The sequence below is a fragment of the Culex quinquefasciatus genome, chromosome 3 (genome assembly GCF_015732765.1).
Source record: "Culex quinquefasciatus strain JHB chromosome 3, VPISU_Cqui_1.0_pri_paternal, whole genome shotgun sequence".
NCBI classification, from domain to species: domain Eukaryota; kingdom Metazoa; phylum Arthropoda; class Insecta; order Diptera; family Culicidae; genus Culex; species Culex quinquefasciatus.
In genome coordinates, this window is record NC_051863.1 from 83,616,615 (window position 1) to 83,688,476 (window position 71,862).

At 39.6% G+C, this 71,862-nt stretch overlaps 5 protein-coding genes across 5 annotated transcripts; 3 read left to right on the top strand and 2 right to left on the bottom strand.

Moving 5' to 3' along the window:
• The first annotated feature begins 33,468 nt into the window (after window positions 1–33,468).
• LOC6034295 (probable helicase with zinc finger domain) lies at window positions 33,469–35,909 on the top strand. Its single transcript, XM_038264320.1, has 5 exons — window positions 33,469–33,719; window positions 34,329–34,625; window positions 34,682–34,950; window positions 35,009–35,702; window positions 35,760–35,909. The coding sequence occupies exons 1-4, from the start codon at window positions 33,717–33,719 to the stop codon at window positions 35,115–35,117; spliced, it is 678 nt and encodes a 225-aa protein (XP_038120248.1). The 5' UTR covers window positions 33,469–33,716; the 3' UTR covers window positions 35,118–35,702; window positions 35,760–35,909.
• Window positions 35,910–38,154: 2,245 nt separating this feature from the next.
• Window positions 38,155–39,775, bottom strand: LOC6034028. Its single transcript, XM_001844361.2, is given in 4 exon segments — window positions 38,155–38,410; window positions 38,413–38,691; window positions 38,694–38,969; window positions 39,033–39,775. Coding segments are annotated over 4 exon segments (1,329 nt in total). The 5' UTR covers window positions 39,673–39,775; the 3' UTR covers window positions 38,155–38,276.
• Window positions 39,776–43,392: 3,617 nt separating this feature from the next.
• Window positions 43,393–55,413, top strand: LOC6034029 (zinc finger protein 2 homolog). Its single transcript, XM_038264299.1, has 6 exons — window positions 43,393–43,659; window positions 43,721–44,001; window positions 44,061–44,781; window positions 44,847–45,227; window positions 54,511–55,017; window positions 55,087–55,413. The coding sequence occupies exons 1-6, from the start codon at window positions 43,519–43,521 to the stop codon at window positions 55,267–55,269; spliced, it is 2,214 nt and encodes a 737-aa protein (XP_038120227.1). The 5' UTR covers window positions 43,393–43,518; the 3' UTR covers window positions 55,270–55,413.
• LOC6034032 (probable small nuclear ribonucleoprotein G) lies at window positions 55,311–56,825 on the bottom strand. Its single transcript, XM_001844364.2, has 3 exons — window positions 56,649–56,825; window positions 56,379–56,526; window positions 55,311–55,484 (listed from the first exon to the last, which is right to left on the bottom strand). The coding sequence occupies exons 1-3, from the start codon at window positions 56,678–56,680 to the stop codon at window positions 55,434–55,436; spliced, it is 231 nt and encodes a 76-aa protein (XP_001844416.1). The 5' UTR covers window positions 56,681–56,825; the 3' UTR covers window positions 55,311–55,433.
• A 5,942-nt stretch (window positions 56,826–62,767) lies between these two features.
• Window positions 62,768–65,029, top strand: LOC119770092. Its single transcript, XM_038264318.1, has 5 exons — window positions 62,768–63,246; window positions 63,306–63,679; window positions 63,739–63,912; window positions 63,979–64,251; window positions 64,315–65,029. Exons 2-5 carry the CDS (start codon window positions 63,624–63,626, stop codon window positions 64,793–64,795), a joined length of 984 nt encoding a protein of 327 aa, XP_038120246.1. The 5' UTR covers window positions 62,768–63,246; window positions 63,306–63,623; the 3' UTR covers window positions 64,796–65,029.
• The last annotated feature ends 6,833 nt before the right edge of the window (window positions 65,030–71,862 follow it).

The following is a 71,862-nucleotide window of genomic DNA, read 5'->3' on the forward strand; positions in this document are numbered from 1 at the left end:
CTATAATATCGTACCCGAGCAAATGTTTACTTTTACAAGATCAGAGTTTCAATTACATGGAATGCAACAACCGATGGTGAGTGTATTGATGAATTGTGGCCCCTGAAAACGCAAACGACACATGCTTCTGTGGATGTAACTCGACCCAAAACGACACCAAATGTGTGAAAATGATTCAACACCGCATTTCAATTTGCCCAACTGAGTCGGAGCTCAATTGGGTTTGGTAAAACAATTACGTGGTAAATTTGGGACTACCACACGAGAGAATGGTTTCGAGTATAACATCACGTAAAAATTAAATAATGTAATTAAACGCAAAACAGCAGCTTGATGGAAACACATCATTTGATTTGAAACCTCACTTCGCTGATAACAGTGAAAACCACACAAGCAAAATTTAACGCATTACGCTTAGTGTATCATGTACTTTACCGCAAAACCTGGATGTATCAGTTCGCCAGGGTGAACAAAACTGAATTTCCTTCCCCATATACACAGCACCACAGTGTCGTTGAGGTTTCTATAATCCAGCCTTCGGTAGACACGAACGAGTTTTGCTTGCCTCGTTCAACGCTACCTGCATGCTGTGGCTAGATGCTACTACTCCCTACCGTCTGCACTGGACTCTGCTACTGAATCACCAACTCTGCCCCAGAGGCAACCGCAGAAGAGAGCAGCTAACGTCGTACGCCATGTGAAATTGCACCACTTCTCTTGCAGAGCCCGTCCATAAATTTAACGCCATCATAATGATGAAAATCGTATTTTCCTGGACAAGAAATACCTTGCAAAATAAAGAACAATTCATGCGATGACACAGATTGAATGAAAATTAAAATTTCAAACTTTGCTTCATCCTCATGACACAAGGGAGCATTTACAACTATTCACAACTAACACTTTAGGGGAAAAGCGAAGTGGTGATCAGCGAGTTTCCATGGTCCATACAACAAAGTAAGAGAAAACATGCGGGGAACAAGGATAAAAAAAGGGTTCGATCCTAGACAGTCCCGGTGGCATTTTTCGAGACGAGATTTGTCTGATCACGCCTTCCGTCGGACGGGGAAGTAAGTGTTGAGCCCAGTCTAGAGGTTAGGTCGTTAGCTCAGTCCAGGTCTCGGTAGAGTCGCTGGTAAACAGTTGAACTTACAATCCAAAGGTCGACAGTTCGAATCCAAGGGTGGATGGAAGCTTAAGTGTAAAAAGAGGCTTTCAATTGCCTCAACAATCGAGCCTTCGGACACCTAGTTTCGAGTAGGAATCTCGCAATCAAGAACGCCATGGCATTGCTGTAGAGCGAACAATTTGATTTTTTTGACGATACCTCAGGACAGCCTAATTTTAAAAGGGAAAAGGTTTTCAAAAACATAAAGGAAGACTCAGTAGAGGGGGATGGAAATCCAAAAAGAAAAAATGAAGATAGATAACACGAACCAGAGAAATAAAGTTCTTTCTTTATTAATAAGCTAACAGCCGGAGGCTGGCACAGCAGAAATTATGATCCAAATATAACAAAAAATATTTGAATTTCCAAACAAAAACGTCAGAAAAGTACCACTAAAAGCATCAAGATTTCAAGATGTTTAAAAATAAATAAGAATCCATAGAAAATTGTAGGCTTTACTCTCCCACTATCCCCCTTCACAAGACGAATGTACGAAAGTGTAAAATTCCTAAAATAAAATATAAACAAATCAATTTGTTTTCTTTTGAAATAATCAATGAGATCTTATGATTTCCTAGCACTGAGTTACAAGTAGAATTTATCTTTTGATGTGACATCAAATTTAATTGAAAATATTTCTCAGATCTTTCTGCCTTTTGTTTTTCGGCCTAATGATGGTTTTCCATTAAATTGTAAACAGTGAGACTTTTTTTTAATTTTCTCTATCAAAATTGTAATTCTGAATCCACAGAACACAGGATTAATTCTATTCTATAATTTTATGATAAAAGAAGTATTTTGGTCCGAATAACTCGAAAGTGACAAAATTTCGCTAGCGACAACTATGCACTAACGCGTCATTCATAAAGTACGTCACGCTCTAGGCGGTGAGGGCGGATTTCACAGGTGTGATAAAGGGTAGTCGACCGGGAGGGATTTCACTGGCTATTATTGAATACTTTTTTGTTTTTTTTTTTCAGATTGTGACATCTAGATTAAGACCTGTTATGAATAATGCTGTTTTTGTACCAAACCCAGTAAAAACACAATGAACTTATATGCAGTCTGTCGAGAATTGCACTACAGAAAATTCAGCTGTTCTTTACAAATCGGTTGTGGTGAAATTAGTGAAGCTAGATTTCACCGATTTTTGCGTGACATACTGTATGGATGACGCCTTATAATGAGCAGTAGAGGGTTTCATTCAAAATCACATTTTTTGTGTTTGCCGAACTTTACCCAAAATCGTTTTGCTTACCCCACTGATCACAGCATTATAAAGCATCATCAGTTTTGAATTACAAGCTCTGAAGAATTCTGACTAAAACAGAACAACTTATTTGCAGAGATTAGCATTTTTTTCTGCCGAGCGGCATGGTGTTCTGATTTCAGTAACATTATAGTGAAGTTCGGCAGAAAAATATGATTAACCTTTAGTACAAGTATAAAATCAGAACCAAAAGTAAGCAAATTGGTTTGTTTGTTGAGGTGTAAAAGAATTTTCTCTCGTATTCAACAAAAGATAAATTTGTTCAATCAATTCAATTTGCTTTCAATTAATTGAAATTTATGTATTTCAACTTCATACAATTTAACGTTTGTCCTAAATAATTCCTCCTCATCATTAAATCGTTATGATTTCTTTACCAATCTAGTTCAAAACAAAACAAATACAATCCATCAGATGCCAAGAGAAAACTTTGGCTCGGCCGTTGAAAAAAAAAACCCGTAGGCGGTTCGGTAGACCTCATCTATTGATTAGAATGGAAAGGTAAAAACAATCATTAAATATTTATATTTACTATGTCTACCAATCTTGCCCTAAATTTATCGTTGGCAGTTTCGGCTGGTACACCTTCATATGGCTGTATATTTTAAAAAAAAACTTGGTTGGACCTTAGCCGCTTATTTTTCTTCATTTTAATGGATTTTTCCAACATACAAAAAATTTAAATCAAATCTAAATAAACACTGAGCTCCCCTAGACATAAGTGTTGAATTTTCCTGCGGCATAATTTATAATCAATTTACATGTTTTTCTCTCCAGCGAAACTTTCTCTCACAAAACAAGTCCATGAATAAGAAAGATTGAATAAACAAACAAATTTCGAAATGACAATGCCCACTCCCTTTTGAACAGCAGAAGAATACGCCGGCGCTCGCCGTGTTGGCGATCTTTTTCCTGCATTGGTTTTCTCAACCAAGTACCGAGCATGTCCCTCCAGCATCCGTATCCTGCCACCGACGAATGGGTACTGACTTGGCAGCAACGTTTACACCATTCTTTTCCACCCATTTTCACCTGTAGGTAGCAATTCGTTTCGTTGAGTTGGCGCAATGAATCACACGCAGCGTGCTTTCGATAAGCTCTCCGAAATTATGAATTCCTCAAGTTGCAGTGCAAATATGCATTCCGGTCATCCGCGGTGAGAGTGAGTGAGCCGGATTCACAATCAACCCAAAATTGGATCGACTAAATTTTATCCGATGTTTACAGGTTGCATGATTTTTTTTTTTGTCATGGAAAATATTATAATCTTTAAGTTGTTCTTACATTGAAATCCAATTAAATTAATGTCATGGAAAATATTATAATCATTAAGTTGTTCTAACTTTGAAATCCAATTAAATTAATATTTAAAGAAGTTATGCAAGTTTCTATAATGTTAGCTATTCGCCGTTTTCGTTAATTTCATTTATTTGACTGGGTTCAATTATTTTTCACGAATGCAAAGTAAAGTTTCGCATCGCGTCAATTACAAAATATCTAAATTGCACTGCAATTTCTAGGTTTGCTAAAGACCGGTTGAAATAAATTCAAGAATGTTGCAATCAATCAAGCTCATTTTCGGAATACAGTACGCCTATTGGATTATGCCCTGTTATGCCCGCCAAATCGACTAATTATGTTGGATGCTCACTCAAAGTTGTGTTACATCATGTTATGACTATTTGAAAAATACAACACAAAACCATGCAAACAACCTAAAGTACCGTCCGTCTCCATGAAGAGTAGACCAAAGTAGTGAAGGTGCGTAGTTCTTAACCCTCTAACGCCCAGAGCTGTTTGCTTATCGTAAAAATAGTAAATGGCTTAATTTTGGTACAATAATGCAGGAAATACTTTACTTTGACCCACAAACATCGAATTGGGGCAAAAAAGTAGAATTTGAAGTGGTGCACCAGAGCACCATTAGGAAGATGAGCAACTTTTTTTTAAACCACAAAATCTCGATTTCTTCAAATCTATTTGTTCATTTGTTTGAAAACGCTTCGAAATGTGTTAAAAACAACTTATTCTTTGCTGTAAGACCATATTTCTGAAGTATTAACTACAAATTCTAAAATCTCTGCATTTTCAGGTTTCTTTGATTGGCTAATTCAAAACCCACAAACAACCATTTTCATGAAAAATGAGGAAAATAATAAAACTATTGGTCTAATAACAATGTTTTGTCTTGTTTATGAAAAGTCAAAACGTTTATAAACTTTTGTTTTGATAAAAATAAGCTTTTTCTATAATTTAGAAAAAAGTGCTCCTGAATATTTAGTTGCTCATATGCCTAGGTGCACCAAATGAAAAAGGGTGAAAAACACTTAAAACCGAAACAAACGCACAATGTTATTCACAGGGGTTCTTGTCCAAGGTTCAAATGATAGCAAAACATTTTTTGTTTCATAAAATTTTGTGTTTGGTAATTTTTACTGGCTTTCGAAAACAGGTCTTATTTATGTCCCTAAAATTGGCCCATTTTTGTTTACATTTCACACTGTAACTTTGCTTGTGTTTAACCAAATTTGATGAAATTTGGGAAGATGTTAGTATACATTCTACATGAACACCTGCAACTTAAAGCACCATGAAAAGTTGTGTCAGTCAGTTCAAAGTTTTGGTGTTCTTGAGTAACCAATGGGCGGGAGAGGGTTAAAAATCTTTTGATGTGAAAAGCTAAGGGGTTATCCACGGACAATTGTCCACAGGAGGCGAAATCGCAATTTTCAAAAAAAAAAATCATGCGTTATGTAGAAAACCCCAACATAATAATTGTAATTTAAGAAAGATACCCCTTTTATTGTACATTTCATAAAATGTAAACAGTTTTGCTTTTAAAATGCTCTAGGGTCAGGCGATGGCGAGAACAAGACATTTCATCATTTTACTCAAGGAACATGTGCGACATAGAAGAAAGTTGCGTAAATCGTTATTTTTTATGACACAGAAATAAAATTCAAGTTGAAGAAAAATAATAATAGAATAAAACCGCTCCCCAAAGCGTAATGGCCACGCCATGGCTCAACGCAGCAGCATCCTCTGGGATTTTGAGGTCAACCATTTTTGGCGGTGTTGCTGGTGCGATAACGATAAATACGCAAAGTGTACTCAGTGCTGCTATGCTATGCCACCCACAACATAGAGCGTGGTCAGCTGCCAGCGTTTTATGACTGACTCTCTCTCACTCTCCCTCCATAAAGCTACTCTGCTGCCGGTGCCGGTGCCGGGGTGGCGTCCGGGACACTATCTCTCTGGTTCCTGTTCCTATGTCACGTTCCAACCCGTCCACAAAAGCACAACATTCAGCATAGACAGAAGAAAGCGTGCAGTGTTACCACATAAAATTGGATGTTTCTCTCGATGAATCATGTGTACCGGTTCGTGATACATGTGCATCTGCATGCTCGTAGTCAGTGCGTGAAAAAGGATGTGCTGGCTGGGTGCTGATACGAATCACTCATATTTTGTGGTTTTATTTCGGTTTTCATCCCGTTTAACACGCGAGACCTTTGGCGATATATTTTCACTGCCTTCAACGTGAAACAAATATTTAAACGCATCATTACCAATATTTTTCTTTATTGCTTGTACAGGAAAAAACACATTGATGAATGTTTTTACGCAGAGATTTCATGGAATTTAATATATTGATTTGTTTGGGAGTCGATTGGTTTTGATGGCTCCCCCTATAGCAAAAAAAGCACAGCTGAAAAAAAGTGTACGCACTTTTTTTTTGTTTTGAGAGGTTTTCGGTAACAACGAGAGCAAAATAAATGATCTACGAAACCAACGAAATAACGCGTTCATTTAATTCCAACTCTAGAGTTTTTTTTTATAAGGTCCTACACCCAAAACTGGCAGCGCTAGTCCGAGAGAATGATGGTCTAGAGTCGAGAGAATAGTGGTACCATTCACGGACGCAGAGAACACAGCTCGAGATGGGCGATAGAACTATTCTCTCGAGGTTCATTTGCAAAAAAAGTTCATCCGTCAAACAAAAAACCAAAAGTGTCGACAACGGGAATCGAACCAGAGACCTTTGACAAACCAATCCAATGACTTAGCTGCCTCGGCAACCACAGCTTGGTGACCATGGAGAAGTCAGAAGTCGATGTATGACACTTGTTGGAGATTTATTGATTCAACTAACGAATGAACTCATTTGTTATGATGGTGTGAGTTGGTACCATTATTCTATCGATTTTGGCACTGAGCCCTCAATAAATTTTGAGAGAACGATTATCTCGATTCTGAATTTTGGGTGTAGTATACATGAAGGTGGGTCTAGGAGGTGTAATTGAGAAGTTCATTGTTCAAGTGATTTTATAGCCTTTCCTCATAAAGGTAAGGAAGGCAAAACTCTGGAACTGATTTATTAGTTAGTTCATCTCCAAAGCGTCAATTTTATTGACGTTGAAATGTAAGAAATCAAATGAACTAGCTATTTTCTAGTTCTTGATATGTTTGCTACCAACCACTGCCGTTTTTATCCAAGTGTCTTGAATTTTGGAAAACTTCACCCAGCTGTACTCAATTGCTTTTTTGACTCAATTTGCCCCAGTTAACAGTTAATCAATTTTTATTATGATCTTGCTAAACAACAGATAAACAGACGAAATCCGTTTTCCATAAAAGGTATTTTTTGAAACTAATAAAACACGTGCTGAAAAGTACAAAACTGCAGTACAAAATTGCATTTTGTTTCATTTCATGTATTGGATTGTTTTGGCAAAAACATCAGTGCAGTAACACTGGAACGCCCAACGCATGTCCAACTTACACGGACGCCCAAGCCTCCCAAAAAAGGTGGAACGGTCACTTCAACTCGCTGGTTCTCGGGCATAACTCAACCAATCGGGACGATTCTTGTTTTCAGTAATTTATAAGAATGTCTAGATGATCCTAAAATTTTTCAGAACTTGATATGAACAAATCTGTAATTTCTGCGACCGAAAACATCGTTCCAACTTTTTTTAAACGACTGCCTCCGCGGAATTTTCGGCGAATTTTTTTTTACGCGTGAAAAAAAAAGTTGGAACGATGTTTTTGATCGCAAAAATTACAGATTTGATCAAATTAAGTTCTGCAAAGTTTTAGGATCATCTAGACATTCTAACAAATCACTGGAAAGAAGAATAAGTTTGATTGGTTGAGTTATGCATGAGAACCAGCGAGTTGAAGTTTCCGTTCCAACTTTTTTGGAGCCTCGGGCGTTGGAATGGTAATTAACCTACCTATACAGCTGACAAATTCAAACGGGTTTAGAGTTTACTGGTACAAGGGAAAACAAATTGAGCAGGGGAAGGCAAAAGATACAAAACAACCTTCGAAATAGCTAATTCAGCAGAATGCATTACAGTGAATACAGTGAGACGAGTTGTTCCTTTTAATTCCGCTATATTTATTTTTAAATCTAGACAGATACGTATTTCGTCTACTTTTTGCAGACTTCTCGACTCGAGAACAGAACACTGATGAAGTCTGCAAGTAGTAGACGAAATACGTATCTGTCTAGATTCAAAAATAGGGAAAAGTGGAGCAAGACGACCATATGGGGCAAGAGGAACAATCGCTCGTACGGCCGTAATTTTTACAATTCTGACTATTTCCAGTATGAGGAATTGTTGCTAGCAATGCAATTAGTTAATTCACTACCACATAAACGCCAAAACGACGTAAACGCCACGGGACATAAGATTTAATGAAGATTTTTTTCAAATCCTTTGTTTTCCTATAATATTTGGAAAATACAAAATAAGGCATAGGGTTCGTTTTGAGGCTCATTTTATCAAAATGCTATTTTTCCTAGATAAGTAGTGTTCCTACCAATGACTTGCACCTATTATAAAGTATGATTAAACTTTTGGTTATTTTTGTTGAGAGCTTTTGAAAAATCTTGTTCAGATGGGGCAAGTGTACCATATGGATTTTTAGTATGGAAAAAATACGAATTGCTGCAACAATATATTTTATTGGGAAATAAATTCATAAACGTTCTTAAAAACTGATAAACAATTGTTTAAAAAAAATTGCTCATCCATTTATAGTGGTATAATGAAAATTTACTATTTATCATCTAAGTAATTAGTTTTTTTTCGTAAAACGATCATTTTTTGGTAAAATATCGTTATTTAACCTAAAAATGGAAGAAACCTTTTAAATACATTCTAATCTGATGTATCTAAGTGATAACAGTTCAATTGTTTGCAAATTAACATGTTTTTTTCATGCATTGTTCCTCTTGCCCCAACGGGTTGTTCGTCTTGCTCCACTAGTTGAGTAGAGCGTACGGAAAATCAAAAATTTTAATATCAATTTTTTACATTAAAAACAGGATTTTTTAAATCTTGTTCTTTCAAAGTCTTAGTCAAGACCTGGAATATGATTAATATAGAAAAATCCGACAGATTTTAACGTTCCTAATGGGTTTTAACGAGCATTTCCTTAGCTTGTTACACTTGCCCCACTTTTCCGCTATATAGTGGAATTAAAAGGAACAACTCGTCTCTTTGTATTCACTATACAAGAATGTTAAGTAACCAATAACCATGCGCACCCACGCTTTTCTATGGGCCCATATATGGGGGTAGCAAAAGTAAGGAGGTGTGCATGGCTTGATTCCAGAGAATTGATACTCATATTTTCATTATTATTTTTTTTCATCGATTTTATTAATTAGAGCGTGTTCAGTGGGCCCAAATCTACCGGAACTGAAGAGTTTATTGAATTCAAGCTAAAAAATATCGAGTTATGATTATACATAATTTCAAATATCATACATTTCCTACAAATAGTTGGGCATTCTTCTTATGATGTTAAGTATAACTCAATTTTCGTTCCTGCGTGAGCATCAGTAGCTTTGAAGAACAATCCGGAGCTCAAATTATCCGGTAGCGTCCAGTGAACAATTGTCGTAGCGAAACGAACCGGTAATCCACTTTTCAAGCGCGGTCTTGCATAAATTCTAATCTTTCCTACTGAATACTCAAGTCTGTTGTGTGTGTGGGGCCGTTAAGGTAGTGATTCCATAAATTTCCTTCGGACAGCTCCTCAAAATGTATCCCAAAAGTAGTCCATGAACGGTCATTTTACCCTACCCACTCAACACACAACCTGTATCATGCAGTGTATTTCCGCTACACGGAACGAAACCGGACCGGAATCGTCAATCGGATTATAGCAATTGCTTGTACCTCTAGAAGGCTTAACGTTTTCTCAGCGTATCACTAAGGATGAATATCAAATCATGATCGGAGCTTAAAATTGACATTCCGTACACAAACCTGCGTTTGCCAAGTCAGACTTGAGAACTATCGACCTGTGCACAGTGGGCGAAATGGAACCCAAAATCGGACTTAATTGAACGCGGCTGGTTCCCTGGTATGAAAAATACTGTTTCTAATGTAAAAAAATCCGGGGAATCGATTGGTGATGGTTTCATCCACCGCACGAAACGGCAAAGGGTCCATTTTGCCCCAATTCCCCATTTTTTATCATTTTTTCTTGAAAATCGGTCTGTATTTAGAGCGGAGGCTTTATGCGGCCTTCCAAAATGCACTTAACTTATGTGAAAATGTCCCAGGAATCCAGTAAAATAACCACTTGCACCGCAAAATCATCTAGGGTCCATTTAACCCCAATTCCGCTATAAAAGTATTTTTGGCCGTTTTCAAATGTTAGGTCAGATTTTAAAAATCTGAAAATATTGTTATCGTAAAGATCAGACAATTTTACATAAGAATGACAATTTGCACTTGAAAGTTTGACACATTTATGTTGATATAGCAATTAAACTAAATAAAAAGATTGAAGAATCACTTTTGGGCCAATTTCCCCAAACGCAGAATAAACTGCCTTTCACATACATTTTATTTTTATCAACATAAATGTGTCAAACTATCAAGTGCAAATCGTCATTCTTATGTAAAATTGTCTGATCTTTACGATAAAAATACTTTCAGAATTTTAAAATCTGACCTAACATTTGAAAACGGCCACAAATGCTTTTATAGCGGAATTGGGGTTAAATGGACCCTAGATGATTTTTGCGGTGCAAGTGGTTATTTTTACTGGATTCCTGGGACATTTTCACATAAGTTAAGTGCATTTTGGAAGGCCGCATAAAGCCTCCGCTCTAAATACAGACCGATTTTCAAGGAAAAATGTTAAAAAATGGAGAATTGGGGCAAAATGGACCCTTTGCCGTTTCGTGCGGTGGATGAAACCATCACCAATCGATTCCCCGGATTTTTTTACATAAGAAACACTATTATTCATACCAGGGAACCAGCCGCATTCAATTAAGTCCGATTTTGGGTTCCATTTCGCCCACTGTGCTATGTTTATCATCCTATTTGGACAGTAAACCAGTATAAATCCCCGATGTTCCCGTTTGTTCTATACAAGCACTGCCGGGAACGGTTTTCGAAAACCGCCGTGAACAAGTTGTACAGCAGAAGATAGCAAAAAAGCGTGTACTTTGTCAAGTCATACATGCAACTCACTGAGAAAATATTTGCATTCCAAGTTTGTTCACACGAGAAAACTGTACTAGAGGAAACTGTACAAACATTCGTTTCTTGTTGTGGACGGAAAGTGCGTGTATGTGAAGAGCATAAGCTACCGTTACTTAATTTGTATGCGTATATTATTGTTCTGTTTTTATTTAGTTAATTTGGTGTAGAATTGAAAATAAAACTAGAAAGAATCTCGAATAAACTATTCTAACTTTATTTCAAAAAAAGTTGCCTTCTTTAAACGTCCTAAAATGACCCAGCTGAACAAACGCTCGCTATCTGTTGCAATCGCGTATGCATTAGTTCGAAATGCTCCACTGAAGCAACATAAAAGAGGCAGTCTGATATGCTTATTTCAAATCTACGACCGGTGTTTGGTCATACTATTTTACTTCCGCTTCGTCCTGCAAAGTCCTACCAGCCAGCATGGTGTGACTGTTTGAATAGCCCCGGCGGATCTGGTCATCAGTCCCAGCCAGCCCAACGAGGAATGTCCCTCGCAGAAACTCGAAATTTGGCTGCCGCTGACATGACCCACCCTCTCACGCATGTCCGTGCCCGTTTTATATTGCACAGTGCATTAATCCAGCTTACAACACGAGTATCCAACTTTATCAGTGCATTTCGTATGCAAATTTTTGCAAACAGAGCTCGAAACTGGTTCATTCAATTAAAGAAATTAATTCACTTCCGACGAACACAGATGAAGCGCACATAATAAGTTCTTCCTGTAATCAGCAAGGTAAATTTAACAGAATTTATTGAACATCATATTTTTCTGCAAAACATTTTAGGGCTTTAACAATATTTTCATCTTTCATTCCAAGAATCAGCTCGAACACAAAAGCTCGCACGCTACCTCGGGTCAATTTTCCACCATCATCATCGTCGCAGCCATGCTCTCGCATGCCACGGCTCGCGAGCAGAACCTCCATAAATTCTTATGAAAATGCCAAACATAAAACATTATGCCTTCCCCGTTGGTTGGTCCATTCCGCGGAGCGCGAATTCTAACCGCAATCAAAAATGAGTACACTTAATTTTTATTTGCCCTGCATGCTGGAAAAAAAAGCACAACAAGGCAGAGATTGAATAGCCGTCATTTATAAAAATCATATATTTGATTCCGACAAGATGTTTTACGATCGGAATGACCATTTCAAATTAGAAGCAGCTTAGAAAGTGCTTTCCATTGTAATGCGCGGGGTAAGGGTAAAACAGCAGTAACGAATTCGTTGCACTGAATTTGCTCTAATCAAAATCTCTTACAAAACATAAAAACAACATCCCCTGTCCCAATTCGCCCCAAGTGTACAGATTTGCCACAGGTGACCAGGGGTGCCAGGTTGTCAGATAAATCTGGCATTGCCAGATTTTTTGAGTGCCAATTTGGAAAAAATAATTTTCTATTTCTTCCACACATTATTTTGTTGATGTATTTTGTTTAGTTTGTGAATCTATAATGTATAAAGAGTGAAAATACACTGTTTTTGCACACAAAATTGCTTTTTACTTTGAGAAAAGTGGCTTGCCAGATTTTTTCCAGATTTTTTAACAGATTTTTTCTGTTCAGACCTGGTAACCCTGCAGGCGACAGTCCATTTTCTAGACAACTTGTCTTTTCTAAGCGACTTAAGAGCGAGTTTTTCACCAATGTGTAACAGGTCGTATCGAGGTGCTCCGATTTGTATGAAACTTTCAGCGTTTGTTTGTACAACTCCAATACTTCTAACTTACGTGAAATTGTCCGAGGATTCCGAATATGACAAAATTGAGACCAAAAAGTGCCGCTATGGCGGCCTACAGGGCAAAAACTAACGTTGTAAAATGTTTGTTCTGGAAAAATCGAAAAACTATGAAAAAAACTGCGATTGGCCAAAAAGTTAATACCGTAGGCTTATAGTCCATGTAATTACCTATCTTTTGACCTATGGGAGTATGTGTGTTGGAGGCTGTTGCAAAAAGATATTAAGGTTTTAAAAAAATCCATTTTTGACAGTAATTTGCAAAAGCAAAGAGAAAAAGTCGAACCAATCCTGGATGTCTATGGCACATTTTGAAGTGCTTCAAAAGACCTTTCGAATGCATCTAAGAGTGTTGGAATTGATGAAGTTTTACGGAAATGCGAGCAATTTTAAGATTTTTTTGGTTTTTTCGACCTCAAACTTCAATGCCCGTTTTACCCCACTTCCCTTAGTCGTAGAGGGCTAATATTTGGCATGAGTTCATCTCATGTATAGACAAAAAAACGCTGAAAGTTTCATCCAAATCGGAGCACCTCGATACGACCTCTAGAACAAACCGAGCAATATTTACAAATACTGCCTCTTAACTATTGTAAATTCAGTAATTGTAGGTAAGCCATAAGTTACGGCTTTGAAACATATTTGCAACGGCTTTATACATTCTTCTAACAATATTAAATATTTATTTTAAAATAAATATCCCAACATAAGTTTGCGTTATCAATCAAATAAAACATATCATTGAGTTCATTACCCTGTTCGCAGCAACATCGCCTGTGTTGGTGCTCTGCGTTTTTTTTTTAGTTTTACGGTGAAAGTGCGTTGTATTAATCGCGAGTTCTTTCCCGCACGATGGGCAGGAACACCCGCGGCCGTGGCAACTCGAGTGCACCTCGAGGACGTGGCCGGGCCAGTTCCTGCAGCAGCATCGGGAAAACCTCCTCGTCCGGCTCAAAACGGTCAACAAACCTGCTGAAGCTGCCATCCAACTTCGTACCTGACCGTAGCCCTATACGAACGCGTGGATCGGTGGCAAACCCGATCAACCTGGAACTCGTGGATTGTCCACCGACAAGCCGGGAACTTCGTCGACGACGGTTCTAACCTCAAATGGATTCGCTGTGTTGTCTGATGACAACAATAAATATGACGACGACGACGTCAGTGGTGGCGATGGTCCGAGCCGAATCAGCGTCTATGGCTTAAAGGCTTGGGAAAGGCTAAAGACAACTAACTAACTGGTGGCGATGGTGTTACTACTACAACGTCGCAGGCTAGGGGCACCTTCACCGCGGGGGAGCAAGAGCGGAACGTGAAGTGTGCTAACTGTGACGGTAACCACACTGACAATTACCGCGGGTGCACCGCTAGGAAGACCTACCTCGATTCGCTGGAGAAGAGGAAAAAGCCAGCACCACATTCCTCAGGACTTCGACAGGTCAACCCTCGATCGAAAACCGTCAAACAAATCCTCCTGGATTTGGACGTACTTGCCCTGCATAGGTGCAAGCTCACACACTGTGGAAAAGTCTTCGCCTTCAGTAACGAACTGATTTTTTTTTTCTGTGATAAATTTAAGCTTTCCTATTCTCCTTCTCTTTCCCTAGTAATAGTAGCAGTTATTTTAGAAAGTTTTTTCTGCTCTCGCTTAACCGACTGAAACTGAATGTATTTCATCCATTTGATTATATTTGAAATTATTTGTAGTTGTAGGGATCTCCAAAACTCTGCATTCTGTCATAAGTTAAGCAAATTGTATTCTGATTAGTACAACAAATAAACATGATTTTTTTTTATCTTTTGAAGTAAAAGCATAGCACAACGAGTCTACACCACAATGTAGGGGGTGCCACAATGTTCAAGTCAATAATCCTAGTTAGTTTGATTTGATAGTTGAAAAATGGCTAAAAATCAGCAGAAATTGCCATCCACTTCTTTGTTATACATTCAAGGGCCTTCCGGAAGTAGTTTTGTTCACTTTTTCCACCTTTAACATGGGTTCTCTTGCCCAACAGAGTGAGCGAACGTCGCAAATTGGGACCGACGAAATAAAAAGTGTCGAGTGCTGGCAATTGTAATAAAATCAAGAGGTTCACTTGTACTACTTGCGAAACGAACCCGTTAGAGGAGACTCGGGTGTATGCTGGTACGGGTAGCAATTGCTTCTCCGGTCACCAAGTTGAACTTGACACACGAGAGCACGGACTGGTCGAGACTTTTGGGTTGTCGAACTGAGGAGCTTATCCCAAATTGCGTTCGATTTTCGACAGAGGAAATCGATAATTTTATAAAATTCAGTTAGGTAGATGTAACTATTCAACATAGTAACAAAATATGTTTAGCAGCTTATAATCAAATCCATAAAAAAGAAAACGTTTCATCTAAAACCCTAAAGTAGCTACGCAACTAAAACTCACACTTATCGAGACCGTCTGCAAAGGGCTTTTTCTTGTAAAGTGCCAAAGCGTCACGGAAAAGTCGTCAGATGAAGACAGACAACACGAAAACGAAGCTGTTCTTCTCCACCCATTTTCTGCTCGTTGTACCCGTGGCATCTTGATTTATGGATTGGTACTACCTACTATCTATTTGCTGGATGGCAAGATGATGCTGGTGATAACATGCCCAGCTGTGGCACAACGTGGCGGGCCGATGTTCTGTGTTTCACAAGTATTTCCGGGAAAAGTTGACCATGATTGGCGGTCACTGGAGTGAGGTTGTATCCTGGGCTTGGAGCTATGCTTTGTATGACGGTAATATAATGATGATTACCGAACTAATTAAGACAAATTGACTTATTAAAAACAAGTTAATCAATTGGAAAACCACTCTTTTGTAATAAATAATGTGCTTGTCAAAATGTCTCAATTCAATGTATAGCTTTGTAGAAAAACGTTGAATGTTTTTGAAAATGTTCACAGAAAAAAATAATGTAAATTTGGAAGTTTTAATTTTTGAAGGTTGAATATTACCTCTTTTATGATGTAATTTTACCTCAATTTAGACTGAAAAAGTGACATTACACCAGAAAAGTGGTAAAATTACACATTTCCAGAGGTAAAATTACACCCTTTTTCTGACATAAAAGATGTACCCCTTCCCAGATGTAATATTACCATGATTGTTTTTCTGTGTTGCCATCGCCTAAAATCAATTTATCAAATGACATTTTTGCTAAATTTGCCATTCATAATTTACACCGCGCCTTCCGGGGCTGGGGTGCATTCAATTCTAGCTTGGAGGTTCACCAAGACGTACACTCAACCCCCGATAATTGGTCACTTTTTCGTTTGACACTTTTTAGTTTGGTTGGTTTGACGTTGGTTGGTTGGTTTGACGTGGTCGTTGGTTCGACAAAGTCAAACTAAAAAGTAACGAACTGTCACTTTTTACATGGCCCTCACACAAACTATCAAAACAAACGTTTGGTAGTGTGTGTAAACTCTGTGTAAAGGGGTGTCAAACTAAAAAGTGTCCCCCAAAAAAAATAAAGTTGAGTAACGAAAAATGAGGGATACTTGAAAACATTTTTGTTTTATTTGCGCGACGAAAATCACGTTTTTGAAATTCGAAAAAATGAACCTAGGGTTCGTGATCAGGGACCAAAATTACCCCTCAGGACAAGGTTTCACGCCAATGAAAGAGGGATCGAGGCAAATTTGAATCGAGGAGTTGGCAGAGAATGACCAGCGGGTAATCTCGAATTGTAATATTTTGCATTTATCTAGCCGTGAAATAGTCGCCACTTTCTTTTCAATTGAGTAGGTAGATCACACCATAGACTAATAAAAGACTATACAGTGGGATCTGAACCATGACTCAACCTTTTTATGACCCCTCGGCACGGCCGGTTCACTGTCAAAAATGACAGATCAAAATGTCAAGAACCGGCTCCACTGACGATTTTCTAACGTTTCTTTTTTTTTGTTTTGATTGGTGAATCTAAACAAACACCTTGACAAACACACACATTCGATTTATTTGAGGATGCATTTGCCATCCCAATAATATCGGAGAACCGGAACAACCGACAGGTTTTTCAGGCTGATCGCCATAATTTTTTAATTTAATTTTAATTTTGCCTTCTATTTCCGTCGATTTCGTAATAAGTCGCCGATGGAACAAATGGCCATTCGGCATCGGTTCCGGGTTGATCAGCAGGTGCTGCATGCGGTCATGTAACATCCCTTGGTACTTCCGATTACCGGTTTCACAAGAAATTAAGCACGCGAGAGCAACGATTGCAAAAGGCTTGTGTGCTTGCCGGAATGAACACGATGGTGGTCGGTGTGAAAGCTTCCGGTTCCGGTACACGGAACCCCGGGGAAAGTCGTAGAATTGAACGTATTTGAACCGATCGGAACCAGGATACGCTGCAGCTTTTCTTAGACGCAAGCCCTCCTGATTAGCATGCTGTCCAACTCCACCTTACAGGACATTTCCAACCAAGGTTCCAACTGATATAGCTCTAAGTTGTTTAGTATCAATTAAATCTTCAATCGAAAAGTTCATTCAAACTAAAAAAAGATGTCTAGAGTGTTGATTAGATCAATCATCATTTACAATCAAATTCACAATGAAAAAGACTTGTAACAATATGATTGTATTTTGCTAAGTCACGGTCATCAAAATACATTTCTGTGGCTAAGGAATTTAAAACCAGGTTCTAACATAACAGCTCGGGAAACGGCATATTTGATTAAAACATCGACAAAAAGCTGTAAATTTTATATATTTTCAATTCAAACTTAACCACAAATTTACATCAGTAACATACACACAAATACACCCACACATAAGTCGACGACTTGGCTGCGGTAGCCCCAGGTTGGGCCTTCCCCTCGCGGATGCGGTTCTTCTCGGTGGCAGGGTCTACGTTGGTAGGGAAGCCTTTTTTTTGCACACTTCCTTGAGGAACGGTAAGGGCACTCTTCAGCCTGGTCATTTCACGCCTTCCCTCGAGCATTTCTTCTCCGCCAGTTCTTGCTTTTCCAACTGAAGTTCCTTCAACTTGTTTTGGTGGTAGTGGGCACCGAATGACCCCGCTCCATTTATCTGGGAGGCCGGTGCACGGGCGTGGTCAAGGACATGACAGCGAATTCCCTGGAAAGAGACAAATGATTTCTCGCTTAAGATAGGAAAATCTGGTTAATATGTTTAAACCCTCATATCGCAAGAAGAGTTTGATCTACTCAACTGATCTTGTGCTATTTAAAAACACTTAAATCTTACCATTTTGTTTGAATAATAATCGAAGGAGTTCTGAAACAAAAACAAAAATTCCACCGTCCAGCTGATGCGAAAACAAAAACAAACAAGATGCGCGCCAGTGTCTTGCGAACCTTCGTGGTGAACGGACACTAGAGCTGCGGTATTTTTTACTACCTAAGCTCAGAGTTATTTCAAAACAAAATTCACAGTCTTTTTAAAGACTACCTGAGTTATTTTCCAAAATTCTAAACAGTCTTTTCAAGACTAACCCCACCTGAAATTTTGTTGTATTTTACAAACGAAGCCATCTTTTAAGAGAACTTTGCTTGCAAAATGCGTCAAAACAAAGGTAAACGCAAATCTTCTGAAGATTTGGTCGTTACGTCGGTGAAGCGTTTGAACGCTAAACCGGCTAACGGAAACAGAAAAAGAAAACAGTTTTATCCGAAACTCTTTCTGACTGAGCCTTCTGCCGTGAGTAAAGGCTCCGCCAATTGTAGTGACTTCCGTCTCCGAATCCTGAAAATTGCAAGGAAACTTGCAATTTGAAGTTTCGTTCCAGCTTGGTATGTCGCTTGTTGACGGAATCTTTACAAGATCACCAAACTTTTGTTGGTTATTTGTTTGAGACCAAGAATGCTCGGCCACAATGAAAGGTTTCCAACGATTTGGATTCCTTAAGGTGTTGCTTGGCTTTGCCCCATCAAGTAAACCAATGAAGAAATGATAACTTCACAATTTTATCTGATTCATCAACAGAAATTCAACAATTTGAAACTTTTGGACAAAGTTCAGTTTTTGTTCCATGTACGGGTAAAGTGGGAGCATTTTAAGAAACATGGCGGTAATGGCCAGAATCTGACCCAGTGCCGGCGTTGCCAGGCATTCGGTCACGGTACTGATCATTGCGCCATGGTTCCAAAATGCATGGTTTGCGGGGATTCTTCTCACGACAAGGACAATTGTCCCGTGAAAGAAGTCACCCAATTTAAATGTGCAAATTGTGGTGGAAATCACAAATCAAATTTTGGGATTGCCCCATCAGAAAAAGGTTTTGGATTCTCGTGCTAAGCATCAGCCGAAATCCAAACCGAAATTTTCTCAAAGTCAGGTTGTACCTGCATCTTTAAATCAAACGTTCGTGCTGTCTCACTCGAACAATTCTAGAAATACCCCTACCGTGGAAAAGTTAGGTAACAACAATGGCATTTCTTATGCTAACGTCGTTTCGGGTTCGGGTTCATCCACGAATTTTAAATCCTCTACCAATCTTTCTGAAATTGGGCAGGTACCTCAAATCTCATTTGAAAATTTTTCTGCTGGCAACGCTTTGGGATCTTCTGATCTCGGCGATGTTACGTTTGAAAAATGACTTTTTGCAAAACTCACTGTTTGGTTTGATTCAAACAATGAGTAATGCTACATCCATGATGGAAGCTATCCAGATTGGATTAAAATTTGCGAATGATGTTGTTCTTACCCTGAAGTTTAATCATGGATCTAAGTAATTCCATCAATATTATGAATTTTAATGCTCGCTCTTTAAAAGCGAAAGAAAATGAATTTTTCAACTTTTACGAGTTCATAACGTGCATGTTGCTGTTATAACCGAAACATTTTTAAAAACTGGCACTTATTTGAAAAGTGATCCAGATTATAAAGTTATAACTAATAACCGAATGAATCGAAATGGCGGTGGAGTTGCAATAGTTATCCACCGTAGTATGACTTATAGCACGTTACGTGACTTTAAGTTAAAAGTTATTGAAAGTTTGGGCATTGAACTTGAAACTTCTTTTGGGAAAATTATGATTGCAGCTGCATATTTGCCTTTCCAGTGCACTGGGGAAAATAAAAATTATTTCAAAGGGGATTTGAATAAACTTACTCGGCATAGATCTCGATTTTTGATCATCGGTGATTTTAATGCCAAACACCAATCTTGGAATAATTCAAAAGTAAATTCCAATGGTAAAATTCTATTCAGAGATTGCACTTCTGGTCTTTATTCGGTTTTATACCCGAATGGGCCAACTTGCTTTTCTTCTGTTAGAAATCCATCAACAATTGATTTGGTTTTGACAAATCAAAGTCAGTATTGTGGTCCTTTAGTGACTCATGCTGATTTTGATTCTGATCACCTTCCAGTAACTTTTTTACTTTCTCATGAAGCAGTTACCAGACCCAATAGTTCTGTGTTTAATTACCACAAAGCTAATTGGGACAGGTATCAGCATCATATTGAGAATAATTTAAATCATGATTTTGTTTTAGAAACCAAAGCTGATATTGATTCAGCCTTGGAATCTTTAACTAATGCAATTTTGGATGCTAGGAATATTGCTATTCCTAAAGTCCAAGTCAAATTTGATTCTCCCATTATTGATGACGATCTTCAGCTTCTGATTCGTCTGAAAAATGTTCGCCGAAGACAGTATCAACGTTCTCGTGATCCTGCACTGAAGCGAATTCAAAAAGATTTGCAAAAGGTTATTGATCACAGATTCACTCTCCTGCGAAATGAAAAGTTCGCAAGAGATGTCGAACAAATTAAACCTTATTCCAAACCTTTTTGGAAACTTTCAAAGGTTCTTAAGAAACCTCAAAAACCCATCCCTTCTTTAAAAGATGGTGATAATATTCTATTAACTAATGGGAAAAAGCTCAAAAACTTGCTCAGCAGTTTGAGAGTGCTCATAATTTCAACTTGAATGTTTTGAGTCCTATTGAAAATCAAATTTCAATAGAATTTCAGAATATTGTTGAACAAGAATTTTCATCAGATGAAGTTTTTAATACGGATCTGAATGAAATAAAATCTATTATCAAAAATTTAAAAATATGAAAGCCCCTGGTGAGGATGGCATTTTTACATTTTAATTAAAAATTACCAGAAGCAACTTTAAGTTGCTTGGTCAAAATTTTCAACAAATGTTTTGATTTGGCATATTTTCCCAGTAGTTGGAAAAATGCCAAAGTAATTCCGATTTTGAAACCGGATAAAAATCCTGCTGAAGCCTCAAGCTATCGGCCCATTAGTTTGCTTTCATCTATTAGTAAATTATTCGAAAGAATAATTCTTAATAGAATGATGACGCACATTAATGAAAATTCAATTTTCGCTGATGAGCAGTTTGGATTTCGCCTTGGGCATTCAACTACTCATCAGTTGTTGAGAGTTTCAAATTTAATTCGAAGCAACAAATCTGAGGGCTATTCTACTGGCGCTGCTTTTCTAGACATAGAAAAAGCATTTGACAGTGTTTGGCATAAAGGTTTGATTGCGAAATTGAAAAGGTTTAATTTTCCGATTTATATCGTGAAAATTATTCAAAATTATTTGACGGATCGTACTCTGCAGGTATGTTATCAGAATAGCAAATCTGATCAACTACCTGTACGTGCTGGCGTCCCTCAAGGAAGCATTTTGGGTCCAATTTTATACAATATTTTTACTTCTGACTTGCCTGATTTGCCCCCAGGATGTCAGAAATCACTTTTTGCTGATGACACAAGCATCTCCGCCAAAGGCAGAAGCCTTCGTGTCATCACAAGAAGATTACAAAAAGCTTGGATATTTTCAATTCTTATTTGAAAGAATGGAAAATTACTCCAAATGCTGCAAAACTCAACTTATTATTTTCCCTCACAAACCAAGGGCTGATTTTCTTAAACCAAAAGTCATCACATTATAAAGATGAATGAGGTAAATTTAAAGTGGGAGGATCAAGTGAAATATCTTGGACTTGGTTTTGACAAAACCTTACTTACAAGGATCACATTGAAAGTATCCAGGTTAAATGTAACAAATATATTAAATGTTTGTATCCACTTATAAACAGGAATTCTAGACTTTGTCTCAAGAATAAACTGTTAATTTATAAACAAATTTTCAGACCTGCCATGCTTTATGCTGTGCCGATCTGGACAAGCTGTTGCTTAACCAGGAAGAAAAATCTTCAGAGGATTCAGAACAAAATTCTGAAAATGATTCTGAAACTTCCTCCCTGGTTCAGCACCAGTGAACTTCATCAATTAGCCGAAGTTGACACTTTGGATGTTATGTCCAATAAGATAATTGATGCATTTCGACAAAAATCATTGCAGTCTTCAGCTGCATTGATCCGTTCTTTATATAGTTTATAAGTTAGTTTTAAGGTATCCCTTTTCCCTTTTGTACATGTAGGACCTCCTACATTTGAAATCACTGAATAGCGAAAGCTACAATATTTCATGAATAAATGAAAGTTGCTAGTATTTAAAATTGAGGTGAAAAGTCATCGTTTGTGATTGGACACTCAATAATATTTTAACTGAATGAATGTACATGGAAAAGAAATTTGAATAAATATAAATTAAAAAAAAAAAAAAAAAAAAACAAGATGCGCGCCTCGATGCGATACGCGCGCAAAACAGCACAAAGCAAAATTGAAAAAGGCAGTGCGGCCAAGGAAATCTGTCATACCGGGGGTAAGCCGATGCGGTTCAACGTGGTTCACGCGGTTCACAGCATATGAGTCATATTTTTTTGAAAAAATGTTCGGAGTGTTTAGTCTTTAATTAGTCTATGGATCACACTTAGTTTCAAAGTTGTTGAACAAACCTCGATTATTTTACCAAACAATTATTTATTTTTTTTAAACATGAAACAAGTAAAATCATCAAATTAAAGATATAAGAAAAACGTTGATTAATCCACCATTAGGTGATTGGCGCCTTCCTCACATTTAAAAGGTGCTATCCAAAAAGCAAAAAGTGCGTAAATAACACTTAAGTGCTTATAACTTTTGGTAGGGTTGTCAGATCTGCAATCTTTTGAACTCGTTGAAAAGGTCTTTTGAATACCCATCCAACGAAAGGTAGCTTAAGAGATCCGGACAGCATTTTCATCAAAATATCTGAGATCCGGCCTCCAAAAAGCGTATAAATAACACTTAAGTGCTTATAACTTTTGATAGATTTGTCAGATCTTCAATGTCTTGGATGCGTTGGAAAGATCTTTTAAATACTTTTCTAAAAATGTATAGCATGACGGGTTTTCTTACAAAAAACACCATTTTTACAATCTTCCGGACTTTTGGTAAAATCGTTTTTTTAGCATAACTTTTGAAGTACTTAACTAAACTTCATAATTTTTAATAGCGACTTATAGGAACCCAAGACGGATCGAATGACGTCAAAACGGACAAAATCGGTTCAGCAAATGTCGAGATAATCGAGTGACAATTTTTAGATCAACATCCCACCACACACACAGACATTTGCTCAGAATTTGATTCTGAGTCGATAGGTATACATGAAGGTGGGTCTAGGAGGTCTTATTGAGAAGTTCATTTTTCGAGTTATTTTATAGCCTTTCCTCAGTAACGCGAGGAAGAAAAAAAGAGTTCTTCTTTCCAATGCTTTCTACAAGTTCCAAATCGGATTAAAACTTGATTTTTACATATGCTCTAGAAAGTAATACTTCAAGAAGTTTGTTGGAAATTTCAGCTCATATTTGAAATTTAAAAAACATGTAAATAAAAAAATAACAATAAAAATATAAATGAAGAAAAGTCAGAGATTTTAATAATCGATTCTTCAACCCAAAGCTGTCCTTCAAGAACCTTCAAGGTGAATTAGCGAAGAGCTTTGAAGCTTTATTGTAATATCCTTTTGAAATTACTCTTTTTTAGGGATACTGTAGCAACCCACATTTTATGACTCCAGCAAAAAAAAAAACATCAAACCTACTTGCTTCTCAAAATTCAAGCCAGGTATGTTCATCTTTATTTGTAGTGCAGCTAATAAATATGACCGTAACTGAATAATTGATTAATCCTCGCCTTAGCGCCTTCTTTTCGGATTAAATCCATCAGCCAGCAGGAATCTCAGCTACAAAAAAGGAGAAACAAGTTTTCGAGGATAATCCAATAATCATTTTCCCATCCTCCAAGCAATGTTTGTAGGCTAAACAATTTTCTGTAGGCTGCAAGTAAACTCATAACTAAAAAGTTTACGAAATCCCCTTCCTGGGGGACAATCCTGTCCCATTTTCTTTCTGGTTTATTCCAGGCAAAGAAAACTTAGTAAACGAGTGCGCGAGGAAAGGCCATAATGTCCCATTGGCTTAACTAAAAGTTATTGTAATTAAAACTTCATAAAACTCGTGGAAAATTAAAACTTCTCAAGGCACGGCAAAAAAAATAACGCAAAATCCTCACCGGCAAAAAGCTGTCCAGAAATTATCACCGTCCGCCACCGACTGTTGCAGGAAGGAAAATGAGACGATTTATTATCTCGTTTCGGGAATAACGGAAGCCACACAGCGAGAGGCAGAGAGGCAGAGAGAGAGAGAGAGAGAGAGAGAGATTGAGAGAGAGAGAGAGAGAGAGTGGTCCCCCTCAAAATATTTGCCACTTTATTCGTGTTAACGTTGCGGTATTAAATGTTGCCATAAATGTATGAATGGAATCAAAATTAAATTACAAACTGCACTGGACGCGAACATGACGAACATGGTGGGTGCGCTGTGGCAAGTAACTTTTCCACCGACGATTTCACTGAAATTACTTTAATATTAAATGGTGAGGTGCGCTCGTGCAGAAATTGCCAGATAATTGATTGACACTTTTTTTTCGCTTGCCTGGGCCAAATTAATGATATGAACGTTTCGAATCAATGCCGGTTGATAACGGTAATAAATAAACACAAAAATCAAAAATTGTCACAAGCAATAATTAAAAGTGGCAAATAAACACTTTGCCCACTGATAGCGGAACAACAGCGAAAATAAACCATGAATATCACATTCATGATGAAGGGTGCGACTCAAAATGGGGACAATTGGTCGGAATACAGGGGAACGATAACCGAACACGTTATAAACGACTGAAAGAAAAAAAAAAAGTGAAAACTAACGAGGTATATCAATTTTAATTAGTCTTTTTTTTTTGTTTTTCCAATGAGTCATGAAATTTCCATTTGGGTGCGGGAAGAATAACAAGGCCAGAATCGGTGTGCAAATAGCCACTCTAGCGATAAATTGCCATTTTGTTTTGTTTGCGATAGGATACAATTTGTTGATTGAAATCAAATAGGCCTGACGACATATTTAAACAAGTTTATGAAGGATATAATCTTGTGTGTCACATCAGAATGGTAGCTGCAGTGCAAATCGATTCAACATTAACTCAGCTCGATAATTATCCCAATTATAAAAAAAAACATCAAACCAAACTAATACAAATACACAATACTTTCTCTATAATGTGAAATATATGCATGATCTTCTTAATCCGTGCAAAGCAAAAGTTTCCATGTAATAACATAGATGTCAGAATAGATAAAAAGCAAATCCCCCTTCTCGTGAAAGACAACCCACTGAGGTGCATGAGGAAAATTGTAAATATTCCCATATTACCAATTCATATTGTGCTGCCTTTGTGGCGGTGAACAACAAGTTGTGTGACACGTGCTTTTCTGTGCTGTATGTTCTGATTGTAAGAGTGCCGAGGTCCTACCTTTATAAGCCAAACGAGCGAGCTTGCAACACCACAGTCCCTCGGTGGTATAAAACATATATAGCAAATTGTAAACAAATCCCTTCATGAAATTTCAAATTGTCTTCACCTGTCCTGTGTGCAATGCTGGCATGATTGTCTCCTTGCAGGAGTGTCACTGCGGGAGAGGGAGCAAATACATTGTTTGATGGTTGACACATGACTAATGTTTTACCTGAAAACAAATTAATTTTTTTTTAAACCATCTAAATCATTTACTCTTTTCACAATGACGATTCATACCGAGTAATTACATTTTATTAAAATAATAAAACATGATTATGAAAAAATGTCTAAAATTCTATAAGCGTGTAAGTTTCTCAAACATGTTTGCTGTAGTGTAATGGGCAAACAAACTGTTTGTTTGCCAAGCGTTTTTGTTTTGTGTCTTGTCTAGTTTGCTATTTGTCAAGATTAAATGTTTTTAAATTTAAAGTTGCCACTTAAGATGTGTCTATTTCTGTCATTCAATGAGAAAATTTCACGGGAACCTTAATTTCTAAACACAAAATTTCACGCAAATTTCGCGGAACGTGAAAAATGTTAAAATAACTCTGAAAATCTAAATGTTAAAATCACAGAAACTGTTTTTATGCCTCATAATATATTATTCTTCAATAAACTTAAAAAATCTTCACTAAATTTGATTGTGACACAAAAATATCTCTCAATTTTCAAAAAAGCTTCAACCTAGTTTATAGATGGGCTCTTTTTTTATTTTGAAAAAAATGTAGGGTACCGTCAGTGGGGGTGACATTGGGTCTGGGGGGTGAGATTGGGTCAAAGTGATTTTTTTACGGATTTTGCCATTTTTCAGGTTATTCTCAATGAAACTGAATTCTGTTAAAGGGGTTGTGTAGGGGACATCTTAACATTCCAACGCCCAAGGCTCCAAAAAAGTTGGAACGGTAATTTCAACTCAATGATTTTCGGGCATAAATCAACCAATCAAGATGATTCTTCTTTCCAGTGATTTTGCGATCAAAAATCGTCCCAACTTTTTTCGCGTGTCAAAAAAAAATCGCCAAAAATTCCGCGGAGGCAGTCGTTTTAAAAAAGGTGGAACGATGTTTTTGGTCGCAAAAAATACAGATTTGATCAAATTAAGTTCTGCAAAGTTCTAGAATCATCTAGACATCCTAACAAATCACTGGAAAGAAGAATCATCTTGATTGGTTGAGTTATGCCCACATATGTGGAACTCGAGGTTCAAAAACGAGGATATGTGCGGTGCTGCCTCTAGCGGTGGAGAGCTGCAACTTTTCTACCAGTTTTTATGACAGTTTTTCATCGATGGGTCGTCTATAGTGCGTGTAGTAAGAATATTTAAAATTTTATAAAATTAATAAAAGTTGCAAATAATTCATTGTTATTTTTGGATAACAGCATGTATTTCCATCAAGCACATAATGTTGACTCAACGGTAGATCACATTGCCTTGCCGTGTTCGCAAACAAAGTTCAGATAATTTCAGAGGGTCATTCCGTCAACCCAGTTATGCTTTTCATGTTCCGATAAGCCATTACGATGGTTGATTTCAATGTGCATATTCTGCCTTGGACAATCTGTCACACTCATACTCATCAAGGTATCATTGTCATGTAGATTCTAATAATTGTTAGTTGATGTAGCTAGTGAGTAACCCTTATTTTAATTTTAACTGTTCCCACTTGTTTATCACAATTTTGCTCTTATAATATTTTATTTAGTGCACTAAAATATCCTAAAAACACTCATCGTAGTGCAAAACAGCATTTTTCCGATCTTAAGGCCGTTGCAAATATTTAGAAAAGTTTTTGTCCCTCGGCTCTGCCCAATGTCGAGGGGAGGGGGGGTATTTTTTCCAGCCTGAGATGTTTTTCATAATGTTACAGTATTTGTGTGTGTTTTTGTATTATTTACTCACAACCAAATTTAAAGTTTCTAGTAAGTTTCCTTATGTTTAATATTTTAAAAAGTTACTCAAATGACAACATCCCATTTTTCGTACAATCTTTTAATTGATGTCTTTACCAAAATTTTAGTTGATATGTCACATGTCATTTTTATCGTAAACAGGCACCGGCTACATGAAATATGCATTGACCCTTCGTCCGATCAAAACTGGTATACAGAGAAGATGCCTCAAGTAAACAAAATCGCAGCATTCCATGATTTGAATTTTCATTTTTCTTCGCACGCGACTTTCGTGTCGGCCGTTTGTTTTTGCAATTTATCTACATTTCATGCTCCAAAATGCTGGAAAAATCTGTGCAGTTATAAATTGCGTCTTCAGTGATCATAGCTCAACAATTTAATTCCTTTAGTAACAGGTATTTAGCTAGTTCTGGTAAAATGGCTCGAATGCTGTGACATCGAACAACAATATGGGAGGTCCTCTTCCTCCCATCCCTTATTCGCAACTCCAAAGCTGTTCCTCTCATTTTTGAATTCACGATTTTATCAACGCATCAGTAAAATCACGAGGGTGAGTCCGCTTTAATTGTTGACGAAGAGCAGTGCAGGCAAAGAAATCGCTTCGCTGAAACAAAAGAAAACAAAGCCGGTCTGTCAATTTGCCAGCGGTATAACACATTTAAATTTTACAATTGTTTATGCTGAGTAGGCTGTGACTAGCGTGGACAAATTTCCACTATACCAGTGGCGGAACTCAACAATCGTCACACTTTTAGGGCTAACAGGATGTATGAAGTTCCAACCATGTGGTTATGCCCGAGAACCATTGAGTTGAAGTTACCGTTCCAACTTTTTTGGTAGGCTTGGGCGTCTGTATAAGTTGGACATGCGTTGGGCGTTCCAGTGTTAAGATGACTTCGCTGAAAAAATCTGGCTCCTAGAACAAATCCTGTTATTTTGGCAGATGTCTAAAGTTGGGGTATCATTTTTATAATATTTTTGTTAGAATTGCTCGAAAACTACCCAAATGTTTGAAAATCTCCACTTCAAACATTGTAGCGTGTCAATACGATTCCCTCGAACAAGAAACACTATTGGATGACTTGTTTTTATCATATCGTTGTATTTGAGCATCATTTTATTTTCATTTGACCCAATGTCACCCCCTCTAAGGGGTGAGATTGGGTCAATTTTCAAACTATTGGCATTTAAGGTAGTGTTCATCAAAATCCACCATATTTTGGGAAAATGTTAGTAAACTATCTAAGAACAAATCTACGTTGAATGATTTTCGATGTTATTTAAATTGTTTTTGTTATTGAGAAATATCGAGAGGTGTATCGTTTTTTGACCCATAGTCACCCCCACTGACGGTATGATGCGTATTCTCATTTATTGAACTGCTTTTTTAATATTCGACTAATAAAGCTAAAAAGTTTTCGCTGATTTGCTTGAAATGAGTAAAATAGTTTGAATTATCTGCGACATTCAGCCAATTCAAAATAATTTAATATCAATAGGCAAAAATAATATGATTCGTAACGAATTCGAAATTTTTATTCAAAATTAGAACAGACAACAAACGAAAATCATCAACCAAATTATCATATATCGATAAAATTAAACAGGACTTAGAAAAATGTGAAATGAAATGTTTTAAAATGTGATTATTTATAGATAAAAATATCCTTCATTTTATTTTGAATAAAACAAAGCTTGATTCTTTTAATTTCTTTTTTAAAAAGTAATAAAAGTTTAACTACAGTGAATGAAAATATTACTTAATTTAGTTATTTTCAAAAAAAAACTAAAAATCTGAACAATTCTTCAAATGGTTCATATCAAGCTTTTCAATTGAAAACTAATATATATTGTCATTTGAAAAAAAAATATTAGAGGAAATTAATAAATTTCAAGAATTTCACGAAATCGTCAAAATAGTTAATTCTACAGTAGTTCTTAAGATTATTTTTATTCCTATTTAAGTTTAATAAAATATTTCGAGGAAAATCGTTACAGTTTCACAAAAACATAAAATTTCACGGGATTTCGCGGAAAAAGACAAATTTTTGCGGATTTCACGCTGTCCGCGAAATTGTGAAATTTCATTTTGACTCTACCGTTTCAGTTTGAAATCATGTCTCCTTTATGCAATGCATTGATTCCACTCTAATTTAATTCAATTCAATTTACTGCACATCGCCAAAAGATCAACAGAATGTACAAGCAACAATCAATCTAGCAGAAAATTGCTATGCATAATTAGTATCGATGTCTATTTGCCGTTAACGCTTCGATTAATCCATCATCTCATCAGCCAAAAAGGCATTCTGATGAGGCGTTACGCATATTAATTATGCACGACTGGTCACAGGGTTTCTTATTGTTTTAGCAAAGCTTCCAGGATTCGCGGTTGAACAAAAGTTGATTACGTGGCGATTCTATAATTACACCCCGAAATAATTGATTGATGTCATGAATTTTTCAATAGGTTCAAATTCGCGTGTCTTTGCTTTGATGCTCAAGATTATCACACTACATTTAAAAAATTTCGAAGAACAAAAAAAAGGGTACATTTTAATTTTCAATTTGAAAGTACACATGTCGTTACACAGAGCTAAGAAACCCCTCGTTTTAATTTTAAATAATCACGCTCAACTACAAGTGAGGAATTTAATTTCCTTTGGAATGCAAACTACTTTCCATCCCACGCCTTAACATTATTTTATCTTTCCTAAGAGCTTTCCCAGTTCAATTTTCTGCTCTTGAGAGTTTTGAAAGAAACAGTGTAAACATGAGAACAAATTTGATCGGTATAAATATAAACTTTAATAATTATTATCCTCCATTGATTCAATCTAAATATCTGAAATAGAAACAATTTCCATTTCCGGTTCCCACATAGCTATGCGGCAACGACGGCACCGAAACCTCGCGAATTCAATCGAATACATTTATCAACGGTAATAAAGTTGAATTTATTATTCTCCTATTGACAGTTGAACCGTTCGAGCATGTGTTTTGTTCTAATCCCCAATAAATAATAAGGCCTGGCTTCCCGGGGTGTCCCGTTTCGCAAATATAGATTTTGCATGGCAAAATATTGCTGACTGGGGATGAGTTTGGTTTAGGCACTAAAACAACAGCCCAGTCGAATTGATAGTGCAATATTGATTGAAAAGAGCAATTGGACATACCTTTTTCTTTGCAAAAGTCATGTTAAAAATCTGCTGCTAAATAAATCGGTATTTAACTATTTATTCCAACTACAAAATAAATAAAAAATCGTTCCAAAAATGCAATCATCTACCGTATGCACTAACCGTACCTGAAAGAAATTAATAGTGCCGCTCTAAACACCTGAACTGGATCGGTAATCAATGAGTCTCTAATGATTATCTCTGCTGCATTATAAGCGTGAGTTGTTCGGCATCCTAAACTATGAACCTATGCATCACACATACGCAGAATGAACGCGGTCGTCATAATGTTATTTTATTGGCATCAGTTATTTTGGCTTCATTATGTGTAGGGCAAGTGAATTATGACCAGTGTTATTAATTAGTCTCCTGTGCTGCCATACTTCTGGGACTAAATCGAAAATGAAAGAATTGAGGGCTCACGATTACTGCAGAAATATTAGTTTTATCACATTATAGAACAAACATACCTATTTAATTAACACCAATGCGTTCATATAAAACTATTTGGTGTTTTCTTAAACCCAGAAAAATATTTTATACGATCAGCCTATACGAGGTTTGATACAACAAAACATTTAGTTGAATGTAACGTCATGATTCGAAATCCGGACACTTAGTAGCATATCATTTTTGTTATAGCTGGCAAAAAATCATGTAATAAGTTGAAAATGTAGAATCATCATCAGGATGTAGTAAAAACAGTCAGTTTCAAGAAAATGCATGCAAAATATGTCTTTTCTAACAATTTTTCATCAGAATTTCAAAATTAAAATGACTTGTTGTGCTTCGAATCCCGGACACTGATAAAAGCTGATTCGAAATCCGGACACTTTTGCTTCGAATTCCGGACACTCGATTTTGCTTATGAATCGCACAAATTTGGACTGAAATGTTAGTGAATGGCATTCTTTAGGTCTCAAATAAGCTGTTCACATCAAAACAATCGATAGTTTATATATAAATTTGCTAGAATTTAAGGAAATCGAACCCATACATTTCTGCTTTGCCTTCCCGGTGCTTCGAACGCCTATGAAATATTTCAAGTGAAATGTTTCGCATTTTTGGTAAAATTATAATTTTATTGTATTTAATTGTTTTGGCATTAACTACAGCGTTCAAACAAACTTTAAATGAGAGTTGATGTTGAAATTCATCAACAACACAGATTTGACATCCATAATGCGAACTAATATCCACATAATTGATAAAACAAGATGAAGTGTCCGGGTTTCGAAGCGTCCGGGAATTCGAATCATGACGATAATTGCGTCCTAAAATGAAGCTTTGATTGCTGATATCAAGCAAAACATTGTAAAAGGTTCCAAGTCCATTTTCAAAACATTGAGAAAAATCAGGTTGAAATTTGCGAAAAGTTTTTCAAATCCCAATTCAATAAAACTAGGGTAATTTCAAAGTTTATTCCCTTAAAGGATGGAAAACTGTTGCTATTGTATTGCCTTGTGGTCAAAATTTCCAATAAATATATTATAATCGAGAATATTGATGAAAAAGTTTCATAGGCCCCGTCAGAAAGTTTTGATTCCACGAGATATGCTTTGGCCCTTTGCACTTGAGTTCCTTTGAAAACTGGGAAAGTTTCACTTTCCATTTTGGCCCCTGGCCTAACACGATGACAGCTTGTTTATGTTGATGCTTTGTTTGTTTGTACCGTGGCCAAAACAGCCCTAACCAAAACAAATTTCTTTATTCTGTTTGGCCTTTTGCATCGAATACATTTTTTCGGTGTTTTAAATTGTTTTTTAAAGTTTTAATACGTGGTTTTGTGTTATTTTAGGTATGAAAGATCGTCTAAAGCCTTAGGATTAACTTTGGATGTTGAAATTGAAATACTAGAGAATATTTATTTTGAGCAAATTGATGTTTGTGGAAGAGTAACTCAACTGTTGATTTGTTGATTGGAGACGTCGCGGACGGCGACGTAACATGGGTTGTCGGGGTAAGTCTTGGCACCGGTTGGTGGTCTCCACGCATTGTGTTTTGGATCGCGTCCGAGGCCAGCATATTCTCCATTCAAACACTGAATTATCAGCCGCTCCGGATCGATGCGCCAGCGACGAAATGAACGAAGTGTTGGCGTTCGTGTCGTCGGATCTGCTCGTGATGTATTTACCGTCGTGGCGGTCATCGGTGGTTTACACAATTGCCGGGTTGTTCCGGAAGTTGTCAACTGGACTGATCCCCGGCGTATTTATTTGTTGGCTGGGTATAGGTTAACTTGTTACACGTCGTTGTTGCCGAATTGGGGTTGCTGGTGACGCCCGTCGACGAAGTGCGGTTGCCGGTTTTTTCCATGAAGTAGTTGATAAAGCAGAGACCGTCTGAATTGTGGTTCTGCTGGGTTTTTGGATCCGAGATTTATTGGGGTGTAATTTTCGGCACTGTCCGTACCGAGAATTGATGCTGTGATCACCACCCGGACGCCTATAGGTATACTTCTACCGTCAACATTTTTACATCCCCTGCTACTTCCGCCGGTGGACAAAGCCGAGACACGTCAGGACCGGCTGGACTTTCAAGCGGGCTGCTCGGACCGTTCGTCGTTCTATTCCACTAATTTGAAACAAAGGGCCATACTTTGTTTCTATTTTTGTTTTGAAATGACACTGTGTTGGTCCCTGGACCTAACACGATTTCAAAACAAAACAAATCAGTTTCCATATTGGCCGTTTGATGCCAAGGGTCTATGAGGAAATTGAAAACAAACAAAATGTGATAAACTTTGGCCTTGTGCAAAACTGGTTTTTTTTCACATAAAAATCAACTTTTTATACTTTTCTCGAAACGTAGTGATAGTTTTCGGCTAAATGCATCGTTTGCAGTGAAAATCCCGTTTGTTTACATTTTTGACTTAGGACCTTTTACAATGTTTTGCTTGAACTCTGGTTATACACGGAGAATCAGCATTACACTTTTTGCAGTTCGATTTTACACCACCGACTAGTTTCAACCCTCGAACTGAAAAAGGTGTAAAATGCGAACTGCAAAAAGTGTAAAAGTTACACCTTTACCAGTTCAGGGATCCGAACTGAAAAAGGTGTAACTTTTGGACTTAGAAAATTTTTGAAGATTCTGCGGAATTGTTTCACCCGCTGTCAAATCGGGACTTAGTGCAATTTGGATTCTGGTGGTCAGAGGAGTTGAAATGGTAAGTTTTGCGCCAATTTTGGAACAGTTGCCGGAAAAGGCAACATTCCGGTTCACCCCCACCGGAAAACCAAGAATTACGGGCCAGTGAATGTTTTTGTGGCCGGATTCGGCTGAATTCTTGGTTCTTCGGTCTGGGGGAAGTGTAATTCTACAATCCGGCGGGAGTTGACAATAATCTGTCGGATGCGGTCAGAAAAAGTAAGATTCCGGTTCCCCCAGACCGGAAAACCATTAATTCCGGCCCAGTGAATGTTTTTGTGGCCGGATTCGGTTGATTTCCTGGTTCATCGGTCTGGGGGAAGCGAAATTCTACAATCCGGCAGGAACTTAAACAAATCTGTCGGTTGCGGCAGAAAAGTGCAAGATTTCGGTTCCCCTCAGACCGGATAACCAAGAATTACAGGCCGTTGAATGTTTTTGTGGCTGGTTTCGGTTGATTTCTTGGTTCTTCGGTCAGGGAGAACCGAAATCTTGCACATTCCGGCCGCAACCGACAGATTTGTACAAGTTCCTGCCGGATTGTAGAATTTCACTTCCCCCAGACCGATGAACCAGGAAATCAACCGAATCCGGCCACAAAAACATTCACTGGTTACCAAATCCAAAGCTCAACTCGAAACAAAAGGATGCGGTCGTCGCCATCACGACGCCAATTTCGGTCACGCTGTCTCCGATCCTGTTGGTTGGGCCCTTTGGCACCGGAAAGACGTACACGCTGGCGCAGGCCATCAAAAAGCTGCTGCTGCACCCGGAGTCGAATTCGGCCGCTGATTTGTATATCAAGGACTACCTGCACCAGTGGGTCGAGGAGGGTGGTGGGGAGGAGGCCAAACCATTGCGCGTTTACTATTACAAGCGCTGGGTCGGCACCGTCAACAGCATCGTCCAGAACTGGGTCCAGAAGGTAGGGGGTTTTGAGTTGTTTGTTTGTTACGATAATAACTGAACTTTATCTCTTAGTACTGTCTGATCGACCTGAACATCAACGTGCGCATCTTTCGGCGGCCAACCGTCGAAAACATTCTCAAGTATCGCATCGTGGTGGTATCGCTGAACATTTCGATGGAGCTGGCCTGGTCGATCTGCCCAAGGGACACTTTACACACATCTTCCTGGACTAAGCGGCCCAGGCCATGGAGTGCGAGGCGATCATGTCGTTGGTGCTGGCGACGCAGAAGATACGCATCGTGCTGGCCAGTGACCACATGTAAATGTCCCGGAGGCGAAAGGTTGGTTTGAAATGGTTATTTTTGTATTTTTTTCCAAGCTCAATCTTGCCTCTTCCAGAACCCGCCAGCAGATTCGTCCCCAGATAGCACAGCACCTGACGGCCAGCGGCCGACCGTTGATTCCACCGCCGATGAGGAGTCCGGTCCAGCAGCAGCAGCAACAGTGACAACAACAGCAGCTGTCTGCGCCGCAAATGCCTTGTCTCCAGCAGCCGAAGCCAGCCCTTCCGAACTACGGCCCATTCCCAGCCCCAACATCCACGCCATCAGCAACACCAGAACCACATTCACCCGGTGATGGGCGGCGGCGGTGGCGGAGGCGGTACCATCAGCCCAAGTTCGTATCGTTCGGACTGTCTACCGACTTGATGGCATCGATTACGGCCTGTGCCGCTTCGTAAATACAAATGCCCCCCTCAGCAGCAACAGCAGCAGCAGAGTTGTAGCGGCGTTGATGACGGACGGCAGCAGCACGGTGGGCTCTTCGACAAGCCAGGTCAGGCCGCAGCATGTGCACCATTCCAACCCGGCCGAGTTCCAGTATCAGTGGTTCATCAAGCTCGGATATTTTGCGCCAGGTTCGGCGTCGCCACAAGGCTTTCTGGAAGAGATGGTCATCGGGCTCGGCAAGGTCTACGAAGTTATCAAACGTGTTCCCGTTGTACCGGATGTCCTTGAATCGAACCATGCGCTGCAAGCCCCACTTCAGCAAGACTCTGGAGGGGATGTGTGCGTCGTACCAGCTCTCAAATGTAAGTTTTTACAAGATTCACAAATCGCGAAATTTGTAACAACCATCCTCTTTTCAGTACTTGTTAACAACATCCGGTACTTAACGCTCCGAGACGGCCCAGGAATGACGCGAACGGAACGGCAAACTCAAGGACACCGGCGGCGCTGGTCCTTCCCAGGGAATGCCCGAGGCGCTGCTAGTGGATCTGGAAGGCATCTACTGCAACAAGGACAATCTTTCGGTGGCGTAAGTCGTTTCACTCTGGTCAAGCTTCAATAATTCAATTCCATTTTGAAACACGGCCAACGTGACCGCCTTGAGCACCTAAACCGCCATCTGACGCCGAACGCCAAAAGATCGGCGGCGCGATGATCCTCTGCATCGACCACGCCGATGCGGTCGAGATTAGCGATTGCATCGCGGAATCGCTGTTCAACGAAACCATGGTCAAGGTACCAGATCTCGGACACTCTGCACAACTCCAGCATAAAGGTGTCCAACGCGAGTTTCTTCCGGAAATCGTAATGGAGAAGAACCTGCTAAAAATCTTCTATCATCTGCAGTTGGACAGCCGTCTCAAGACCGAGGGCCTCAAATAGCGCGTGAAGAACGTGTTAAAAGCCTAGGAAGAATGGACCGTCTACCCGAAGGTCTTTTTGCTCAGGTTGCAGCTTACCTGCCTAGGGATTCCGATTGTGAGTAGATTTTCTAATTGGTTTAATAATTGGTTCTAAAATACAATCTCTCAACAGGTCGAAAAGCAATCGTGTGGACAGTGGACATCGAGGATGGCGTTCCGTTGGACGGTGCCGCCCTGCTAAAGAGCGCCACGCTAGATCGTCCAGTTTCAGGACCAGTTTGAGACCGCAACGAGGCAGGTGCGCGTCGACTGCGGTGCCCTCGGCGAAGAAATCGCTCACTACCAGCGAAAGCTGCTCAAGAACATAGTCAGCAGCAGCAGCAAATGCAAGTCCAAGATGACAGCGATGAATATGACAACGACACGAACGAGTACGAGCGATGTTCCAGCTCACGTAAAGTGTCCAAATGTTCCGTCTCACCGGAAGTCCCCAGCCCAAGCCCCAGCCGCAAGCACAAATAGTGTCGCCGATCCTCGCCGTCGGATTACGTTCGCGAAACCACGAGCAAGTCGTTCCGCCGGCACCGTTCCCCTTCTACTCCAGCAGAAGCCGCAGCAAGCGCGAAGCGTCCCTTTCATCGGTCCAAACCAGCAGCAAGTCCACCCGTCGGTGAGGACTCCGGTCGGAAACATTGATTGTTATTTTGATATTGTGAAATCAGTATTTTTTCCTTAATTTATTTGATTGTATGAAATTCAGAAAAAATAAACACATTGTTTAATATAATAGCTTCATTGAAATTAAATTGCTCTTCATAAGAATCTTAAGAAAATCTAAAAATGCAAAAACGCCCAAATGTAGGCAATATGCTATTTTCACCCGGTGAAACATTTCAATTTCGATTTTACACGAAATCCAGTTCGACCCCTGTTACACGAAAGTATGTAATCGTACCTGAACTGAATTTCGTGTAATCGAACTCGATTTCGTGTAATGCCGATCCTCCGTGTAGATGTCGGATCGATCTCATATTTTTGTCAATGTTAGAACACACTAAAAGAATGATAATGCAACTAAAAGCTCATTAAAACATGCTGATGAAAAAATTAGAAAAATCGTTGAAAGTTGAAAACCAAAAGTGTCTCATTGATGACTATAGTGACCCTACCCTATCATTACTATAATCTAAGCTTGTTTTTTATCTCTACTTATAAACTATTGTCTAATTTTACATCTATTACATGCAGCTTCTAATGTTTATTCTTTAAATACAATCATCATTCTCATACTATTAATTCTTGATTTTTATAAAATATATTCTCTTTCACTGTCTATTGTTTAAAATCTTCACCCTCTTCTTCTAACAAGTGAGGTTTGAGCCCTTACTCAATTTATGGCATGATCAAAGAATTAACACAAATATTACTATTGTATTTTTGGTAAACTTTTATAACATGCTTAGGACCAAAAATTGTAACAAAACATCGCGACAAAAGAAATAGCAACAGATAAACAGACTCAACAATAGGGAAGATTTCAGGAGAAAACAATACACAGTAAATAACAATAAGTTTTTGAATTCAAACTAAAAATAATGCAGTTTTTGCAGAAAGTTGATAGGCACACTTTAAATGGTTAGGCGCTTATACTTACATCAAACCCTACGCAATGTACCACCCCCGGCCGAGTTAGAATGCGTAACCGGAAAAGAAGGTGTGCATGCCTGGCACAAACACTCAAAGCGTGTTCTAGCGTGCTGCTCGTACTGACTCAGAGCAAGGGTGAGATGTACGTGTTCGTCGCGTTAAGATCGGTCAAGGCCCGTTCATACACTGAAAATTGCGAATTGCGAATGACGGTGATGAGCACCCGTTTTTAATCAAAACGCAGTTTAATTGTTCGAATCACTGTTTTATTCGATACGACTTTTTAAATTTTATACATAAAATTACTCTCATAAATCGTAACAAACAGCACATTCTACACTCTAATTTAAACGACCCAGAAGCCAGTTACTTCAACGTGGACGACAAGTTCGGGGCAGGAAGTTGCGAAATTTCCAACTGCTCCGACGTGTCAAACGTGTTGAAGGATGCCTCCATGATGGTATCGTCGAATCGAACCGACTTGCGCGACTTTTGACCGCCTTTCTGATCGGAGTTGCATCGTCCGCGACCGATTTTTCCGATGCAATTTTCAACAGGGACGACATGATCGACGCTTCAAACTCGTCTGCTTCGGAGCTCGAGTGCTTCTTCTTGCGCTTGCGGGACTTTTCCACCTTCGGCGTTACCGGTTCTTCGCTGGTCTCGCCATTCGTGTGGCCGTTTGTGAGCGGGGCATCTGGTTCATCACATTGAGCGGCAAATTTTTCAAGCAATTCGGCTTCCAGCGCATCAATTTTCTGGCTTTTCCTTTTCTTTTCTTAATTTTCTTGGACGAACTGGGCGCATCAACTGCTTCTTGCTTAATTGTTCCGTTAATTCCAATAGTTCCATTTGTTTCGGTAGAATCATTGAGCTGGTCTTCGTAAGTGCTTAGCAGTGCACGGATCGAGCTATCCATTTCGTCGCCGATTGATTCTTCCTCAATGAGTTCCGTGGGAACTGGTTCCTGTTTGACCTTTTTACGCTTTTGTTCTTTAGGAGCTTTCACCGGTGAAGGAGCAGGTTTTATGTCGCATTCTTCAGCAGATCTTTGAGCTTCTGTAAAAAAAAATAAACACAATCAGTATTACACGAGAAACGAATCAACCGTGGTCAACCTACCCGGTTCCAAATCGTCGGAATCATCACTGCCGATGGAAGATTTAATCCGTGCCGTACCTCCATTATGCCTGGCTTCAGACTTGATGTTCCCGTTTAACTGTGGTTTGTTCGCATCCTTTTCCGGAATCAACTCGCCTTCGATACTTGGCAGGTCGCTTTTCATGTCGTACGATTTGATCACAAAATTTATCTCCTTCCCACGGACAATGTTCTGGATCTTATGCGTTTGCAGCTTTATCGTTACGTTGAATACACGGTAGATGACCGCGCTGAGGTAGTTGCTGGACACGTATCGCACAGTTCCACCGATGATGGAACCGCTTTGCGGCCGGAAAACGTAAAAATCCGCTCTTGTTTTCACGTACACCCGGACACTGTTTGGATGGGTCGCCGACAGTGGGCTAAGGATCTTGGTGTTTTTGTAAGCCAGAATAATGCCGTCGACCTTCCGGTCGTAGGTTCCGATCTTCTGGGACAAGCACGCCCGCACTCCCTCGCGGATGTCGCCAAGGTACTTTGGCAGCACCGATAACATGTCGTTCCATTCTAGCTTTTTCACACACGCGTTCGGATCGGCCACGTACGACTCCAGCTCTTTCACGGTGTAGTTTGTGTACTTTGTAAACGTATTTTCTCCCATTTTTAAGCGAAAAATTGCACGATTTTCAAACGTGTTTTGAAAATGTGTTCACATTATTCACATTTGCCTTTCATGCGCACCGAAATGTCAGGCCATGTGTTTTGATATTTCGTCGGCACAAAAAGAGAACACAACATTGAAATGGGTTTCACCGTGGAGGTCGAATCTACACCGAGAATCAGCATTACACTTTTTCAGTTCATTTTCACACTTGTACATATTCAGAGTTTTTTTTTAAAGGACCAATAAACTATTGTCTGTGCTATTGTCTTTCATATGTTTATCCAGGTTTTAAAGCGAAGATGGTGTTCGAATGGTGAACGTCCGAAATGTCAAAATCGCGCAGCAGCACCAACATTAGAAAAAAAATGTAGCTGTCATGCCATGGCACACTTTTTTCTTAATGTTGGTATCACTGCGTGATTTTGACATTCCGGACGTTCATCATTCGAACGCCATTTTCGTTTAAAAATCTGGATAGGACCTAATCAAAAAAAAAAACCTCTAGATATGGGATTTTTTAGTTCAAGTATGATTACACTAAAGTAACTGAAAAATCCCACACTGAAAGCCCGACCATGGTAATTTTAAGAACATTTGCTAAAAATGCTGCTAATTAAATCAACTATGGCTTTTTGGTGAAAGTAAACGAAAATATGGTAAAATTTACCATGCTTCCACAAAATAGCATGGTAGAAAGTTAGAAATCATTATCATGCTCTCCATAAGGCTTTCTAGTCAGAAATTTACCAACACATTCAAAGTATGTTTACATGACAGCTGGACGTTTGTTTGCATCAGGTTTCCTATCTCTTTCTAGCAAAAAATTTTTGTCAGGCGACTTCTAGCTGGGTTTTTTGACTGACTGCCCGATATGTCAGCCAACATACTTCGCAGGGCTGTGACAGCTACAGCTCGATCTTTGTTTGCATCAGGACACTGTGACGAGGAGTTCGTCATTTTTGAGTTTAATTATATTTTTTTCACTGGGCCTAGAAAGCCTTATATTGGAGGGTTAAAATAACCATGCCGCTCTCAACATAGTAAAACTTAGAGAGCCTGGAGCTTATTAGAGAAAGGCCATCTCAAAACATAAGTACCAATCGAAGCACGAGAACTGTCAAACGGAGGTACCAATCGAGCAGAAGAAATTTCAGTTGGCGTTCAATCGATGGGAAGTATTGTAATTTGGGTGATTTATATTTTATTCGAAAATGTGCAAAACACAAATTGAAAACAAAACATTTGATTCGTAAACTCATTATGTCGTTGCGTGTTAATGCCGCTCATAAATGTTCAGTTTCGGGCGCAAAGATCTCGTGGGATTTTTTTTTTAATTTTTTGCAAACGCAGCATCTCATTTTAGAATTACACCAACCATAAACTATGTTTAAACTCAGTTTGTTTTGGTTCAATTGGCTGATCAAAAAAGAATCTGAAAAGAGTCACGCAGGTGAGTTGACAACTGCAGTGCTGCAAGCTATTTTGACTGATGTGCAAGCTATTTTGACTGAGTTTCAGTATTTTAAGATGTCCGTTCTCTAATAAGCTCCAGGCTCTCTAGTAAAACTGACTACGTTAATCAGTCAATCCAAGCACGGAATGTTTTCAACAAAAATACGTCGGTGCGTGTTCTCTATTTAACCATTTGACCCTAAAATATGGTAGCAACTACATACCATGTTAAAACTGAACTCCAGAGTTTTTTTTAAAGGACCAATAAACTATTGTCTTTCATATGTTTATAGGACCAACAAAAAAAACTCTAGAACTGAACTGTGTGTAATGCTGATTCTCAGCGTAGCATAAAACAAGCAATCGAGAAATTAAAAGTGAGAGTGTGTGCGTTAGGGTGTTCCAAATCCAGGCTTTTTTGGGGCGCCATCTTCGCTTAAAAATGTGGATTATCGGTTTTGGGCGATCTGTGTCAAATTTAACACATGTGATCCGTGTTATCTGGAGTTTGCGTGTATTTTGGATATGGATAACAACTACCCTGTTTGAAAAATGTCGCACGTCGTACGAGATGTCGCACGGTTTTGATTTTACCGTTTCGATATCGATTGGTCGAAAGGACGACAAACGGACGACAAACGCTCGATATGCTCGACATTGTTTTTTCGCATCGTTTTTTTGACAGATTGACGAATCGCCCGTGTCGATGAAAATACTTTGACAGTTTGAATCAAGCAAAAACATGTTATGACGAACAAAAGTGCAAGATTGTAGTTAAAAATTGCGAATAAATGCAAAACAAAATTGCAGCAAGTAAGTATAATCAGTAGTTAGTTTCGTTGCATTTAAAATTGTTCTTTTATGTGACAGCCGGATACCAGGTCACCCGTGGAACTGTAGTTCGATGCCGGAAATAGCATCGGCCTAACCGCCGCAGTACTACAAACAGTCGGCACCGATCCTGGCCTAAGGCCAACACCATCAGGCACGACACAATCCGGCTGGGGACAACCGCGGTCTCGTAAATGTAAATACCACTAATCACTTTCATCGCCCGGTCGCGCTTCTAATACGAAAGATGCCGCTAATCCACTTTATTCAATACCGAAGATATGCAGTAGGTTCCCTTGCCTCAGCAGTAGCCCCGAATCGTGCCGAGGAACGTGTCAGGGGACACAGGAGGACGTACTTAACAAGATTTACAAAGATTCGGCGATTCAACCTCCTCTACGACGTTCGCAGCATCTACACCCGGATCCGGAGAACGCATCCCATAGTAACCCAGGTTCCACTAAATGCCGTTGAACTAGACTGTTGTAATTACACGTCACATCATCTTCACCAGGATGCTCCGGAAATGAGCGGATCTCCCGCCGGCATGGGACCGAAGCATTACAAATCTCCACCATCCGCCTTCACTGAATCATCAGCCGCAACACGGACCGCCCGTCGTGCCCGTTCCCAAGTCCGAGTTCGACGATAACAGGCGTTGTGATGAAGACGGAACCTACGCCTAGACTGCGACGGCCGCCACCGTAGGGATGATTCCTACCAAACAGTCGTGCTAGTCCAACCTCATCGAGTACGGCGCTGACTAGTGGAGTCCGAACAATCCGTCCGGCAAGCGAAAGTACTCGCGCGATCAGCTGATACAGTTCAAGAATGCGGCAACGGCTCACGAAAACCGGCTGGATCTTCGTAATTGTCCTAACCATGGAGGAGGTGCCCACGGGATGGGCATGGATTAGCATCTACGAGATGCTTTTGCCGACGTTCATCAAGGATTGCATGAGAGATGGGGGCGGAGGAGAAAAAGGCGGTGTGAACATGGGCCAAATGAGACAACAACACATGCCGAAACTACTGTCCGGATCGCAGCCAAACAAACAATCTCAGCAGGGCATGAATCTGGTGGAGATACTAAGCACAAACGGACCGCCCAGATGTTGTCCCTCAGCAATTGCACTCGGCAGGGTTTTCGTCGTCGTTAATTTAGTGTAACATACTAAGAGTAAGTAAAAAATAATAACATAATTAATATTAATAATAATATGCGCTCGTCGTCAAGTAGGAAGTGCCCGTCGCTACTGAGCCTGAAACAAGAAATGAACGCCACACTCCCGGCGTCTATGACAAACTGGACAAGGCGACCCTGGCCAAAGAAACGCCAGAACCGATAGAACACCTTCTTCAGGGTATTTTGGATTAGCGTGTGACATAGTCGGTAAAACGTTTCGATTCGGCCATGTTCGACCAAGCGCATCGGTCTCCGTTTGGCAAAGAGTTTGACGTTTCCATCGAAAAGAAGTCGATAAACACAAACTGCGTCCGATTGCAAAAAAAAAGTTTTATTTTCTTCCAGAAAAACGATCCGCAGAAACATTCCCGGCGATGGACAAACAACCACTTAACGCGGAGCGCATCTGTCGGACGTGCCTGGTCGAGGCGGACAGTCTCTCCAGTATATTCACCGACGATTCCAAGCTAAACTGCTCCTTCGCGACGATGGTCAGCGACTGCAGCGCAATGAAGGCAAGTTGAATGGAAATTTAATCATGTATTTTACGGAAACACAAGTTTTACTCCCTCTCAGGTTAACGAAAACGATGGTCTGCCGGACAAAATTTGCAGCAAGTGCGCGGAATCGGCCCGCAGTGCGTTCGTCTTCCGGCGGCAGTGCAACTCGTCGTACGAAACGCTTTGCACGGTGCTGGCACCCGAGCAGTTCTCCTTAACGCCCCAGAAGCGGCCTCGCGGTAGGCCGCGGAAGCAGCCGGCTAGCACGGTGGTGGCGGCAACCAAGGAGGAACAGAGGGAAGAGCTGACGGTACAGGTGGAATGTCTACCGGAGTTGACCCAGAATGGAGATTCCAGGTTGAGTTGGGATGGGAAAAAATTGTCTTATTTTTTTTAATTTGTTTTTGTAATTTTAGTGAAGAGATATCTGTAGACTGTAAAATGGAAGTATTCGAGGGGGTAGAATATCTGGCCGATTCCTTTGATGATGTAGTGAAGCAAATCAAGAATGAACCTTCGATGGAGAGCGATGCGAACAGACTGGATGAGGATTCGGCGGACGATGCCGTAGGGATGAGTACACGAGGATCTGGTAGACATGCTTGTAAACACTGTGATCGTGTCTTCAGCAGAGGGACGCACCTTCGACGACATCTCCTGACCCACTCCAAAATGAGGCCGTTTCCTTGCCGGTTTTGTCCCAAACTGTTTGCCCGGAGTGATGCCGTGGCCAAACACGAACTGACTCATTCGGAGGCGGGAGTTAGGAAAAGTCCCAGCCATGAAGCGGAACCGATGCTATTCTTTGATGCTGATTTCGCCAACGATTTCGGAGCAGCCGATAATGACGACGACGACGAACTTATTGTAGAAATTAGTGAAGCTGCACAAGCTGGGGAGCAATTAGAGGAACAAAACGCAGAAGAAAAAGAAATGCCAGGCAAATTTGCTTGCCAATACTGCGATAAAACATTTGGAAGGACAACGCACTTGCGCAGGCACATTCTTACCCACACAAAGGAAAAGCAGTATCAGTGCACAGTTTGTTCGAAAGCATTTGCCCGTAGCGATCATCTGGCCAAACATGAATCCCAACATTCAGGAGAGCGACCCTTCAAGTGCGAATTATGCGATAAGGTAAAAGCAATTCATTTCAATTTGTTAGATGTGTAAAATAAAACATCATAACGATTAACTTTTAGTCCTTCAAACGGGCGGAACATCTCCGGAATCACATCGAGTCAAAGCACAGCGACAAGGAACCGACGAAAAAAACCGAAATTTGTGACATTTGCCAAAAGGGCTTTACCACGCCACAAACGTTGAAGAATCATCGCAAATCCCACTTTGAGGCGAAAGTCCTAAACTGCAAGCATTGCGATGCCCAGTTTACCGACCGGGAGCTGTACCGCGAGCACACAAAGCAGGAACACACAAATCCCAAGGGATTCCTGTGTTCCGAATGTGGTCAAAGTTTCGTGAGGAACGATTACCTTCTGGTCCATATGCGTCGTCACAACGGAATCAAGCCCTATCGCTGCAAGTTTTGTCCGAAAGCGTTCCCCAGGGCTACGGATTTAAATGTGAGTTTGTAAATGTTTAGAGTTACAAATATTATCCTTTGTCCAGGACACTTGAAAGACCCAGAATATCCCAAAACTGGTGCGAAGAGATCCTCGTGGGTCCAAGGGACGTCACTGAATATGAAACTCCATAGACATCTTGGTATAATCGTGTAGTTACGGCAGTAGACTCCAAGATCTACGTGCTGATTATTGCACTTGAGTTTAATCTTTCGAATCACGATCGTAATTTGTCGATAGAAGATTGAGATTTTTTAATCGAATTACGACTGATGATCGGATAAAATCTCGATACTCTGAAACCCCGATGGTTTGACACCAACTGTTGTCAAACGAATGGAATCACTTTTTAGTTTGACACCCTGTTTACACAAAGCTCACACTCACTACCAAGCGTAAAAGTTACAGTTCGTCACTTTTTAGTTTGACTTTGACGAACCAACGGGGTACAGACTTAAAAAAAGTGTCATTCGAATAAGTGACCAACCAGCTTGTTTTCAAAAAATCAAAAATCTAATAATTCAAAAATCTCTTTTGAATTTCAAACATATTGAAAAAAGATCAAAAAAATTACGCATTTCTCGTCAAATGTTTAAACAAAATCCATAAAATTCAAAAACAAACAAAGTTCGATTAGAAATTTTAAAACCAAAGCAAAGTAAAGTAATCCACTTTAACGACCCCCGGGACTTTTGTGGTCCCTGTTGCAAGTTTCTGCTCATTTCTAGGCGTCCGAAGGTTATGAGTGGTGAGTCACCCAAAACCTCTTTTACGCAAATGGACCGACGTTTTACTTCCTCATCCGATAGAAGGCGTGGTCAGGCAAATCTCGTCTCGAAAAATGCCACCGGGTCCGTCTGGGATTGAACCCAGGCCATACTGGGGTTTAGAGACTACCACGCTAACCACTAAACCACCGGACCCGGCTAAAACCAAGGGTCCTGATTTTCAGTTCAAAGATCAGAAATCACTCACTCATCACCGAATGAATCTTTGCCGACTGGAGCAGGCAACCATTCGCGAGCGAACACTACCCGCTCTCTGCCAGCGGCTTGCTCAATCGCTTCACTCAGCGAAACAAATACTTCGTGAATTTCTTTTTCTACTCCGTCCGTCAACCCGAGTCATACACGAATGTGCTCAGAGAGGAGCATAATCCAGGGCACTTATGTGCTTAAACTTATGATAGGGTTGTCAGATCTTCAATCTTTTGGACTTGTTGGAAAGGTATTTTGATTACCTATCCAAAGATACGTCTTAGATAGATCCGGACAACGTTTTCATCAAAATATCTTAGATCCAGCCTTCAAAAAGTGCATAGGGGCAGGGGGGGCAGAATGGCCCGCCTAAGTAAAATGCGGCAAAAACCATAGAAAACATACACATTTATGAATTCAGTATAGTAGGCTTATGCTTTGGGATGTTCCCTTTAATGTTGTATACTTGGTTGATGAAAATGTTTAGCTTAAAACTATTTTTGAGCCACTTTGAAAAAAAAAAATTCGTAGTTTCCATACTGATATTACTTCAGCAGGGAAACGTTAGCAGGGAAAATTTTAGTTCTCGTATTGGCCACCAGATGGCGTCATTGAAATCCAATTTCCCTGCTCACTTCACATCGTCGTCAGCAGGGAAAAAAATTGTGAAGACAGCAGGGAAAGTGAAATTTCCCTGCTAACGTAAATAGGATTTTTTAAACTATAATTTTTATCGTAAATGCAATCTTTTCAACAATATATTTGCTTTGATTTATTTAAATAAGTTTTTTTTACGTATTTCAATGCCTTCGAATTTGAACAAATATTTTCCCTGCTAACGTATCAGTTACTGAGCCAGAAGAAAATTCATAGTCATGGATCACAAAAATCGGCGTTTTCAAACCAAAATAATAATTTAAGTGTAAATTTACATTCAAACTTTTATACAAAGGTACTCAAATATGTTGGTGTAAAATATTTTCAAATCATTCCTGTTCTTCAAGTGTTCAGCAGTGAATTCTATCATTGGGGCGTGGCTTATTATTGTAATGAGCATTTTCCTTGCTAACTTCACAGTTTTTTTGTCACAGTTACCAAGCTTTTTGTTTTTTTTTTTTTATACAAGCTAAGGTCTATGTAGAACTATTTAAAAAATAAATTAGTAGTTTGTATTTAATTTTACACTAGCTTCTTCTGACATTTAAGTTTATTTCTTGCTCAGTAACTTTTACGTTATTTATGATGAAAAACATACATCCGATATTAAAGCTTCTCCTCCATTAGCTAAATCAGGCCTGACCAACCCTTTTTGCTCAATTTTTACATTTTTGATCGTCTAATTAACAATTGTCAACATTTTCATGATTTGTTTGATGGAATCGATTCTCATGTGACCAGCGAACATAACTTTGATAAAAGTTTGAAAAAAATATACATACTAGTCACTTTTATCTTCATTTTTAAGTCGAAAATCAATCCGGCTCGCGGGCCAGTTAAAAAAAACTGAGATTAAATTGCATTGAAATAAACAAAAAATACTGATTTGATCAAACCAGCTGGAAATTGTTCAAATAATTACCGCTAACGTAAGCAGCGAAAATATAAAAAAAAATCGTTTCGTAAATAGTAGGCAAATTCTTAGAGATTTGGAGTTCCTTCAATAATTTCTTTACTATTAATCGCTTGACATTAGAATGTTTTTAGAGCAATTTTACAAAAACTATGGAACATTGAGGCCAAAACTCCTAGCGACATTCATTTGAATTATTTGAAAATTATTTTTTTTTTCTAAAGTTAAATTCGTGTCTCATAATTGATTCTTTTAACTGAAGTCACGGACGAAATAACCCTGCTTACGCGTTCCAGAATTAATTGATTTTTTTTCAAACTGAAAACCCTAACAAATCAAAAATGTTTTCCCTGCTAACGTAACAGTTTACTGGGCCAAGTGTTACTTCAGCAGGGAAAGCGTAGGCCACGCCCCCACAACGTTGTTAGCAGTGAAAAAAAGTGAAGTCAGCAGGGAAAAAATCTGCTTATTTTTTTTTATCATGTTTTCAAAACATATTGGGGCATGATATATTTTTGTGGCTTTCATGTTTTTTCAATTAGATATATTGCTTACAAAATAATATTTTCTTGAAATTTCAAAAACAGAAAAAAGTTTTTCCTTCAAGAGTATCAAGGCGATATTTACAATGCGGATTCAGTGGCAATGTTATTACTTAACTAATGAAAAAATAATTCATGTTAATGTTAAACTACTACCGTAATCTGGGGTGAATCGGGACTACAGTCTGAATAGGAACGGCAGTTTTTAGAGCACTTAAAGCTTTTAAATTTGGAAATGGATGTACACATTTTGTTGGCCTGACTCTATTTTAACCGAATCCAACCAGAAAAATCAAAATATTGTGCTCCAACATTAAAACTGCTGTCCCAATTCGCCACATGTGTCCCGATTGACCCCAGTTTACGGTATTGGTTGATTTTATTTGGTTTGGGAAAAAATATCGAATGCAATTTAACTCTCAAACTACCGCATATGAGGTGAAAGCTTTGCCACTATACATGGCCCTGTAAAAAAACATAAATCTGCGGTCTTCACAGCTATTTGCCCTGCTGACGACGTTGTGGGTCGTTTGCGGGACGTGGCATACGTTTTCCCTGCTGAAGTAACACTTAACTCAGTAAACTGTTTTGAACATTTTTGATTTGTCTGGGATTCACTTAAAAAATTGATTCTGGGACATCTGTCTGAAAAAAATATAAATATAAAATAGAAATGTAATTGTTTTAAAATAAAATTCTAATACCAAGCGGTTAATGATAAAGAAATATTTGCAAGGAAATCCAAATCTTCAAGAGTTATCCAACCAGAAAAGATGTGATATTGTTATTTCAAACAAAATATTTATTTGAGTTTACATTACAATCGTACTTTTATGAAAAGGTAGTAAAATGTGCTAGTGTTTAATTAAATAGATACCTACTCATTTATTTTTTAAATAGTTCTACATGACCTTAGCCTGTATAAAAAAACAAAAAGCTTGGTTACTGTGAAGTTAGAAAGGAAATGCTCATCATAATAATAAGCCACGCCCCAATAATAGAATTCACTGCTGAACACTTGAAGAACAGGAATGATTTGAAAATATTTTACACCAACATATTTGAGTACCTTTGTATAAAAGTTTGAATGTAAATTTACACTTAAATTATTATTTTAGTTTGAAAACGCCGATTTTTGTGATCCATGACTATGAATTTTCTTCTGGCTCAGTAACTGATACGTTAGCAGGGAAAATATTTGTTCAAATTCGAAGGCATTGAAATACGTAAAAAAAACTTATTTAAATAAATCAAAGCAAATATATTGTTGAAAAGATTGCATTTACGATAAAAATTATAGTTTAAAAAATCCTATTTACGTTAGCAGGGAAATTTCACTTTCCCTGCTGTCTTCACAATTTTTTTCCCTGCTGACGATGTGAAGTGAGCAGGGAAATTGGATTTCAATGACGCCATCTGGTGGCCAATACGAGAACTAAAATTTTCCCTGCTAACGTTTCCCTGCTAAAGTAACATCAGTGTTTCCATGAAGTTAGACCACTTTTGTAAAAATAGTCACTTACCAAAACAAACATTTTTAAAAATAGTGTAAATATGTCGAAATAAGACACGATTTTTACAAGTAAGCGTCAAAACAATTAAAAAAAATATCAACTAATGTTGCATTAAACGTGATTTGTGAACCTACCCGTAGCGACATAATCAATTTAACCAAAATTTCATAACTTTTGATTGTTTTTATAAGGTAGGAAAAGGGTGGTCCTTGAGGGCACTCAAGTGGATTTTAATTTAACACTTCCACCACCAAGCCTCTAAATTGATTTGAAGTTCCGTTGTTGTTTGATTACCTTCGTAATAGCTCCTGGTAACATTATAAACATTGAACAAACTGTTTCAAACAATCTAACTTTCGAGAAAGCTTATTTAAGAACCTCGAAATAAACAACATTTGCGTGGTTTTGTCAATAAATTTACATTTTTGCTCATAATTCCAAAAATACAATGAATTCAAACGTCGTTTTCGGTATGGTGATGTTATTTGGATTCTATAACAATTTCCGGAATTCCATTTCCCGGAATGGACGTTATCCGGAATGGAAATTATCTGGAATGGACGTTACCCGGAACTAAATTTCCCGGAATGGACATTTCCCGTAAAAAAATAGTTTTTTTATATTACCTGATTTGACAATGAATGGAATCTTGCCTACTCGCTTACTTGTGGTTAAGAATTATTAAGTTTGTTCCCGTTGGTTTGACCTAGTCACATTTAAGGAACTTGATATTTTGACAACAATATGAATGATAAATACGCAGGCCAAGGATTGATACCTAAGAGCATGCAATGGCACTGACCTTGTTGCGTGCTCTTCGGTTGACGTCCACGTAAGGTACATCCTGGAAGGAGCGTAACTAACTACATCCGTAGTTCTGTTAGATCATCCGAATTATCTTGATCAGAACAGTATAGCTCTGGTTCCTTGAAAGTGTCCTATATTCTTACCTCCACGTTGGCTTGGTTTTCATGATGACCTAGCTGGTGGCCTGTGGAAACGGCTCGTAAACCTTTGACCACCGCGGGTCAAATCGAGACGGCTAAAAGAAAGGGGCACGACAATGTAGAAAAGGGAAGTTATTTGTGATTGTAGACGGTATTGTTTTGATTCGCAGTATGTTGAGTCAACTGCTCTGGATGTACCTAAAACATCGCACGACAGGGTTTCTCTTCTCTTCATTCTCAACTACCACCTATCTCCTATTTTTATTTTGCTCTACTGATTCTCACTTCTTCACTGATTCTTCTATTTAATATCCATCATTTAGCTTTGATTTTACTAACTTTTGATTCTCTTATCTCTCAAAGCATTTACACTCTTTTTTACCAATTGATACTGCTGTAACAAACTTTGTTTTTTTTTTTCCTTAAAAATATACTTTTCCTCAATGAACTAGTAATATCTAGTCTATTTATCATTCGCCTAATCTTTTTTGATTTTATTGCGAATTTATTTATTTGAATAATTCTTTATCTGTCCTATAAATTATCATTACTATAATCTAAGCTTGTTTTGATCTCTATTTAATAACTATTGTCTAATTTTACATCTAATACATCTAGCTTCTCATTTTTATTTTTTATTCTTTAAAATACGATCATCGTTCTCTTACAATTGATACTTGATTTTATAAAATAAATTCTCTTTTACTGTCTATTGTTTTCAATCTTCACCCTTTTTTTCAAACAAGTGAGGTTTGAGCCCTTACTCAATATATGGAATGGTTTAAGGATTAACACAAATATTACTATTGTATTTTTGGTAAACTTTTATAACATGCTTAGGACCAAAAATTGTAACAAAACACTGAATATTGCGAATTGAGAACAATATGAATGATAAATACAAAATCAAAATCAAATTATTCGCTCTACAGCATTGCCTTGGCGTTCTCAATTGCGAGATTTCTACCCGAAACTAGGTGTCCGAAGGCTTGATTGTTGAGGAAATTGCAAACCTCTTTTTACACCTTAGCATCCATCCACCCCGGGATTCGAACTGACGACTTTAGGATTATTAGTCCAACTGCCTACAAGCGACTCCACCGAGGCAGGACCCAGGGAGACGACTCCTACACCTGGATTGAGCTATCGACCTAACCGGGGCCAACATTTACTTCCCCATCCGACGGAAGGCGTGGAATGATAAATACATAAATGTTAAAAAAAGAAAGTGAAATGTTCGGACACGAACAATAGAAGCAAGCGTTGACTATTGAACCAATACTTTATTAACCACCACGAGATGTAACAATGTACACTCAAACCCCGGTGGTTGGTCTCTTTTTCGTTTGACACTTTTTTAGTTTGTACCCTGTTGGTTGGTCAAAGTCAAACTAAAAAGTGACGAACTGTCACTTTTTACACAGCGCTCACGAACACTATCAAAACAAACATTTGGTAGTGTTTGTGAACTCCGTGTAAAAGGGGTGTCAAACTAAAAAGTGACCCCGTTCGTTTGACAACAGTTGGTGTCAAACCATCGGGGTTTGAGTGTAGATCGATAGATTGTAGACAAACACTAGATGTTTTTAACATCTTTCAATGTGATGTTTTGTAAGAATTTTCCCTTCTTTTGTTAATCAGTTGACTTTTGTGACTAAATTCTACCAAATTTTATTATAAGGGAGAATGTTTATTTTCAAAGAAAGGAAAACCTCTAGAAAATAAAAAGCTTGCAGAAGATCAAAGTATAATGTGTATTTTCTTGAGGTTTTCCCTTCATTGAATATGAACACTCTTTCATCAATGTGATGGGATTTCGGGTAAGAGATTTCCCTTCTTGTAAATCAGTTGACTTTTGTGACTAAATTCTACCAAATTTTATTATAAAGTAGAATGTCTATTTTTTAAGTAGGGAAAACCTCAAGAAAGTACACGTTATACCTTGATTTTCCGAAAAGCTTTTTATTTTCTTGAGGCTTTCCCTTCTTTGAAAATAATCATTCTGCTTTATATTAAAATTTGGTAGAATATAGTCACAAAAGTCAACTGATTAAAAAAAGAAGGGAAAATTCTTACATAACATCACATTGAATGAATGTAAAAAACATCTAGTGTTTTTCTGATAATATCTATCGATCTAGATTGTTACATCTCGTAGTGGTTAATAAAGTATTGGTTCAATAGTCAACGCTTGCTTCTATTGTTCATGTCCGAACATTATAATTTCTTTTTTATCATTCATGTATTTATTATTTATATTGTTGTCAAAATATCGAGCTCCTTAAATGTGTCTAGGTCTAACCAATTCATTGTCACATCAGGTAATATAAAAAAAACTCATTTTTCCGGGAAATGTCCATTCCGGGAAATTTCATTCCGGATAACGTCCATTCCGGAAATTGTCATAGAATCGTTATTTGACGTACTTTATAAGACCCTTGCCTTACAGTTGGTCTAAATCCATTCTAAAGCCCAAAATCAAGGGTGGCCCATTCTGCCCCCATGGGCCATATGAGCCGGGAATTGTAGTTTGAGGTCCAAAAAGCATACAAAATCTTAAAATTGCTCGCATTTCCGTAAAACTTCATCAATTCCAACTCTCTTAGTTGCATTCCAAAGGTCTTTTGAAGTACTTCAAAATGTGTCATAGACATCCAGGACTTTTTCTCATAGCTTTTGCAAATTACTGTTAAAAATTGATTTTTTAAAAACCTTAATATCTTTTTGCTACAGCCTCCAACACCCATACTCCTATGGGTCAAAAGTTAGGGAATTTCATGGACTATAAGCCTATGGTATTAACCTTTCGACCAATCGTAGTTTTTTTTTTTTTCATAGGTTTTCGATTTTTCTATAACACACATTTTACAACGTTAGTTTTTACCCTGCAGGCCATTATGGCGGCACTTAGTCTCAGTTTTGTCCTATTTGGAATCCTCGGAAAATTTCACGTTAGTTAGAAGTATTGAGTTGTTGATAGTTTACATGATTTCGAACCAAACTTCATCATTACATCTAAATTGACGAAATTAGGGGCAGGGGGAGGGGACAGAATCGGCCACCCTTGGTTTTGGGCTTTAGAATGGATTTAGACCAACTGTAAGGCAAGGGTCTTATAAAGTACGTCAAATAACATCACCACACCGAAAACGACGTTTGAATTCATTGTATTTTTCGAATTATGAGCAAAAATGTAAATTTATTGACAAAACCACGCAAATGTTATTTATTTCGAAATTATTAAATAAGCTTTCTCGAAAGTTAGATTGTTTGAAACAGTTTGTTCAATGTTTAGAATGTTACCAGGAGCTATTACGAAGGTAATCAAACTTCAAAGGCTTGGTGGTGGAAGTGTTAAATTAAAATCCAAAATGGACCACCCTTTTCCTGTCTTATAAAACAATCAAAAATTATGAAATTTTGGTTGAATGGATTATGTTGCTCCTGGTAGGTTCACAAATCACGTTAAATGCAACATTAGTTGATTCTTTAGTTGTTTTGATGCTTATTTGTAAAAATAGTTTCTTATTTCGACATATTTACACAATTTAAAAAAAAAAAAATGTTTTGGTATGTGACTATTTTTTTTTTAAACCAAGTATACAACATTAAAGGGAACATCCCAAAGCATAAGTCTACTACACTGAATTCCCCCCCCCCCCTTCCCCCCCGCCGCTACATATGGGACGGAGGGTCAGTTTAACGACCTCAACTTTATCCTTTATTTTTTCAGGTCCACGAAAAGTACCACACCAACGAGAAAACTCATCTCTGCACCATATGCGGAAAAGGCTTCCATCGTCATTACAATTTGGTCGTCCACAGCCGCACCCACAACGGATTGAAGCCCTACAAATGCCCTCACTGTCCGAAGTCGTTCGCCCAGGGCAATGACTTGAAAGCCCACATCCGGCGCCACACGGGAGAGCGCTACAAGTGCGACATTTGCGACCAGGGATTCATCCAGTTCTACCAACTTACCAACCATCGGCGCTCCGTTCACAACATCGATCCGGCCAAACTGGGTCGGCGGGTCACAAAGTACGTGACGCCCACCGCGCAGGAGCAGCAGGTTCTGCTCCAACAGCACCAGCAGCAACTCGTTTCGTTGCAGCAGCAGCAAAAAGAGCTCGAACAGCAACAGCAGCAGGGCTGGGACTTTGAACACATGGGGCGGGATCTGGACCTGGAGAAGAGAATCCTCGAGATCAAGGAACGCATTCATGATGCCGAGAGAGAGGTAAGCAAAGCGTACTAGCTATTCCCGTATTGCGTATTAAAAAAGAAACCTTATTCCGTTCCAACACAGATTGAGGAAATCAACAACCGAATCCAGGAGGAACTCGGCCGGCACCAGGAGGCACCGGAAGATCAGGAAGGCGCCAGCTATCCGCATCCGTCTTACGGCCAGCAGTTTCTGAACGATCCCAGTGCGCTTCCCTCGGCGTTCGCGGATTCGGTCGTGAAAACCGAAAAGCCCCAAGGACACTAAATTTCTTTCACCGAAAAAATCTATCCAATCGTACAGAATAACATTAGTTCACAAAAGAGGTCCCTTTATTTCACCGCGGACCGGTACATGTCTTAGTGCTAGCGTTGTAGTAAGTTATTATCAGTAAATATGGAAATTACGCATGAAGTGCGGTTGTTGTTGTTTTATATTCGATCCAGTGCCTCCACCATGATGATACTGTTGCCTCGGATGACCTGTGGGAAGGAACGGGGAAAACGATTGTAGAAATCTGTAAAGTATGGGGGAGGGGGAGTATGAAACCGGTATAATATCAATGTTTTTCGTAATATTTGAACAACCCGTAATCATCACGAAGAACCTTTAACAACATTTGGGTAAGTGGCCATCCGTAAATCACGTGGACAAGTTTTGGAACGATGCTGGGTGGCATTTCGAAAAACTCAGTCTCTTTGGCGCGTACTTGCAGACCAAGTGACCAAGCACTTTTACTCACTTCTCCAACTGGGTGCAGAGTTCAGAGAAGATTCTTCCTCCACAGTCCCGCAGAGCTTTAGAGCGCCTAATCAACTTTTTTCTTCGTGCCAAAGGGTCAGCGTCTCCAGTCGGAATGCGCCGGTACTACCGAAAACCATGTTTCTCCGCTTTCCGTATTAATGGCTTCGGGTTCGACGTCAGCTGCCGAGTGCGCTTTGGGCGTGGCTTCGTGAGCTCTAGAGCCGTTGTCACGCCGCTTCGGCTCGGCTTCTATTCTTGGACTTGGCAGTCATCCGTTTTGTGGGGACTCCCACAGACTGACAGTTCCTGGTCCCATGCCCCAGATGCAAGCAGTTCCTGCTTTCAAGAGCTTAATTTCACTCAGCTGCTTGAGGTTGGTCTTGGTACTGGCGTTATCCAAGGGGACATTTTACCTTCTTCAGCTTGATGTAGCTGGTAGTCTTTACCAGCAGAGGTGTTCTGGTTTATTGGCCACTGTTTATTGTTGTTCACCACAGACGGGTTGGGATATAACTCTTGATGTAATATTTTAAATAACAAAAAGGGTCAAGAAACAGCTTTACGATAGCCAGGACAAAGGAGAGTTTCACCAGAGTTGCAACCTTCCCTTCCCATCCCTCCTCTTCACTTACCACCATGCCGATGTTGTTCCGGGTGCCGTCCTTGCACTCTTCGATGCTCTCGTCGACGACCACGTTCATGAACGGATCGAAGCCTCGCAAAATACCGGACACAACGCGGCCACCGTTAAGCTTCAGCGACAGTCGCTTGTCCATGTATCTGCCGGAAGAAATCGGGGGAAAAACAATAGATTGAAATCAATGCAAGGGACGCCACCGGAACATAACCCAAACGTTTAAAATTGTGATTATTGTGGCACATCACTAGAAGAAAACACTAACTTTTTCAACTCTGGGGGATGAGCCTTCGACATTTTTGGTGAATTTGACCTGCGCCGCGGTGATCTAAACGATGTAATTCAGCTGATCTTTCGCCGGAAAGAACCTTTTTCGATGTCGCAAAATGAAGCTGGAAGCCGCGCGAGGACGAGGAGCGAAGAAAAATGATGCCGAAAAATGACAGTTCTTGCGGCGGAGTATAACGATTTTACCGAGCGGTACACTGAAATTTCAAACGATTCAAAATTCTACAAATTTGGTTTCAATGTACGCAAAAAATACTATCAGAACAAAAATTAATATATTTATTTTAGGGATTATTTATTTATATAAAAATATAGAGGTATTACAGCATTAAATTTTGAAATTTTCTCTTACATTATGCGCACGCAATTGAAAGAAACTTTAATAGTAGTTTATGCAACAAGTTGCAAAAAGAGGATTTTTTCAACACGAGTCGTTCATTCCTTTGTGGACCATTAGGGTGTAATATCAAAATCGATTTTCCAGCACAGCACTTTTTCAGTTCCTTTTGGGGTCCTAAACAACTCCTCAAAGTTTGGGATCGATTGGTTTAGTCCTCACTTTGCGCAAAGCGATTCATTTTTCCATATAAATTTGTATGGGGAAAATCATTTTTTTGGATTTTGGTATTTATCAAATCCACGTTTCATGCTATATCAAAACCGGACTCATATTCGGATGCTCTGGAATGTCCTCTACAACTTTGCTGAAGAGAGTATGGTGCTAACTTGCTCCTGAAAGAAGATATACCGTCCTCAAAACTCGTCTAAAACGTGATTTTCGAGCAAAAAACACGTTTTAGACGAGTTTTGAACACGTTGTATCTTTTTTTAGGGGCAAGTTAGCACCATACTCTCTTCGGGAAAGTTGTAGAGGACATTCCAGAGCATCCGAATATGAGTCCGGTTTTGATATAGCATGAAACTTGGATTTGATAAATATCAAAATCCAAAAAAATGGGTTTCCTCATACAAATTTATATGGAAAATTGAATCGGTTTGCGCAAAGCGAGGACTGAACCAATCGGTCCCAAACTTTGGGGAGTTGTTTAGGACCCCAGAAAGAACTAAAAAAGTGCTGTGCTCACTAAATTTGGACAACTTTATTTTTTTCCATACAACCATATTACACCTGTAACCTTTCTCAATGTTCCATCTGGTTTAAAATTAAAACACGGTAAATGAGAACAAATGAAATATTAAAATCCCTTTTCCAATCCTTTCCATAAGCTGGTATTTGAGCCCTACATGAGATAAAAAAATTAAAAAAAAAACAAGATTTAAAATACCTATATCTGGCTATAAACATCCTTAAACGATAAGTTGATCCACCCTATTCCCAACAAAATGCCAGCTAGAAATACCCCCCAACCTTACTCCTCCAATTATGCCCGCTCGACCAAAACGTCACCGTGACAGACGTCGCTTTGGGTGGAATAAGCACGTGACGACGGCGACGACGACGAGGACGATGACGATGACGAGGAGGAGGCTGCTGGGTATATAAGCGCCGTCGTGCGACGTTGGCGCTCTCTTTTCGGTAATCAATCATCAACCCGTACACGACGAATTGATTTACCCGAGTTTCTTTTTACCGCGATATAGGTAATCAACCCTAAACGTACCGTCCGCGTGTTCCCCCGTAAAACCGGTATCTGCAAGGTGTACGTATCACCAGTTCGCGAAGGAAGTGACCTCTAAGTTTGAGGCGGCCTGTGCTTATGGTTTGACACCTCGACACCGGTCTCGATCCCTCCTGCACTGCGGACGGTACTTCCGGCGTGACCAGGCGGTTGACGTCTCCATCTTCCGCTCCCACGCCCGGAAACAGTCGACAACTGACGCCGCTTCCAAGCCTCCCCGAGTGATCATCTGCATCGTTCACCGGTACTTCCGGTTGTCTGCTATCGCCCGGCGTGGCCATTGACTTTGCCCCGAGTGCAAGCCGGCAGCGGAAGACACATTCGGCCTGAGGATCGCCGTCATCTTTACCTCGTGCTCCTGAGGCTCCGGAGGGAGCCATCATCTAGTTCCGGGGTGGCCACCATCATCGTCGTCACCGTGCTACTATCCAAGTAAGTCCGTAGGAGAACATCGTCCAGTTCTCCGAGCCAGAGGACGCAGCTGATCGGGTCGCCAGCCGGTGGACAGTCCGTAGGGCTGCATCGTGCTCGATCAACGTGGTGAGTCCGTAGGGGCCAAGCTACCTCCCCGAGCAAGTGGACGCCATCGACAGCTGTTCCGACACGTGGGCTGGGACGTCACCGGACGTCGCCCTCCGAGGATCATCCCGTGTCCAAAGCCCTCACCCGGTCGGGTTGGAGGCCAAGCGGGCCCGCTTGGCGCCGTTACGGCGACGTGGAGGACGGGTGTGTAAATTGGGTGAGATCCCCTCCGTTAAAACCCTATTCCCTACCCCCACATAATAAGAAAACGTTGTAAAAATGTCTGAATATAAATTTATTTTCTTACCATCTAATTTTTAACTTTTTTTCACTAACTCTGGTTAGTGTGCACCCTGAGAAACCCTTAAGCAGTTTCACACCCTAGTGGACCATCATTCAGTGAGGTACTCCTGGATATTAGCTCCTGAAAAGTGCTTAAAAAGTGCAAAAATGCCTCAGGGCAAGAAAAAGAGGCGGTCCTCTCCAGCAGGATCGGCAGATTTGAAGAAGCTAAAGAATGCCGAAGCGCTACCTGCAAAGCCAGGCAGTTTGAGCAAGGACGCTCAAAAATTGTCTGGAAACCAGTTCGCTACCCTCCCTGTGGACGTGAGCGAGAAGGAAGAATTTGAACGACGGGAAAAGTTGCCACCCATTTTTGTGAAAACATCAGCATCGGATTGGGTGCGAAAGTGGCTGACCGGGTTTATCAAATCTGATGCTTTATGAGCTTCCATTCGCTTGTGTGCTGATGGACTCAAAATTCTGCTACCTACCAGAAAGGATTACAACTACGTTCGGGATTTTCTGAACAACACAAAGATTGAATACTTCAGCCATGACGATCCAGGTAAACGCCCCATGAAACAGGTCCTCCGAGGCCTGTACGACATGGATGTGAGTGTGCTGAAAGAAGAGCTCAAAACTCTTAAGTTGAACGTGATCGAAGTCTTCAAGATGACGAGACACAACAAGGACATCAAGTATCGTGATCAATTGTACCTGGTTCATCTCGAGAGAGGATCGACAAAGCCGTCTGAGCTGAAAGCAGTTCGGGCAATTTTCAACATCATCGTGACTTGGGAACGTTATCGCCCAGTGCACCGTGACGTAACACAATGTTCGAATTGCTTGCAGTTTGGACATGGTGGAAGGAACTGTTTCATCAAGAGTCGTTGTGCAACCTGCGGAGGTGAGCACAAAACTCAAGCTTGCTAAACAATCAACGAGAACATCGAAGCCAAATGCTTCAATTGCGGCGGCGACCATTCTAAGCTGCCCAAAACGTGCTGAGTTTGTAAAAATTCGACAGCAAGCGACGACGAGGCACCAACCAAATCGTCGCAAAACACCACCAGCATACACGGACGTGGATTTTCCTGCTTTGGCGTCACCAAGAGCAGGATCTACTCGAGTGGTTCCAAATCTGCAGCCATTGCCGTTGAATCAGCGTCAAAGAGTTGCAGAGCATACAACACCTCCAGGCTTCAGTCAGCAACCGAGGGAAAACCAACCAACATCAACGGGTGAAGGCAGTAGTGACCTGTTTTCTCCACAAGAACTTCTGAACATTTTCATCGAGATGACAACAACTCTGCGTGGGTGCAAAACTCGCCAGGAACAAGTAAGAACTCTTGGAGCATTCATCTTAAAATACAGTTCGTAGTTTACTAGTGATTTTGAATATTTCAATGGATTTATTTTTTTAGTTTTAGGTTAGGATTAATTGTTAAAGTGATTTTTTTTCTTTTTTACCCAAATGTATTCGATTCAATGCAATAATGTAAAACAATTTGAAGCAAATGAATAAATGTGATCAGTTAATAATAAAACGAAAAATACAACAAAGATGAAGAGCATTAGGCCATACCACTTATCATGTAAAAGAAATGTTATTATTATAAGAATGTTCAATAAAGACATATTTAATTAAAAAAAAAACACGAGTCGTACATTTATCCAACGAGGTTTACCGAGTTGGATAAATACGAAGAATGAAATGAATGAATGAATGAATAATTCTCATACCCGCCGGCGGCTTGGTCCAGTTCACAGGTGTACGCTAGATCAAACAAATCGTCATCTTATGTTCAGTAATCTGTACACCCACGTACATATGTTTTTTTGTACGAATTTTGTTGTTACAAATACCAGTGCTTATATCAAAAGAAATTTCCCAACCCCCAAAGCAACGGAAATTTGTAACAGGTGTAGGGACACATCACACAGACGCCCTTGTTCAACCGTCACGACATTAAGGGTATGAGATGTCGCAAAATTAATAAGCATACTACCCATAGCCGAACCTTCAACAGAGTGCCGGCAATCGAACACTCACAGCGAACTACCAGGGTAGTACCCTACCGCGTATTTAGTTATATTGGCGTGGTTGTCTTAATTGAAATGAGAGTATGTCAGTGTAAATGATAGAATATTTGTATTACAAAAGGAACGAGCTCACCGAATTCCCACACAATCTTCAAGTCAAGCTCCCGATTAATCGTCAAGCGTTGATTCCTAACACCCGATGTTTGATCCACAGGCGAACTTCAGCACTTGAATCCTTGAATTTTTCCTTGAAATGACGTCCACGAAACCGAAACATAAGTGTGGCAGCTTCTATGGTTGTATCCGGGAATTTGAAACTGCTTTTAAGGATTCCGGCCAAGACAGGGGGTCCGGACCGCAGACCTTATCTGGCCAAAACTGCCATTTCATCCGACGACGACACTTGAGGAATTGAAGATAGCTGGTCCAGATAATCGCGAAAGCTCCGTTTCCAAAACTTCCACTGGCCATCATCAGAAATTTTGCGTTGATCTTCATATTTAATGTTAAAATACTTTTTTTGCAATTCCGTCGTGAAACTACTTACTTTTCCTGTCATTCTTGAACGACGAAATAGCCTACTTTTCTGTTCCAAAAATAACAGAAAAGTTGAACTTTTCAGCACTTGTTTCGAAAAGTAACACTTTTCAACATTTTTTTATTTAAACCATTTATGGACAAAATACATAAACATTTGACTTAAAATTTCTCTCAATGTCTGTTTTTCGTAATTGCAAAAAATGTTGTATGGAACACGTTGCAAAACTTGATTTTTTCAGCACTCTTCGTATTTATCCAACTCGGTGAACCTCGTTGGATAAATGTACAACTCGTGCTGAAAAAATCCTCTTTTTGCAACTTGTTGCATAAACTACTATTTTCACACAAAAAATGGGTGAAAAAACGACAGCTAAAAATTTTCGCTTCCGACTTCGCGCACGGTTGCTGCGATCCTTTTTTCCCCGAGTTGGATAAATACGAAGAGTGCTGAAAAAACTCAAGATTTGCAACGAGTTCCATACAACATTTTTGGCAATTCCAAAAAACACACACTGAGTGAAATTTTATGTCAAATTTTCATGTATTTTGTCAATAAATCGTTTAAATCAAAAAATGTTGAAAATTGTTACTTTTCGAAACAAGTGCTGAAAAGTTCAACTTTTCAGCACCCATTTGAGTGCTGAAAAGTAGAACTTTTCAGCATTTATTTTGAAAAATTTTGCTATTTGATTCTGTTATTTTTGGTACAGAAAAGTAGGCTATTTCGTCATTCAAGAATGACAGGAAAAGTGAGTAGTTTCACGACGGAATTGCAAAAAAAATGTTCTGAAATTATTTTGAACAAGCGCGCAGTGTATTTTTACAAGATTCGCGGTTTCATAGTTTTAAACAAGAGTGTTAGAACGCTACACTGTAACTGAAAATCGCACTTTGCTGAGTTCGTTTTCGCACTTTTTCATACGATTTTTCAGTTCGACTGCGATTACACAAAAAAGTGTAATCGTAGTTGAACTGAAAAAATCGTATCAAAAAGTGCGAAAACGAACTCAGCAAAGTGCAATTTTCAGTTACAGTGTACCCAAAGCTTGATTTTTAATCATTTTTTTTTTTAACAACAGACGCTGTTTACACAACTTTTGGCGCCCAAATCGCAAGCGTCATTCAGCAAAATCGATCGAGTCAAGTAACTTGTTTTTCCCAGCGTCCTCCTGGTACGTGTTCCGCGCTCCGTCCCGACCGATTCCGACCGAAATCTGGTTCCAGAATGCAGTCGACCAAGTCACTCTTCCTGCCGTGCGAATACTGTCCCGTGGGCACGGTGTTCAAGTCGGATGTCGCATGCTGCCGGGAGTGCAAGGCTATTTTGTTCATAACCTGCCCGCATGATGGATTCGATCTTGAAGTTCAGCGCTGCACGGATTGCACAGATCGCATCTTTAGTGAATCTACGATGTGCGGTTTCCATTTTCGGGAAATGCATTATTTTTGTCTGGATTGTGTCCGGGGTGTCTGCTCCGAGTGTTTGGTGCCGAGCGCTGCTCACGGAGGTCACCGATTTCAGAAGTTGGGGACCCTGTACACGATCAAGTTGGTACTTTAGAAGCTGTAACCAAGTTATAGACTTAATTGTCGGTTTCTTTTTACAGCATGAAGCAGGTCCTTTGCATGATGAGCAATCTATCTGTTTCCATAAGCAACACCAACATTGTCAAGAGACAGATTGCGAAGAATCTGGAGTTGGTGGAAGTCAACGAGCAGAGCCTGTTGGCCGATTTGGAGGGATTGTACGAAACGGCCAAGCAAAGCATCCGTGCGTCGGCGATTCAGCGCAAAACCGCGTTGAAGGAGAAGCTGGCCGTTGATTTTGCGGCGCCGCGTGATATCTTGGAGAGAGAAATCTATCTCTCTCCAAGTACGAACTTATTAAGCTTCATCCCTCCCTGATTAAGCATATCACCCAGCAGATGGCCGCTTGCGTTGGATATACTCACCAGGAAGTGGACTCGTACGGATTCGAATGGTAAAACCGTGCGTTCGTAAAAGTTGATCCCGATCATTAAACAATTTCGTTCTTTTCAGCCCACTGATTCCGCGGTTGACCCTCTCTACGGTTCGTATCGACAATATCACGAAGCGCAAGGTTCCGGTGCAGCTTGCCATCACCGACAGTTCCGGATTTCCGTGGACAGCGATGGTTGCCGTTTTTCCGTGGATCAGCGTGCAGTTGTTCCCCAAGGATGAGACCCTGGAATGGTAAGCAGCATTACAGCGACTATCTTTTGTTCTTATGATACAATCTCTACCCGTTTCAATTCGTAGCTTTCCGCACCGCGTGGTCTTTGAGATTGTTCACCGGGACCTGGCCAAAACGTTACGCCGATCGTTCACGATCACGGACCTATGCGAAGAGATGACTTTGTGTGAGGATGTGAAGTTCCTGCGAGCGAACGGCTTTTTGCTGCAGAATAACGTTATCGTGTTGCGTATCGGGATCCGGTCCAGCTCGCTGGTCGTCGAGAACGAATTGCTGAAGGTGCAGCAAGAGAAAAAGCAAGAGGCCACCATGGAGCTGGAAGAAGAGTCCTCGGAACAGTAAAGATCCCGTTGGCAGTTGCAAATAGCAGATTTATTTTAATCCATATTTTCCCAATCTAGAAACGTGTGCTGCTCGAGTTTCTTGCATTTGCCGCTGTCGGAAAACGAGGCGGAAGAAGTTCCAAGCTCGGTCCGCATCCATTCCGATGCCATCACGGACGCCTTCGGTCACAGGTGGTGCCTCCGTGTCAAGCGCGTCGCGCGGAGTGTCCGCTCGAAGATTCGCGTCATGCTCGGGGTGTACATCGTACAGCTGGACGCGGTTCGGTGCCGCTGCAAATACTTCATCATTCTTCACAACAAAGATCCGTCGAAGCGAATGCACACTTCCGGCGAGGAGGAATTTTCAGCCATGGATCAAAACTTTGGCAAGAACGCCTGCATTGACGTTGCCGATCTGACAGAAGAGTCCGGATTCGTGTTTGATGGGATGCTGCGCTTCCAATTTGGCGTGACGCCGATTACATCCAACGGAACGGTTATCGAGGTGGCGCACTTCACCGAATCTAACCAGCTCGTTACCAAGACCATCCTGAAGTAAATGTTAAGTTGTTTGGTGATTTGCAGGACAAATGTGTCGTTTGATAGGTCTGGAAAGATCTAACTTTTGTTAATTTTTACTACGTTTATTTCACGTAAATTTTGAATCTGTTGTTTTTCACAATCTTTTATTTGGACAAAAGCGCGCTTGTATGGTTGAATCCTGAGAGGTTCTTTTTGATATCGCCATCTTAATCTTTCTCCAAGACTATAAATAAATAACAATTACCCGACTTGAATTATTGCATTCTTTATTTTAATATCAACCTATCTTATTAGGAAACAAAAAACGAAAAATTTATTTGTAAGTTATAGATTTTAATGCAGGCCAAGGGTGTATGATACTGATGATACTCGTCGGTTGACAACACCCAGACGAGGAACATCCCGGAAGGAGCCCAACTACATCCGTAGTGCTGTTTGGACAAAACAGCATGGCTCTGGTTCCTTGCAAGTGTCCTATTTTCTTACCTCCACGTTGGCTTGGTTTAGTCATCATGATGACAAGGTGTAACCTAGCTGGTGGCCTGTGGAAACGACTCGTAAACCTTTGACCAGCGAGGGTCAGAGTAGAGACGGCTAGAAGAAAGGGGCGCATCAATGTGGGAAAGGGAAGTAATTTGTGATTGTAGACGGTATTGTTTTGATTCGCAGTATGTTGAGTCAACTGCTGTGGATGTACCTGAAACATCGCACAACGGGGTTTCTCTTATCTTCATTCTCAGCTACCACCTATCTTCTGTTTATTTTGTTTCACTGATTTTCTAACGCGGCTTCTGTTTACTATCCTCCATTTGATTTCGATTTTACTCATTTGATTCTCTTATTTCTCAACGCTTTTCCACTCTATTTTAACAATTGATGCTGCTGTAACATACTGTCTGCTTTCCCTTAATTTGGCAGCGATGTCAATTTTGTTTATCATGTGCCTTTTCTTTATTTATCTATTTGAATAACTTGTCATCTTCCCTGTAAATTGCCCTCAATACAATCTAAGCTTGTTCGTTCCCTCAATTTATTAACTATTCTTAATTTCTTTATCTACTTCATAAATTACTATCTTTCTTTTACTATTGATTCTTTACATAGTATATTTCCTTCACTGTCCATTGTTTTGAAACTTTACCTTTTTGAAAAAAAAAAAAAAAAGGCTTTTTCTTAAGCAAGTGCACTTGCCTCACTCACTTGCCTCATGAGGTTCGAGCCCTTACTCAATTTATGGAATGATTAGAGGATTAACACAAATATTACTATTGTACTTTTGAAAAACTTTTCTAAAATGCTTAGGACCAAAATATTGTAACAAAACACCGCGACAGAAGAAATAGCAACAGATTAACACGACTCAACAATAGGGAAGATTTCAGGAGAAAACAATACACAGTAAATAACAATTAGTTTTTGAATTCAAACTAAAAATAAAACAGTTTTTGCTTTAATGAAAATTGATAGGCACACTTTAAATGGTTAGGCGCTTATACTTACATCAAACCCTAATGTACCACCCCCGGCCGAGTTAAAATGCGTAACCGGAAAAGAAGGTGTGCATGCCTGGCACGAACACTCAAAGCGTGTTCTAGCGTGTTGCTCGTACTGACTCAGAGCAAGGGTGAGATGTAGGTGTAAGGGCAGTGCGTGTTCGTCGGGAACCAAGTGCATAAGATCGGTCAAGGCCCGTTCTTACACTGAAAATTGCGAATTGCGAAGTTATAGATTTTAATGTTTTGATTTTTTAAACTGTAGTTTGTTTTAAACTCCAATTTTTCGAACACATCGACATTTCCTCAATCGTCAGTCGTTATTTCGTCTGCTGTGTGCTATCTTGTGCTTTAACCCGATTTGGGAACTCGCTTCCGTTTCCCGGATATCGCAGTACACACTTTTATCATCAAAGTGATCGTGCACACTTGTGACTCATACATGTTGTTGGAAAATGTGGATTTTTTTCATGTTTTTCACAAATTTATGTTGATAGATACACACTTTTGAAAGGCAATGCAATCTTTTGTTCTTGAATATAAAGTCGGTTAAACCGGCATAGCTCTGTTCTACCATACAGAGCAGGTAAGGAGTTTTTATTGAGCCTGTAGAGCTCGATGCGTCTCTGGTCTTAAGTCCAAGGAGTTCTTGGATGACCCAGAAAATCTCAATAAGTTGTTACACCAACGCAATGTAGCCTTCCATACTCACTGTGTAGTATCCACGATCAGAGTGTAAAACTGTTATACGCAAAGAATTCTCTCAGAGAGAGTACCTCTCTTTACCCAACTGTACTTTGAATCTGAAATACATCGTTCTTCTTCGTTTGACCACGCACGCGACTGGACGTATTTTTATTACCACATCCGACACCGACTTATAACTTTACATTATCCAACTAAGTAAGTTAATTTAACTGGCGACGAGTGATAAAATTTCGGAGTTTTCGCGTTATTTGGTGCCTCGCGTGTGAAATTTGGCGAGTGAAATTATCGCAAGCAGTATTTTGGGCAGTGATTTTTTTTTAAGAAACCAGTGGAGTTAATTTTTTGTGGTGCACATACATTTGCACGTTTGATTGGCACATATTTTTTTGCTGTAAATTTTAAAGCCCACTGATAATTATTACTGCAGTGTTCAATCGTTTAAAAATATAAAAAAAATTGAGAACAAACGTTTAACAAAGAAAGGGCTTGAGGTGACGCCAACCAGGCGCCATTTTGTAGCATTTCTTCATTTCACCTCCACAAAGGAGAGGAAGATTTATTCTTCTTTTATGCTTTGTGTTTTTTTTAGCGTTGGCTTTGTTCGCTGTTGAGGAAAGTTCTTCTCAACCAGTGATTTGACACACACACAAACACACGTGTGTGAGAAGCTTTAGTGAGCAGCGGCTGAAAAGCGAGCGGCGGCTGAAAGGTGAGCAGCGGCTGAGAAGTGAGCAGCAGTTTCGCGTGAAAGTGAGCATCAGCGGAGGCGAAGCAGTCGGGGCACGGTGCAGTGTTGCGGAGTTTACGGTTTTGCGAGACATTTTGGATTTTGATTTTTCCTCCGTCTGGTGACGTCGAGTAGATTTTGATTTTGACTACCGACCAAGGAGAATAAGGTACGTGATTTGTTTTCTGTTTTGTTTTGAGATTATTTTGGGTGATTTTTTTTGTGATATATTGTTTTTTTTTTGTGTCATTATTTTTGATTAAGGATGCCTTTGACGGGTACGACTGATCCGTATTTGCCTGGTTCAATTCCTTTCCACCAATACCTAGAACAGCTTGAATGGGTATTTCAGCATAATAAGCTGGCTGCAAATGATTACAAAATTTCGTTCCTTGCTGTCTGTGGACAGGAAGTTTATACCATGCTTAAAAAACTTTTTCCGGGGGAAGATTTTAAGGAATTAAGTTACGCTCAACTCACAGACAAACTTAAAAAGCACTATGACAAGAGTGACTCGGAGGTCATTCACAGTTTTAAATTTTGGTCTCGCAAGCAGGGACAACATGAAAAAGCAGAAGATTTTATTCTTTCTGTGAAAGTTTTGGCTGAAAGATGCTGTTTTGGTGATTTTAAAGACAGAGCTGTGAGAGATCTTTTAGTCATGGGTGTTTATGATCGTTCTTTACAAAAGCGTTTGTTTGATGAGGAAAATTTGACAGCTGAAAAGGCGGAGAGGATCATTTTGAACCAGGAGTTGTCCACTAACAGAACCAGAATTTTGAACAACGATGGTGATCGTGGAACCAGTTTGGTGAACCGTTTAGGACGAAGGCCTGAGCGAACTCCCAGGAGGGTTGGTTTCAGGAACAGAAGTAGGAGCTATAGTAAAAATCGTTCGTTTTCGTCTGACAGAAATTCTGGCAAGCCTGTTTTTGAATGTTCGTTTTGTAAACGAACAGGACACACCAGAAAGTTTTGTTTCAAGCTTAACAAAAGTCCTCGTAAACAAAAACATAGTGTAAAGTTCATTGATTCGACACCTGCTAATTCAGCTAGTTCAGGGCTATTCAAACGTTTGAAGAAGGATTTGAGTGATGATGACGACATGCCCTGTTTGATGATTTCTTCGGTGAACAAAGTCAATGAACCTTGCTACGTCGAAGCTGTCATCGAGAAGCGACGGCTGACCATGGAGGTCGATTGTGGTTCAGCAGAGAGCGTTATTTCCGAGGAATTATTCAACAGGAACTTCAAGAATCTGGTGGTGAAACCCTGCAACAAACGATTGGTGGTCATTGACGGGAAGCGTTTGACCGTTTTGGGGAAAGTTTCGGTGCATGTCATCCTGGAAGGTGTTCAACAACAGTTAGACTTCATCATCTTGCGCTGTGAGGTTGATTTCATCCCTCTGATGGGTCGCACCTGGTTGGATGTCTTCTATGGGAATTGGAGATCAACTTTTGCTAAACCGACTTTGCCTACGCAACGAGTCAATGCAGTGGAGAATGACCAGGTTGTTGTTGATTTGAAAAGTAAGTTTTCTACAGTATTTGACAAGGATTTTTCAAGTCCAATAAAGGGTTTTGTAGGAGATTTGGTTTTGAAACATAACACACCTATTTTCAAAAAAGCATACGATGTTCCTTTACGTTTGCGACAGAGAGTTTTGGATTATCTTGATTACTTGGAGAAAGACGGCATTATTACACCTGTGGAAGCCTCTGAATGGGCCTCACCTGTGGTGATCATTATCAAGAAAGATCAGAGTATTAGGTTGGTCATAGACTGTAAGGTCTCAATCAACAAAGTGATTGTTCCTAATACTTATCCACTTCCACTGGCACAAGATCTTTTTGCTGCGCTTTCTGGATCCAAAGTTTTTTGTGCACTTGATTTGGCAGGTGCATACACACAACTTTTACTTTCTGACAAATCAAGGGAAATTATGGTCATAAATACTATCAAAGGTCTTTACATTTACAACAGATTGCCACAAGGAGCTTCCTCGAGCGCATCTATTTTCCAAAAGATTATGGACAAGATTTTGCACGGAATTCCCGGTGTTTTTTGCTACCTGGACGACGTTTTGATAGCAGGAGATAATTATGAAGACTGCAGAGACAAACTTTATTTAGTCTTGGAGAGATTAGCTAAGGCTAATATAAAAGTGAATTTAAAAAAATGCAATTTTTTTGTAAATCGTTTGCCATATCTGGGACACATTTTGACAGATCAAGGTCTGCTCCCATGTCCAGATAAAGTTGAAACTATTCGCGAAGCGAAAGCTCCACGAAATGTTACAGAACTTAAGGCTTTTTTGGGATTGGTAACATTTTATTCCAAATTTATTCCCAATTTATCTCCTCGATTACACACCCTGTACAATCTTTTGAAAAAGAACGTCAACTTCGTTTGGTCCCAGGAATGCAACAAGGTCTTCAATGATTGCAAGCAGTTTTTGTTGAAACCTAATGTTTTGGAATATTTTGACCCTGACAAGCCCATTGTTGTGGTCACTGATGCTTGCTCGTATGGAATTGGGGGAGTGATTGCACATGAAGTGAATGGGGAAGAAAAACCTATCAGCTTTACTTCTTTTACCTTGAACAATGCAGAAAAAAACTACCCCATTCTACACCTTGAAGCTTTGGCTGTTGTGAGCACTGTAAAAAAATTTCATAAATTTTTGTATGGCAAAGATTTTAAGATTTTTACTGACCATAAGCCTTTGATCGCTATTTTTGGAAAAGAGGGACGAAATTCAATTTCTGTAACCCGTTTGCAGCGATACGTTCATGAGATGTCAATTTATGAATATGAAATTTTCTATCGCCCTGCGTCAAAATGGGAAATGCTGACTTTTGCTCAAGGTTTCCTTTGGCTCAAGAAGTCCCTAGAGAGTTGTCTTTTGATTTTGTCAAAAATTTGAATTTTAGCCAGGAATTTCCAATCGATTTCAAGCAGATCGCGAAGTTTACCAGCAAAGATGAGGTTATTTTGACAATTATAAAATACATGCGTGAGGGTTGGCCTGAGCGTATGGAGAAACGTTTCAGAGACATTTACTCTTTGCATCGCGATCTAGAGGAAGTCGATGGTTGTGTTCTGTTTCAGGATCGGGTAATCATCCCCGAAGCCATGAAAGATCAAATTTTGAAACTTTTACACAAAAATCATTCCGGCATCAGCAAGATCAAGCAACTCGCGAGAAGGTCGGTATATTGGTATGGCATGAACGGTGATATTGAGGAGTTTGTCAAGGCCTGCAGAGTGTGTCATCAAACAACATCAGTGACTAAGAAATCGCCGTACTCACAATGGACACCTACAACGAAACCATTCAGCAGGATTCATGCAGATTTTTTTTATTTCGAAAGGAAGGTTTTTCTAGTCATCATTGATAGTTACACCAAGTGGATCGAGCTGGAGTACATGAGACACGGTACCGATCACAGGAAGGTAATAAAAGTGTTTATCGGTGTTTTTGCCAGGTTCGGGTTGCCAGACGTGTTGGTGACTGATGGTGGTCCACCGTTTAATGCAGAAGCTTTTGTCAGTTTCTTTGAGAAGCAAGGGATCAAAGTGCTGAAAAGCCCACCATATCATCCTGAGAGCAATGGGCAAGCTGAAAGATCAGTTCGTTTGGTGAAAGATGTTTTCAAGAAATTCCTCCTAGATCCAGACATAAGAGGATTGGATACCGATGAGCAAATTTGCAATTTTCTCTTCAACTACAGGAACACATGCTTAAGTAAAACACACAAATTTCCCTCAGAACGAATGCTATCCTTCAAACCAAAAACTTTATTGGATTTGATTAACCCTAAAACCAATTTTAAGCACAACTTGACAGAATCACAAAACTCTAACCCAATTGACAAGCATGATGATAGTCTAGCAGAAACATTCACTAATCTCAAGAATGGAGACCTGATTTACTACAAAAACATTAACCCTACTGACACTAGAAGATGGTTGCCAGCCAAGTTTTTAATGCACCTTTCTACGAATGTTTTGCAGATATCACTTGGTGGTAGAGTGCTTTCGGCGCACAAACGCCAGATCAAAATCCCCTCGCAACCTCGCAAGAACACACCGCATTTTGTGTTCCATGGCGAGCAAGTTTTGTCACCGCAACATGCACCGCACACAAGT

Coding starts and splice junctions, on each gene's coding strand:
- LOC6034295 (XM_038264320.1), top strand. Junction 34,626..34,681: donor TCCAGAACTGGGTCCAGAAG/GTAGGGGGTTTT, acceptor TTTATCTCTTAG/TACTGTCTGATCGACCTGAA. Junction 34,951..35,008: donor AAATGTCCCGGAGGCGAAAG/GTTGGTTTGAAA, acceptor TGCCTCTTCCAG/AACCCGCCAGCAGATTCGTC.
- LOC6034029 (XM_038264299.1), top strand. CDS start 43,519: ATGGACAAACAACCACTTAACGCGGAGCGCATCTGTCGGACGTGCCTG. Junction 44,782..44,846: donor AGTGCGAATTATGCGATAAG/GTAAAAGCAATT, acceptor ATTAACTTTTAG/TCCTTCAAACGGGCGGAACA. Junction 55,018..55,086: donor TTCATGATGCCGAGAGAGAG/GTAAGCAAAGCG, acceptor GTTCCAACACAG/ATTGAGGAAATCAACAACCG.
- LOC6034032 (XM_001844364.2), bottom strand. CDS start 56,680: ATGTCGAAGGCTCATCCCCCAGAGTTGAAAAA. Junction 56,527..56,648: donor CATCCCCCAGAGTTGAAAAA/GTTAGTGTTTTC, acceptor TTCTTCCGGCAG/ATACATGGACAAGCGACTGT. Junction 55,485..56,378: donor GGAACAACATCGGCATGGTG/GTAAGTGAAGAG, acceptor TCCTTCCCACAG/GTCATCCGAGGCAACAGTAT.
- LOC119770092 (XM_038264318.1), top strand. CDS start 63,624: ATGGCCGCTTGCGTTGGATATACTCACCAGGAAGTGGACTCGTACGGA. Junction 63,913..63,978: donor AAGGATGAGACCCTGGAATG/GTAAGCAGCATT, acceptor TTCAATTCGTAG/CTTTCCGCACCGCGTGGTCT. Junction 64,252..64,314: donor GAAGAAGAGTCCTCGGAACA/GTAAAGATCCCG, acceptor TTCCCAATCTAG/AAACGTGTGCTGCTCGAGTT.